Genomic DNA, 72,089 nt, shown 5'->3' with positions numbered 1-72,089 from the left:
TTGGATATCACGTGATTCACTTGATATATGTTTTGGTGATCAACTTGCGGGTTTCTCCCATGAACCTATGCATAGGGGTTGGCACATGTTTTCATCGTGATTCTCCGGTAGAACTTTGGGGCACTCTTTGAGGTCCTTTGTGTTGGTTGAATAGATGAATCTGAGATTGTGTGATGCATATCATATAATCATACCCACGGATACTTGAGGTGACATTGGAGTATCTAGGTGACATTAGGGTTTTGGTTGATTTGTGTCTTAAGGTGTTATTCTAGTACGAACTCTAGGGCTGTTTGTGACACTTATAGGAATAGCCCAACGGATTGATTGGAAAGAATAACTTTGAGGTGGTTTCGTACCCTACCATAATTTCTTCATTTGTTCTCCGCTATTAGTGACTTTGGAGTGACTCTTTGTTGCATGTTGAGGGATAGTTATATGATCCAATTATGTTATTATTGTTGAGAGAACTTGCACTAGTGAAAGTATGAAACCTAGGCCTTGTTTCCTAGCATTGCAATACCGTTTACGCTCACTTTTATCATTAGTTACCTTGCTGTTTTTATATTTTCAGATTACAAAAACCTATATCTACCATCCATATACCACTTGTATCACCATCTCTTCGCCGAACTAGTGCACCTATACGATTTACCATTGTATTGGGTGTGTTGGGGACACAAGAGACTCTTTGTTATTTGGTTGCAGGGTTGCTTGAGAGAGACCATGTTCATCCTACGCCTCCTACGGATTGATAAACCTTAGGTCATCCACTTGAGGGAAATTTTCTTCTGTCCTACAAACCTCTGCACTTGGAGGCCCAACAACGTCTACAAGAAGAAGGTTGTGTAGTAGACATCAATAGTATCGAGACAACTAGCAAAGCAAAGATAGTAGTGGTATCCAGAGTAACGGTCATCTTGCCTGAAATCCCGCTAGGAAGAAGATCGAATCCATGAAGTAGACGAACCAACATAGTCAAACGGATCCTCACAATCACAACGTAACCAGAACTATCGAGAAGAAGTACAACCGGAAAGAAGCAAACAACATGATAAACACACATATCATAACCATGGCATGATGTCCAATCAAGTATGATGCATGTCCGGTTTAATGAGTCATGGCATGGCAAAGTGCAAGAAACAATACTACAAGTTAAGTGGAGCTCAATATGCAACGAGTTGCATATTGACGAAACACCACATTCAAACATTTAGTTCACTCCCACTTATGCTACCCATCAATATTAAATGTTGTTAAACATGGCAAGAGATAAAGCATAAGTAAACTACACATTTAGGTATTTTAAATGAGGCCGGAAACAACAACAATAATTCCGGAAAATCCCCATATGCATATTTAGAAATTTTCATGCAAACAACAATTTTTAAAGAATTTACATGTTGTTATCATGATGCGGATGACATATGCAAGTTTTACGCAATTTTTGTTAAAAGTTGACATGAACATGATATGAAGCATTTGGTCGCCATGACGGAATGAAAGGGGTGCCATGGCGGTGATAACGAAAATGATGCCAAGGCATTGTTCCGATTCCGACAACTCATTGAGACGTCGGTGCAAAAGAAACATGGGATGCATGGAAGGTGCAATGCAACGGGGAGTGATCTCGGATACCGGGTGTCCTATGTGTCGGTGGCATGACAAACGAGGGACGTGCACGAAACAAACGGGCACGGCGCAAACACGGGGTTCATCTCATACACCACACAACATTCGTCCACGGCGGTCATATCGACGTTATACCTTTGAAGTGTGCATCTTTGAGGCGGAACGAGTTCGTCGAGGGAAGTAGTTATTCTCACGACGGTAGTGGAAGTAGTCATTCACAGGGCGTCGTGGGGAGTAGTCGTTCACGGGTCTTCAAGGTTCAACGGTAGTCGTACATGTTCCATAGTTATTCGGGGACGTCGGTAGAGTTACTCGACACATCATAGGGTGTAGTCGTACACGTTCGGAGAGGAACTTGTCGTCGAGGGACTTGGTGCATCCAAGATCTTCGGACTAACGGTACTTGGCGCTTGAGGTTCCAATATGGTTTCAAATGCGTCCACGCAAGACATCACAGGTGCAAGAGGCAACATCTTGGTGTGGTTATGGCCACGCATGATGAACTCGAAGCCGAGGCGAACAGGAACTACCTGGGAAGGCAAATGACGGTGGTGTCAGGGCATGAACAGGGGCCAAGGAGCTCGAGGCAAACCCCCAACAGAGAAGACAGTATGAGGCCTCAGCATGGCACGATGAGGGAGCAGCGGCTTGGCGAGCTTGAGGCCATGGCTGCAGGCTGGCTTGGCCGGTGGAAGCGGCAACAAGCTCGGCGGGGCCTGGGCGCCTACGAGAAGACACAATTGGCGGCGGGGTCCAGCGGGTCGCTCCACCGACCGGCCCGCAGGGTCGTGTCATTGCGGCGAGCGCAGATGGCAGGGTCGAGGTCGAGTGACAGTGAGGGGCGAAGTGGACGGTGTCAGCCTGGCGCAATGGAGATGGAGCAGAGGCGGGGGCGGAGTAGAGGTGGTGGTGGCGGACGCGGGCGAGCTCAATCTGGCTGGATCTGGTAGCTAAGGTCGGGGACGAGGCCAGAGATGCGAGGACGAGATGGTGCGGGGTGGCAGTCGTCTCCGGCGGCGGGGAGGCAGCGGCGAGGCGGCGGCCTAGTTCTGCGGGAGGGTCCGGCGATGCTCTCTCGCAGGGGAGGCATGCCATGGGGTCGGGTGCGACGGTGCGAGAGCGAGGCAGGGGGGTTGAGAGCGGGGTCGAGCGGGACTTGGGGTCTGCGTGCGTGTGTGTGCGTGGCTGGTGGCGGCGCAAAGGAATGAGGAGGGAGAGGGACATCGATGAGAGTGAGGGATCCTGGCTAGGGTTAGAGTGCGGCTGGGCCTAGGTGGACATGGGTCGGCCTGGGCATAGGTTGCAGCTGGGCTGGGCTCTCTCTCTCTCTCTCACTCTAAAGAGAAATAAAAACAAAACAGAGATAAGAAAGAAAATAAAGAGAGGTTAGGGGAAGAAGTTGGATACGCGGATAATTTTCCCGGACTCAAAAAAATGAGCTTGATCCAAGAAAATAGAAGTTGGCACGAATGCAAGATTTAAATTCAAACTCATTTGAATTTAATTCAAATGGTTTGAACTAGGACAAGGTTTAGGAGTGGCCAAAATGTTGAGATTTTTGGTGGAGCTCCGAAAAGTGAAGAAAGAATTTAGGGCAAAGTTTGGAGACCAAACATGAAGCAGAAAAGGCACGGAATTATTTTGCAAGTGTGTTTATTGGTGATTCCGAAATAGTGGAATATTTAATATAGCTCCCTAATAATATTGGGGGACTTTTATATATTGTAAAGAGAAATCACCATGTGCATTTCCCTCAATTTAAATGGATCGAAGATCCATGCAATTTATTTAGGTGAGTTTTAAAAAGGGGGTGCAAGATGACATGATGCAATGTACATGATAAAAAGATGAATGCAATGAACAAAAAAAATCACACGACGAATCTCGAAATCCATGGAAGGCATCTGAAGCGCCGGTCTTGGGGTGTCACAAATTTACTTTTGAACAAATTTCCAGAAAGTATAGTTAAGACTCAACATAACTTTCCATCCGCATCTAGTGTATTAGAAGTTGCTTTGTATCAGTGTGTGCTACAATGCACAATTTTCCAAATATAGATCAAGAATTAGAATTATGGAAATGGGTTAGCAATTAAATGAGGCAACGGTAGGAACCTGAAAGGGCAAAAGAAATGGTAGTTTTCTCCCTAACGCGTACTCGACCATAAAGATTTACTCCAGCATCTGGTAGCCTGCTAATTTAAACACCTAAACAGCAGAAACATCGTAGAAAAATAAAGAAGAAAACTAAAAACACCAGATTTTCACTTCAATTGTTGCTTGAAGCTTTTCGTGGTCAGAGTACAAAGAAAAATAAAGGCAACCTAAGCTTGTATGCAGGTTGATTCATGTCTCACGAATGCATAAGTGAAGACTCCTCCATTGGTTGGTGTCGTCCACTCTTCTTGCTTCCTTCAAACCTAGTAGAGCAGTTTCTCTCAGCCAAGCAGCCATGGCATAGGCATCCATCGCCTCGGCGGGGCTGACCTCTCTATTTGCTCGGCTCTTCTCGCCCTAAATAGTGGGACCAGTCGAACGTCTCATTCTCTCTTTCGCAGCGACGGATCCTCACTGTCTCTCTCCCATCAACGGATCCAATTACGCGTGAAATAAAATGCCACAACTACCAATTAGTGGCATCAATGATACACAATATATCTAATACATACCTCTAACACACTACAAACATGTATAATGGAATCTTGTTATTTAATTTGTACACAGTATATGTAATTGATGTCTACTACACAACCTTCTTCTTGTAGACGTTGTTGGGCCTCCAAGTGCAGAGGTTTGTAGGACAGTAGCAAATTTCCCTCAAGTGGATGACCTAAGGTTTATCAATCCGTGGGAGGCGTAGGATGAAGATGGTCTCTCTCAAACAACCCTGTAACCAAATAGCAAAGGGTCTCTTGTGTCCCCAACACACCCAATGCAATGGTAAATTGTATAGGTGCAGTAGTTTGGCGAAGAGATGGTGATACAAGTGCAATATGGATAGTAGATATAGGTTTTTCTAATCTGAAAATATAAAAACAGCAAGGTAACTAATGATAAAAGTGAGTGAAAATGGTATTGCAATGCGTTGAAATAAGGCCTAGGGTTCATACTTTCACTAGGGCAAGTTCTCTCAACAATAATAACATAATTGGATCATATAACAATCCCTCAACATGCAACAAAGAGTCAGTCCAAATTCACTAACAACAGAGAACAAATGGAGAGATTATTGTAGGGTATGAAACCATCTCAAAGCTATCCTTTCTGATTGATCTATTCAAGAGTCCGTAGTAAAATAACACGAAGCTATTCTTTCCGTTCAATCTATCCTAGAGTTCATACTAGAATAACACCTGAAGACACAAATCAACCAAAACTTTAATGTCACTTAGATACTCCAATGTCACCTCAAGTATCTGTGGGTATGATTATACGATATGCACCACACAATCTCAGATTCATCCATTCAACCAACACAAAGAACTTCAAAGAGTGCCTCAAAGTTTCTACCGGAGAGTCAAGATGAAAACGTGTGCCAACCCCTATGCATAAGTTCACGAGGTCATGAAACTCGCAACTTGATCACCAAAACATACATCAAGTGGATCACGTGAATGTCCCATTGTCACCACAGATAAGCACATGCAAGACATACATCAAGTCACTACAAAAAAATACACTTCCGTGATGATACGTGTTTGTCATAGTAGGTTGCGTTTTTTGTCATGCATGTACATCCATGACGATTTTCTGACAGAATCAAGATAGTCATACCTGTGCTGTCGTAGAAGTGTTCCATGACATTACCAAAATTATCATCACGGAAGTGTCCACTTCCATGACAATAAATCGCGCGTCACAGAAGTTCTTTCGTCAAGGGTGACCGACACGTGGCATATGACAGGTTTTGCACATAAAAGTATCAGTGCTGACAATTCATCACATTTCTTACTAACGAATAAAGTGACACAGTTTAAAATTGCATTAACACAATATGGTATTGTTTAGGTCAAGACATGGCAGGAAATGACATTGTGAAGGAGTTGGCAGCTTCACGACACCACTGGATTACAGATCAAGAACTCATAAGTATCAATGGTTAGTGTGTTGTCAATTTATACCATTTCAGATTGGCAAATAAAGAGACGGTTTAAATAATAGTAGAATGATATGACATTGTTCATAGTAAGACATTGCAGAATATGACATTGTGCTGTAGTGGGTGTTGGAAATATGCCCTAGAGGCAATAATAAATTGATTATTATTATATTTCCTTGTTCATGATAATCGTTTATTATCCATGCTATAATTGTATTGATAGGAAACTCAGATACATGTGTGGATACATAGACAACACCATGTCCCTAGTGAGCCTCTAGTTGACTAGCTCGTTGATCAATAGATGGTTATGGTTTCCTAACCATGGACATTGGATGTCGTTGATAACGAGATCACATCATTAGGAGAATGATGTGATGGACAAGACCCAATCCTAAGCCTAGCACAAGATCATGTAGTTCGTATGCTAAAGCTTTTCTAATGTCAAGTATCATTTCCTTAGACCATGAGATTGTGCAACTCCCGGATACCGTAGGAATGCTTTGGGTGTACCAAACGTCACAACGTAACTGGGTGACTATAAAGGTGCACTACAGGTATCTCTGAAAGTGTCTGTTGGGTTGGCACGAATCGAGACTGGGATTTGTCACTCCGTGTAAACGGAGAGGTATCTCTGGGCCCACTCGGTAGGACATCATCATAATGTGCACAATGTGATCAAGGAGTTGATCACGGGATGATGTGTTACGGAACGAGTAAAGAGACTTGCCGGTAACGAGATTGAACAAGGTATAGGGATACCGACGATCGAATCTCGGGCAAGTACAATACCGCTAGACAAAGGGAATTGTATACGGGATTGATTAAGTCCTTGACATCGTGGTTCATCCGATGAGATCATCGTGGAACATGTGGGAGCCAACATGGGTATCCAGATCCCGCTGTTGGTTATTGACCGGAGAACGTCTCGGTCATGTCTGCATGTCTCCCGAACCCGTAGGGTCTACACACTTAAGGTTCGGTGACGCTAGGGTTATAGAGATATTAGTATGCGGTAACCCGAAAGTTGTTCGGAGTCCCGGATGAGATCCCGGACATCACGAGGAGTTCCGGAATGGTCCGGAGGTAAAGAATTATATATAGGAAGTGCTATTTCGGCCATCGGGACAAGTTTCGGGGTCACCGGTATTGTACCGGGACCACCGGAAGGGTCCCGGGGGTCCACCGGGTGGGGCCACCTGCCCCGGGGGGCCACATGGGCTGTAGGGGGTGTGCCTTGGCCTATATGGGCCAAGGGCACCAGCCCCAAGAGGCCCATGCGCCAAGAGAGAGAAAAAAAGGGGAGAGTCCTAAAGGGGGAAGGCACCTCCGAGGTGCCTTGGGGAGGATGGACTCCTTCCACCCTTGGCCGCACCCTTCCTTGGAGAAAGGGGCAAGGGCTGCGCCTCCCCCCTCTCCCTTGGCCCTATATATAGTGGGGAAAAGGAGGAGCAACCATACCTAAGGCCTGGCGCCTCCCTCTCCCTCCCGTGACACATCTCCCTCCTCCCGCAGCGCTTAGCGAAGCCCTGTTGGAATCCCGCTACTTCCACCATGCCGTCGTGCTGCTGGATCTCCATCAACCTCTCCCTCATCCTTGCTGGATCAAGGCGTGGGAGACGTCTCCGTTCCGTACGTGTGTTGAACGCGGAGGTGCTGTCCGTTCGGCGCTAGGATCATCGGTGATTTGGATCACGACGAGTACGACTCCATCAACCCCGTTCTCTTGAACGCTTCCGCGCGCGACCTACAAGGGTATGTAGATCCACTCCTCCCTTTTTGCTAGATGACTCCATAGATAGATCTTGGTGACACGTAGGAAAATTTTGAATTTCTGCTACGTTCCCCAACAATGGGTAGGTTCACCACACCACTGGATTACGGATGAAGAACAGAAGCATACATGCAGTGCAAAAGAAGATCACTTGCTCTGTATAGTTTAATTTACATGGTATGAAGAAGGAACTTGGTTGTACAACTGAAAACTTAAATTTAGAAAGGACAAACTTTTGTTTATGAACTACATAATAAACTTTAAACAAGCAATTTGATGCAAACACCAAAAATAAATAACTGTTGCAGTCATGCCTAACCAAATATATACAACAAAGTTTGAAGGCTTGAGATGGACAAACTTACATTATTGGTGAAGGCAGGCTCTATAAAGGCCTTGTCCATGCTGATGGGGGGGCAATTCAAGAAGTTTACCACATAATCTTCTTCAAAAGCATTGCCTTTATTCTACATTTTGTTAAGAGTAAATATAGATGTGATAATATACGAAAAAATGGAGAATATTTAAGATAAGATGAAGAGTGATTACATAACCAAGTAGCTATAAATGTAAGTGCAGCGATACAAGCAAAAGGTACAGCCAAGAGCAATGCACAGCTAAACTTCTTCAATACCAACCTTATGGTAAGAGTAAATATAGATCTGATGTGTAGAAAATGGAGGGCAAAGGAAAATAAGCTGTAGAGTGATGGTACATGAACAACTACCTGTCATTATAAGTACACTGATACAGGACAGCATGTACTTACAAGAACAATGCAGAGCTAAAAAAACATCAGCATTGGATATATTCTACACTAATGTAACCATTCATACAGATCAGATAATTTGGAGCGAACAATTGATAAGCAAGCTATCATGCATACTGCTGTCACATAATGAACCAGGTATGTATGCAAGTGCAGTGATACAGGACAACAGGTACTAACAAGAGCAAAGCAGCGGGCAGCATATTTGTGATATCCTGTCGTTCTTGTCAAACCGGAATTCTTCTTCGAGCATATTTCCTGCAAAAAAGATCCGTAAGGCACATGCGGAAAAGTAGAAGTTCAAATTGTCATGTGATTTCATAGAAAGTACCTCATCCTGGGAACGAGACCAGTGCATAACAAGGGTTTTCCATTCAATGTCTTCTAAATTTAGCACAGGAGACTTCACCGGAAATTCGTTTATAGACTTGCCATCAAAGTGTGATTTCCTCAGGTAACACCGATACTGCTGCAATGCTTCCTTGAAAAGCACAAGCAAGCTTTGCTCGTCATGACTATCCAGATTGACCCTCGCCTAGTTACAACAATGTAATGTAAATTATTGATGTGTTCAATTAGCAGAAAACAGGAAAATAATAACCATGAATAATAGCACTTACACGTAAGTTGGACAGGAAGATGTGAAAATGGTGTTTGTCTTCACAATAATCTTCCCATGATGGGAATATATGCACGTAGTCCCTAACAACATTGAAAGCATTGTCTTTTAAACTGGGAATAAATGGAATGGGGTTCCAATCTGCAGGAATTGGCCGTCTTTGCAGTTGGGATAGGTCTTCGGCCGGTGGACTTGCTGTACTTTTTGCTGGAGTGGGATTTTTCTGTGGTACAGCTGGTGCTATGGCAAATGAAATCGGTATACCTTTTGCTGGAGTTCAGATTCTGTGTGGTGGGGCTAGTGGTGTGGCTAGTGAAGTATGGGTACAGTCTGCTGGAGTCGGTCCTACGTTTTGTGTCACTGGTTGTACAACCAATATAAGTGGGGTGCTGTCTGATTTCTCTGGCACCACCGCGTTTTTCAAGGACTTTGCTGGTGCTCCTTCAGGTTCGGCAAACACCCTCTTCCTTTTTGATGTCTGATGCACAAGAACAACATTTGAGTGGAAAAATATGGTATGATGACAGATGGAATATGTATTGATAATGGATGGGCATGGCATCTCGACATATATGATGAGTAAACTAAGCATATGGCGCTGCAACAAAGTAGAAGAAATGCGAGACAACATATAAAAGATACCCGCAATCAATAAAATATTGCCAAATTAGAACAGGCACCTTGATGGGTGAACAGGACATGCCATCTGCCTTTGACTCCTCGAGGTTAGAATAGTCATTAGGATCATATTCTGAACAAGAATCAACAGGTGGGGAGGGTATGAGTTTCATTGCATCCAGAATGGCACTCAATGCCTTGGTGCCAATTTTGTAAGTCATTGCAGTGTTTAGCTTCAAGAGTGGACTGCTGCTAGTGCGACACAAAGCAGCTACATAGATCATAGTGTAGATATAACGGGAAAACCTTAAGCATCAGAGTAAAATCAGCAAAGTGGAACTTGTTGGAATATATGTGCTAGTATTGTCGGTACGACTAGAAAGGCTTCGGATACCATCTCTCTTCAAGTGAAGGTGCGGTACGGTTAATATCAGTGTAACTCTCAAAGGCGACACAGCTCCCCGCATTTCCTTGCTATTCTTATAGGATTCAAGTGGACAGGCCACTACAAATCCTATTCCTATGTTTACAAGATCCTACGAATCAAAGAGGCTCAAAGTGTCCATCAGAACTGACCGTATAGACCTCTACATTGCAAATGTCCCTGCTCATCTTCAGTACAAGGAACATACTGTACTACTATCATACTCCCTCCGTTCCAAAATATAAGTCTTGGTAGAGATTTCCACTATGGATCACATACAGATGTATCCAGATACATTTTAGAGTGTAGATTCACTCATTTTGCTCCATATGTAGTCCATGGTGGAATCTATACAAAGACTTGTATTTAGGAATGGAGAGAGTACATATTAAAGAAGAACGGAAGAGGAACATGGTAAAGAAGAGCAAGAAGATTCTGGATAATAAAATGTTGGTTGCGCAGTGCCCACACATGATGAACCAGAGCGCATTAAGAATGCAACTCCCAGCTGTCTCTCGACCATTTCAGGCGGTTGGATGAAGATCCTATGTCTCCTAACCCTTCTTCTTCCTCGTCTCTGATTCTTCCCATACAGAACACCGCACGGGCCGCCGGCCGGACCACCGGCCCCCACCGCCCGTGTTCCTCCGCCACCCCCACCCCCACCCCCGCCCCAACCCCCACCCGCGTCGAGTTTTCTTCGTTCGGCGAGGCCCCACAACCACCTGAGCCCCTTCGGTCGCACCGGTGAACTCTGGCGAGCTCTGAAAAATTGATTGACCCAATTTTGAAATTTAGTCTACTGTGATTTAACTAGTGTGGAATATAAAAGGGGATAACCATAAGCATTGGGAGTATAGTATTGAGCGTGCCATGGCGGATCTGAAGGTGCAAACCGGACAAAGGAAACTTCGCAACCAAGACAAGAAATCAGAGTAAAGCAGTGGCGATCTATTTTCTTGCTGCGATAAATAAGTTGAGCAGATACGAAAGAGTACCGCCTCTGGTGCGGCGCCGTGTACGCATCTGCTGAGATTTGACGGTGCTGCGGTAGCGATGGCTGTCGGCAGTGTGGAAGCAGATCTAGGAGGGTAGACGGTGGCGGTGGGGCGCGGTGGACGAGACGGTCGTAGGAGCGGCGCCGGCAAGGTGGACGACGGCGGGGATGAAGCGAGAGGACGGGATGCAAGGATCCCGGTCTGAAGCCGTGGATGAGAGAGGTCGATCTCTTGTAATGGACGGCGGCGTCGGGGTATCAGCTCCGGCATGGTGGAGGAGGACGGCGATGGATGGGGTGGCGGACGGCGGCAGACGGAGGAGGGTGGGGTGGAGAGGGTGTTTTGGCGCCCACGGAGTACGAATGGGGAAAGGGAGGTAGAGAGGAAGGGTGGAACCATGTATTCAGGGCGCGCTTGTCTCAAATGCAAGGAAATTTACAAACTTAGCCCCCGTTTCAAATTTCTACTACATCACAGCAACATTAGTCGGTTGGGGATAGGACGGTAATCTCGCATACACCGAATATTTGCCGACGAGAGTTTGTTTTTGGCGCCCACCATGTATGAATATGAATCGGGGAGGGAGTCGATTTCGGCCGAGGACACACTGTGTTTTGGCGCCCACCATGTATGAATCCGGGTGAGAGGCGGTTACGTCATTTTTGGGTGAAATTACAAACCTACCCCTATCGAAACCTATAGAAATCCAGCAGATAGGCTTTGCGTGGCAGGGATAGGCAGTAGTGATTTCCATCTCGCAGATTTTTGTTTCAGGCGGTTACTGCGACTTTCCCCGCTTCGTTCAAATTTTGCAGAGTGCACGTTTACCGTTCCAACTCAATTCGAATCCCGTTTGTATTCTTTTTTTTTTGGGCGGAATCCATTTTCAATTGGAATTACATTCTATATACATCATTTTTATATATACTTTCAAAAGCACAACAAAGAATTCTGCTCCTTTATATGTATAATATGATTTACAAATACAACGATCTCGAAATCTTAAGGTTGAATTCGAAATTTTTTAACCAAATTATGTTCTACTAAAATGTATGGATCAGTAATATCTACATATTAAATAACATAGATGTGCGTGAATTCATATGAGTATGCATGTTTGATAGATCAATTTTGGTTCGAGTATGGATTACATGTATCATCATCTCGAATTCAAATATTTGAATCCCTTTTTTGTTCACTCCTTTCACGCCCATCTCTCTCGCATGCATGCTCCCACAGGTAGCTATCACTCTCTTTTCTCCAGCTCACCCGCACGCTCACTTCATGTTTCTCCTATCCTCGCAAACATGGTCTCTTGACGTCTCCCTTGAGAAGTGTCACACTCTCCCTATCATTATACATTACACGGTTTTCATTATCTCTCACGTCTCTACTGTTCTCTGGTATCACTCGGTACCTAAGCTTTCTTTTTCACCGCCACACACACAGTCTCCACTCGTCTTTCACTTTGTCTTTCTCTCTACGGGATTCTCTCACACACCCTATATGTCTCTACATATGACTCATACCACTAAAATTACTCTCTCTCTCTCTCCTGTAGACACAACATTTGTTGCATTCTCCTTTTCGTCTCCATCCCAGACTGACATTATTCATTTGTTTACCGATCAGACAACCCCGACTACCGTCTCCTCTCTCTCTCTCATAGACACACACACAACTCCTGCTTCCACTCCCCTTCCCAACTACCATCTCTCTCTCACACACACAAAACTCTCGCTTTCGCACCCCGACTCGTATTTCTCTCACAAACATTTATCGACCAGCTAGCCTCTAGATAAGTTTATACACCCGCACATTCGTGCTTCCACCATCGCATACATGTCTCTCTCCCGCTCCTTGTATCTATGTAGATTTTTCTTCCCTTCTTGAGACACACCCTCTCGATCGTGCACACACACACTATCGCCTCATTTTAAGCTGATACCTATCGCACACACACTCCTTGTGTCTTTGTCACACATGCACTCCGTCCTCCTCCACTCTCCCTCTCTCTCACACACACATGGGCTTTTTGCAACAACTAGCAAGATGCCCATGCGTTGCACGGAACATCAAGATGCATTTGTATGAGTAGTTTATCTTGTGGGGGAAAAGGATGAACGAGGGAAGGCCTTATTTGCAAATGTGGAGAGGGGTGTGGGTATCTTTTTGCAAAATTGCCATAGTTTCCTTCCTATCCGTCAGATATAGATTGGACGGCCTATATTGCAGGATGGCAGGCACACGATCATCACCGACAATGCTTTTTATAATAGTAGGGATAAAAAAATAGAGTTGGTGATGATGGTGGGCCTGCCATCCTGCAATGTAGGTCGTCCGATTTATATCTGGTGGATAGGAAGGAAAATATGGCAATTTACCCGCACTCTTCACCACATTTGCAGATAAGGCCTTCCCTCGTTCATCCTTTTCTCCCACAAGATCTTGATGTTCCGTGCAACGCATGGGCATCTTGCTAGTAAGAGTAGAAATTAGACATGTACCACTTCTCGAATCTTGAAACCAACAACATTCCTCCCTTATCTCATCAAAACCGCCAAAGGAATATATTTTGAGTGAAACATAACATATTTTTAGTGATATACGTATATCAAAACTAGACTTTTTTTCTATCAAATCGGTGAATATGTATTAATCTACTTTGATCGTGTGGCAACGCATTGGCACATTGCTAGTAGTTATTATAATTTTTTGGACACCAGACAAATGGTGGAGTACATATACGAAGAGAAGAGGTGCACGCACGCAGTCGGCCTCTCGCTGTCTCGCACACATGAGTGTTACGTAAAGGCGACGTTAACAAATAAACCCTAAAACCCTAGGTGCACGATTGCTGCATTCGCGGGTACCGGGTACGTGGTGGAGCACCTTTGTAGGAATAGTCAGCTCGCGTGATAATTTGATCCATAGGAGTTGATGGTCGGAACCACAGGTGAACGACTTGGAGAGCGGTGGCTTGCCAGTTGCCACAGATCGAGTAGCCACGTTTAAAATATCATTTTTTAGCGGGGTTAAGAGTTCCAATTTTCAATGGCGCTTTATAAGTAGTAAGTAGTTTTTAGAACGATTGGTATGGAGCGAAAATGGAATTCATAGTACTACGTACCTCCTTGGCGTATGGTTGTATGGTTTTTTTTGCGATGGAGGTTGTATGGGTTTATGTTGCGAGATGTTGAACCTGGTAGTTCTAGGGCAAATACTATGGTTTAGATTTAGATGCTGGTTTTTAGTAATGAAAATCGAAAGGGGAAACCCTTCTTTGATTAAAAAAAACTACTACCTCCATTCTGGTTTACTAGTCCCCATCATACTTTGGGTCAAAGTTTGTCCATGAATTTTACTTGTAAAATGTGAATGGAAAACGAGATGCATGCATGAACACTAGTTACTCTAACCCCCTCTCTTCTTTAATTCTTTGCCACATCAGCATGTTTGCTATTCCCGTGTGCATGATACTGATACGTCTCCAACGTATCTATAATTTTTGATTGCTCCATGCTATATTATCTACTGTTTTGGATGTTTATGGGCTTTATTATACACTTTTATATCATTTTTGGGACTAACCTATTAACCCAGAGCCCAATGTCAGTGCCAGTTTCTGTTTTTACCTTGTTTTAGGGTTTCGAAGAAAAGGAAAATCAAACGGAGTCCAATTGACCTGAAACTTCACGGAACCCATTTTTGGAAGGAAAGAAGCCCAGAAGACTTGAAGTGCACGTAAGGGAAGCTTCGAAGAGGCCATGAGGTAGGGGGCGCGCCCTCCACCCTCGTGGGCCCCTCGTGGCCCCCCTGACGTACTTCTTCCGCCTATATATCTCCATATACCCTAAAAACATCAGAGAGCAGAATAGATCGGGAGTTCCGCCGCCAGAAGCCTCCGTAGCCACCGAAAGCCAATCTAGACCCGTTCCGGCACCCTGTCGGAGGGGGAATCCCTCTCCGGTGGCCATCTTCATCATCCCGGTGCTCTCCATGACGAGGAGGGAGTAGTTCTCCCTCGGGGCTGAGGGTATGTACCAGTAGCTATGTGTTTGATCTCTCTCTCTCTCTCGTGTTCTTGAGGTGATACGATCTTGATGTATCGCGAGCTTTGCTATTATATTTGGATCCTATGATGTTTATCCTCCCCCTCTACTCTCTTGTAATGGATTGAGGTTTCCCCTTGAAGTAATCTTACTGAATTGACACTACAAGAAATATGTCAACTAGTGACCTTCTGTCAGTGACCTTGGAAGAATTGGTCATAGATCTATGACCATTTGAGACCAATTGGTCAAAAGCTGTTCAGGGGGCTCCAAACCCTAAACTATAACGACCATTTTGGTCAGAAAGGTTGTAATTTCCTTACATGAAATTGTCATAAAGCATATAGCACTGGTCTGCTGCCTTATTTCTAGCTGATCATGACCAATATAGATGGTCATAACCTTGTAAATTGTGGTGGGTTGCTATGACTAGGCGCCACCTCATCAATTTTGCCTATGTGTCATGTCCATGTGTCAGTTTTTGCCCTAGGTTGTGAAGCAAGCTATATTTCTGTCATTCCAAAAATTCCCAAAAAAATCTCATAAATTCTTTGGGTCATATCTTTGTCAAATATGTACAAAACCTTCCTTGCCTAGTTCAAAAATAATTCTATAATATTCATTTTCCTATTCTGTTCAGAAAAACACTTTGTGAAGGAAGTGCTATTTATATATTCTTGATTGCCCTCAAAATTTTTGGGCACTCTTTCCTATCGAAATAATTGCAGCATGATAAAATTCAGGTCCATTTGCCCAGTAAATCTTCCTCAGCAAATTTCCAAAGTTTTTGTCCACCTAGAAGCATTGTGAAGGAAGTACAAGATAGGAATATCATTATGAGTTTAATTTTTGCCACATATTCTATATGCCAAAGTCATAACTCTACACAAAAGTTTAGCTCTATCTAACAATACATGTGAGCTCATCATCGAATCTTTGTTCCTGGTAATATTTTTAGTTTGTGAAGCAACTACATTTTATATTGCTTTATAATTGCTGAAAATTTTCCAGGACATTACCCTGACTATAGAAACCCCCTACACCGAATTTCAGCATAATCCAATCATCTATGTAAGCCCAACTTCAATTTCTATTTTCTGTCCAAATTGGCACATTGCAAAGGAAGTGCTATCTAGACACCTCCTATTGTCCTCAAACTTTTTGTGCCATCTTACATATAAAAATCATTGCCACATTCCAATATTCAGCTCCATTTTCCTATTAAATCTTCCTCAGCAAATTTATAAAGTTTCTATCGAGAGAGAAGCTTTGTGAAGGAAGTACAAGCTAGGATTATCCAAATGGTATAAAACTTTTACAGTGCTTTAATATGCCCAAATTACCATACTCCACAAAATTTCAGCTCAATCCACTTATCCATTTGAGCCCAGATTCAACATCCATATTTCTGCCCGATGTGGTACTTTGCAAAGCAAGTACCATCCAAACTCCTCCATTTGAGATGAAAATTTGCCAAGACAGTATCCCTAGTAGATGATCATCCTCAGCCAAAACTCAGTCCCATTAGCCCTGTGAATTTCCCGTACCGCTTATCAAATGCTTGGCTGCTAATTCATGTTTGAGCATAGTTCGGTCTCCTCGTGAGATTCTTCTATTGTTATTTTCTTCCTAGCATCTACCTGAGGAGTGCCCAACCTACTAGACATGCCTAGGCTACCCAGAACGCATGGTGCCACGGTCAGGCGGTGACCACGCGGCGGGCATGCGAGTCTGCGCGCTTTGGAGTTGGGGCCCTGGGCAACCGTCCAAACCACGACGTATCACCACCAAACCATGTATTTATGATTAAATAGATACTTATGTACCTAGAAATCATTTTTGGAAAAAAATAAAGAGCAAATTATGAGGCAGCTGCAGTTCAAATTTGACCGGGTTCCTATTAAATCGACGGGAATTTGCCTTTTTCACCAGAGGTGGATCAAATCTTTTGACACCCAACCATTTTGTCAATTGTGCATTAAATATGGCCTAGTATTTTAGAAAATTGATTTGGTCCAATTTGGCAACAAATATATGGTAGGTCCTTCACAGAAAAACTCATTTCAGGCACTCGGAAAATGGAAAATGAATTTTCCGTGAAAGAAAATGAAAACTCCCTTAGGCAACATTGTTTGGATTCCAAGATGCACCCTTGTGCACAATATGAGATCATTTGAACAAACTATGCCATGAATGTGGCCATAAGATTGATCATTTGGCTTGAAAGCCATGAATCTTCAAGCAAGATAGCTCATTTCTGAGAACACTTTTTTAAATTTATTGTCGTATTACAACTTTATTATTTTCCCTGGAAACTTGGTCACATATAATGACACAATGCGAAGGTTTTCCAGTTTTTATTTTTTTGAATTTTTTATTCCCGTTTCAAAATGAGATCAAAACGGCGGGCTCAACCGTTCCTAACTAGTGGTTGAATCTTGGAAAACTTTTGATGTTTCTCTGATTAAATAGATACTTATGTACCTAGAAATGATTTTTGGAAAAAATAAAGAGCAAATTATGAGGCAGCTGCAGTTGAAATTTGACCCGGTTCCTATTAAATCGGCGGGAATTTGTCTTTTTCACCAGAGGTGGATCAAAACTTTTGACACCCAACCATTTGACAATTGTGCATTAAATATGGCCTAGTATTTTAGAAAATTGATTTGGTCCAATTTTGCAACAAATATATGGTAGGTCATTCTCACAAAAAACTCATTTCGGGCACTCGGAAATGGAAAATGAATTTTCCGTGCAAAGAAAATGAAAACTCCCTTAGGCAACATTGTTTGGAATTCCAAGATGCACCCTTGTGCACAATATGAGATCATTTGAACAAACTATGCCATGAAAGTGGCCATAAGATTGATCATTTGGCTTGAAAGACACGAATCTTCAAGCATGATAGCTCATTTCTGAGAACACCTTTTGAAATTAATTGTCGTATTACAACTTTATTATGTTTCCTGGAAACTTGGTCACATATAATGACACAATGCGAAGGTTTTCCAATTTTTTGAATTTTTCATTCATGTTTCAAAATGCGATCAAAACGGCGGGCTTGACTGTTCCTAGCTAGTGGTTGAATCTTGGAAAACTTTTGATGTTTCTCTGATTAAATAGATACTTATGTACCTAGAAATCATTTTTGGAAAAAAAATAAAGAGCAAATTATGAGGCAGCTGCAGTTCAAATTTGACCGGGTTCCTATTAAATCGACGGGAATTTGCCTTTTTCACCAGAGGTGGATCAAAACTTTTGACACCCAACCATTTTGTCAATTGTGCATTAAATATGGCCTAGTATTTTAGAAAATTGATTTGGTCCAATTTGGCAACAAATATATGGTAGGTCCTTCACAGAAAAACTCATTTCAGGCACTCGGAAAATGGAAAATGAATTTTCCGTGCAAAGAAAATGAAAACTCCCTTAGGCAACATTGTTTGGATTCCAAGATGCACCCTTGTGCACAATATGAGATCATTTGAACAAACTATGCCATGAATGTGGCCATAAGATTGATCATTTGGCTTGAAAGCCATGAATCTTCAAGCAAGATAGCTCATTTCTGAGAACACTTTTTTAAATTTATTGTCGTATTACAACTTTATTATTTTCCCTGGAAACTTGGTCACATATAATGACACAATGCGAAGGTTTTCCAGTTTTTATTTTTTTTGAATTTTTTATTCCCGTTTCAAAATGAGATCAAAACGGCGGGCTCAACCGTTCCTAACTAGTGGTTGAATCTTGGAAAACTTTTGATGTTTCTCTGATTAAATAGATACTTATGTACCTAGAAATGATTTTTGGAAAAAATAAAGAGCAAATTATGAGGCAGATGCAGTTGAAATTTGACCCGGTTCCTATTAAATCGGCGGGAATTTGTCTTTTTCACCAGAGGTGGATCAAAACTTTTGACACCCAACCATTTGACAATTGTGCATTAAATATGGCCTAGTATTTTAGAAAATTGATTTGGTCCAATTTTGCAACAAATATATGGTAGGTCATTCTCACAAAAAACTCATTTCGGGCACTCGGAAATGGAAAATGAATTTTCCGTGCAAAGAAAATGAAAACTCCCTTAGGCAACATTGTTTGGAATTCCAAGATGCACCCTTGTGCACAATATGAGATCATTTGAACAAACTATGCCATGAAAGTGGCCATAAGATTGATCATTTGGCTTGAAAGACACGAATCTTCAAGCATGATAGCTCATTTCTGAGAACACCTTTTGAAATTAATTGTCGTATTACAACTTTATTATGTTTCCTGGAAACTTGGTCACATATAATGACACAATGCGAAGGTTTTCCAATTTTTTGAATTTTTCATTCATGTTTCAAAATGCGATCAAAACGGCGGGCTTGACTGTTCCTAGCTAGTGGTTGAATCTTGGAAAACTTTTGATGTTTCTCTGATTAAATAGATACTTATGTACCTAGAAATCATTTTTGGAAAAAAATAAAGAGCAAATTATGAGGCAGCTGCAGTTCAAATTTGACCGGGTTCCTATTAAATCGACGGGAATTTGCCTTTTTCACCAGAGGTGGATCAAAACTTTTGACACCCAACCATTTTGTCAATTGTGCATTAAATATGGCCTAGTATTTTAGAAAATTGATTTGGTCCAATTTGGCAACAAATATATGGTAGGTCCTTCACAGAAAAACTCATTTCAGGCACTCGGAAAATGGAAAATGAATTTTCCGTGCAAAGAAAATGAAAACTCCCTTAGGCAACATTGTTTGGATTCCAAGATGCACCCTTGTGCACAATATGAGATCATTTGAACAAACTATGCCATGAATGTGGCCATAAGATTGATCATTTGGCTTGAAAGCCATGAATCTTCAAGCAAGATAGCTCATTTCTGAGAACACTTTTTAAAATTTATTGTCGTATTACAACTTTATTATTTTCCCTGGAAACTTGGTCACATATAATGACACAATGCGAAGGTTTTCCAGTTTTTATTTTTTTGAATTTTTTATTCCCGTTTCAAAATGAGATCAAAACGGCGGGCTCAACCGTTCCTAACTAGTGGTTGAATCTTGGAAAACTTTTGATGTTTCTCTGATTAAATAGATACTTATGTACCTAGAAATGATTTTTGGAAAAAATAAAGAGCAAATTATGAGGCAGATGCAGTTGAAATTTGACCCGGTTCCTATTAAATCGGCGGGAATTTGTCTTTTTCACCAGAGGTGGATCAAAACTTTTGACACCCAACCATTTTTTCAATTGTGCATTAAATTTGGCCTAGTATTTTAGAAAATTGATTTGGTCCAATTTTGCAACAAATATATGGTAGGTCATGCACAAAAAAAAACTCATTTCGGGCACTCGGAAAATGGAAAATGAATTTTTCGTGCAAAGAAAATGAAAACTTCCTTAGGAAACATTGTTTGGAATTCCAATATGCACCCTTGTGCACAATATGAGATCATTTGAACAAACTATACCATGAATGTGGCCATAAGATTGATCATTTGGCTTGAAAGCCATGAATCTTCACGCATGGTAGCTCATTTTTTAGAACACTTTTTTAAATAATTAATGTATACAACTTTATGATTTTTCCTCGTAACTTGGTCACATATAATGACACAATGCGAAGGTTTTCCAATTTTTTGATTTTTTTGAATTTTTTATGCCCGTTTCAAAATGCGACCAAAACGGCGGGCTTGACCGTTCCTAGCTAGTGGTTGAATCTTGGAAAACTTTTGATGTTTCTATGGTTAAATAGATACTTATGTACCTAGAAATGATTTTTGGAAAAAATAATGAGCAAACTATGAGCCAGCTGCAGTTCAAATTTGACTCGGTTCCTACTTAATCGGCAGAAACTTGTCTTTTTCACCAGAGGTGGATCGAAACTTTTGACACCCAACCATTTTGTCAATTGTGCATTCAATATGTCCTAGTATTTTAGAAAATTGATTTGGTCCAAATTTGCAACAAATATATGGTAGGTCCTTCAAATAAAAACTCATTTCGGGCACTCGGAAAATGGAAAATAAATTTTCCGTGCACAGAAAATGAAAACTTCCTTAGGAACATTGTTTGGAATTCCAAGATGCACCCTTGTGCACAATATGAGATCATTTGAACAAACTATGCCATGAATGTGGCCACAAGATTGATCATTTGGCTTGAAAGCCATGATCTTCACGCATGATAGCTCATTTCTGAGAACATTTTTTAAATTAATTGCCGTATTACAACTTTATTATTTTTCCTGGAAACTGGTCACATATAATGACACAATGCGAATGTTTTCCAATTTTTTGATTTTTTTCAATTTTTTATCCCCGTTTCAAAATGCGATCAAAACGGCGGGCTTGACCGTTCCTAGCTAGTGGTTGAATCTTGGAAAACTTTTGATGTTTCTATGATTAAATAGATACTTTTGTACCTAGAAATAATTTTTTGGAAAAAACAAAGAGCAAATTATGAGGCAGCTGTAGTTCAAATTTGACCCGGTTCCTATTAAATCGGCGGGAATTTGTCTTTTTCACCAAAGGTGGATCAAAACTTTTGACACCCAACCATTTTGTCAATTGTGCATTAAATATGGCCTAGTATTTTAGAAAAATGATTTGGTCCAATTTTGCAACAAATATATGGTAGGTCCTTCACAAAAAACACTCATTTCGGGCACTCGGAAAATGGAAAATGAATTTTCCGTGCAAAGAAAATGAAAACTCCCCTAGGCTACATTGTTTGGAATTCCAAGATGCACCCTTGTGCACAATACGAGATCATTTGAACAAACTATGCCATGAATGTGGCCATAAGATTGATCATTTGGCTTGAAAGCCATGAATCTTCAAGCATGATAGCTCATTCTGAGAACACTGTTTTAAATTAATTGTCATATTACAACTTTGTTATTTTTCATTAAAACTTGGTCACATATAATGACACAATGCAAAGGTTTTCCGATTATTTATTTATTTTTGAATTTTTTATTCCCGTTTCAAAATGCGATCAAAACGACGGGCGTGACCGTTCCTAGCTAGTGGTTGAATCTTGGAAAACTTTTGATGTTTCTCTAATTAAATAGATACTTATGTACCTAGAAATGATTTTTGGAAAAAATAAAGAGCAAATTATGAGGCAGCTGCAGTTCAAATTTGACCGGGTTCCTATTTAATCGGCGGGAATTTGTCTTTTTCACCAGAAGTGGATCAAAACTTTTGACACCCAACCATTTTTTCAATTGTGCATTAAATATGGCCTAGTATTTTAGAAAATTGATTTGGTCCAATTTTGCAACAAATATATGGTAGGTCATTCACAAAAAAAACTCATTTCGGGCACTCGGAAAATGGAAAATGAATTTTTCGTGCAAAGAAAATGAAAACTTCCTTAGGAAACATTGTTTGGAATTCCAATATGCACCCTTGTGCACAATATGAGATCATTTGAAAAAACTATACCATGAATGTGGCCATAAGATTGATCATTTGGCTTGAAAGCCATGAATCTTCATGCATGGTAGCTCATTTTTTAGAACACTTTTTTTTAAATAATTGCCGTATTACAACTTTATTATTTTCCTCGTATCTTGGTCACATATAATGGCACAATGCGAAGGTTTTCCTATTTTTTGATTTTTTTGAATTTTTTATGCCCGTTTCAAAATGCGGTCAAAACGGCGGGCTTGACCGTTCCTAGCTAGCGGTTGAATCTTGGAAAACTTTTGATATTTCTATGATTAAACAGATACTTATGTACCTAGAAATGATTTTTGGAAAAAATAATGAGCAAACTATGAGGCAGCTGTAGTTCAAATTTGACCCGGTTCCTACTTAATCGGCAGAAACTTGTCTTTTTCACCAGAGGTGGATCGAAACTTTTGACACCCAACCATTTTGTCAATTGTGCATTCAATATGTCCTAGTATTTTAGAAAATTAATTTGGTCCAAATTTGCAACAAATATATGGTAGGTCCTTCAAATAAAAACTCATTTCGGGCACTCGGGAAATGGAAAATGAATCTTCTGTGCAAAGAAAATGAAAACTTCCTTAGGAACATTGCTTGGAATTCCAAGATGCACCCTTGTGCACAATATGAGATCATTTAAACAAACTATGCCATGAATGTGGCCACAAGATTGATCATTTGGCTTGAAAGCCATGATCTTCACGCATGAATCATGATAGCTCATTTCTGATAACACTTTTTAAAATTAATTGCCTTATTACAACTTTATTATTTTTCCTGGAAACTTGGTCACATATAATGACACAACGCGAAGGTTTTCCAAATTTTTTTTCACTTTTTATGCCCGTTTCAAAATGCGATCAAAACGGCGGGCTTGACCGTTCCTAGCTAGTGATTGAATCTTGGAAAACTTTTGATGTTTCTCTGACTGAATAGATACTTATGTACCTAAAATGATTTTTGGAAAAAATAAAGAGCAAATTATGAGGCAGCTGCAGTTCAAATTTGACCGGGTTCCCATTAAATCAGCGGGAATTTGTCTTTTTCACCAGAGGTGGATCAAAACTTTTGACACCCAACTATTTTGTCAATTGTGCATTAAATATGGCCTAGTATTTTAGAAAATTGATTTGGTCCAATTTTGCAACAAATATATGGTAGGTCCTTCACAAAAAAACTCATTTCGGGCACTCGGAAAATGGAAAATGAATTTTCCGTGCAAAGAAAATGAAAACCCCCTTAGGCAACACTGTTTGGAACTCCAAGATGCACCCTTGTGCACAATACGAGATCATTTGAACAAACTATGCCATGAACGTGGTCATAAGATTGATCATTTGACTTGAAATCCATGAATCTTCAAGCATGATAGCTCATTTCTGAGAACACTTTTTTAAATTAATTGTTGTATTACAACTTTATTATTTTTCCTGGAAACTTGGTCACATATAATGACACAATGCGAAGGTTTTCCATTTTTTTTATTCTTTTAAATTTTTTATTCCCGTTTCAAAATGAGATCAAAACGGCGGGCTTGACCGTTCCTAGCTAGTGGTTGAATCTTGGAAAACTTTTGGTGTTTCTCTGATTAAATAGATACTTATGTACCTAGAAATGATTTTTGGAAAAAATAAAAAGCAAATTATGAGGCAACTGCAGTTCAAATTTGACCCGGTTCCTATTAAATCGGCGGGAATTTGTCTTTTCACCGGAGGTGGATCAAAACTTTTGACACCGAACCATTTTGTCAATTGTGCATTAAATATGGCCTAGTATTTTAGAAAATTGATTTGGTCCAATTTTGCAACAAATATATGGTAGGTCCTTCACAAAAAAAACTCATTTCGGGCACTCGGAAAATGGAAAATGAATTTTCCGTGCAAAGAAAATGAAAACTCCCTTAGGCAACATTGTTTGGAATTTCAGGATGCACCCTTGTGCACAATACGAGATCATTTGAACAAATATTTGGTAGGTCTTTTACAAAAAAACTCATTTTGAGAACTAAAAAGTGAAAAGTGGGTTTTCCTGAAAAACTTATCTTTGATTTCAACCAATTTAGATGGTCATAAAGTCTTCAAATTGTTTGCTGCGTTCTGATTGGTTCACAGACATATCACGCGGATCATGGATTATACACCGTCGGATGCTCGAGGATCCAACGGCAGTCATCAACCCTTCCACACCAACCCTAGCTCTGTTCTCATGGTCATTTTGCATCCACCCCCGCCTCCTTTTTTCCCAATCCATCCCAGATCGAGAGAGAGCTCGTTTCCTTCCTTCCTCCAGCTCCCTCCAGATCGAGGAAGAGATCGCCGCCGCCACCTCCCTCCAGCGGAGCTCGCCGCCGTCCATGGCCTCCCCCACGCCCTCCTGCTCCGCCTGCTCCTCCTCCCTCGACGCCCCCCGCGCGCCATTGCTGATTTCCCAAACCAGACCGCCTCCCGGGTTCATTCCTTCCTCCCCTCCTACCCACCCACCTCGGCGCCGCCACCCAACTCGTATGATGATGGAGATTCCCTTCCGTTTCGCCCGCCGGTGTCACGGGACAAGTAAAACTGGTGGTCACACACAGCACAACGACCACACGATCGATCGAGCTCGAGCCGGCGGAGAGAAAAGTGCTCACTCCCATGAGGCCGGCCAGCGATGCATGCACACAGGTGCCGACCACGACCGCACCAGCATGGCCAAGTGGGATCCCATCTACCCGCGCTCCAAGCAGCGGTCAACCCCGCCCCGCCGCAGCCTCGCGCTGCGCCGCAAGCGCTCGTCCCACCGTGTCGTGTCGGGGCTCTCCGCCAGAGACTCCAGCGCGTCTGGGGCGGATCTGGAGCTTGCGGTGCCCAAGCGGCGGCGCAGCATCGGCGGGTCCACGGACTGGAGGGCCGGGCTGCTGCCGCCGACCACCACCACAGCCTCCTCCTCCTCCGCGCAGAAGGGCAACGACGGCCACGCGCGTGTGAAGCGGGGCGCGCGGCTGGACGTCTCTCTGTCACTCCATTTCTGTACCTCAATTTCGATCGCCTCGGCTAATGATGTGTTGGTTGGTTGCGCGTGCGTGCGCGCTCAGACGTGGAAGAAGATGGTGGCGGGCGCGTCGAGGATGTTTGTGGAGATGCACCGGAGCAGCCACGTGCAGCTCATCAGCGACATGGTCTAGCAGATGAGATCACCCAAGCTGCCGCCCGTCCACCCGCCTCGGCGCCGCCGTTGCCGTTGGATGTTCAGTTTCTATCTATGAACAAGTATGCGTTACTTTTTCTTTTTGTTTGACCAAACTCAAGTCCCCTTTCTAAAACTGCAGCCAAGCAGTACTTGCTACTGGAATAATCCCATGAATGAATTCTTTGTTGTGGTCAACTCTTTCTTGTCTCTCTACTAGGATTCATGCACCAAGCCCAGAGTTAGAATTTTGTGTCAGGCTGCTAGTAAATCAGGCTCTACTCTGTCCAATAGCATGTTGGATGGCACCTGCAGTTAATTGCACGGACATATGGATTTTGGTTCATTTTGTACGTATGTTTGTTTGTTCATGCTTACGACTTTGGCTAAAACACGTTGGATGCCCAATTCCTATGGCGAACCTTTTGGTTCAAGCAAGCAAACTCATGTTCCCTTTCTATGACTGAAGCCAAGCTGTACCTACTACTGGCATAATATGATGGATTCATTCTTTGTTTGTGGTCAACTCTTGTCTGTCTACTAGCATTTGTGCGAGAACCTGAATGTTGTGTAGGCTGCTGTGCTTTACTACCAGTAAACTAGTTTGTACTCTCTCCAACTGCAAGTTGGATAGCCTTGCAATTAATTGTACAGACATGCATATGATTTTTGGTTCAATTTGTATGTATGTATATGCTTAAGACTTTGACTAAAACTAGTTGGATGTTCAGTTCCCCATGAAGGTGACCAATCCCTAGCAGTGCCCATTGGTCCTTCCTGTTAATTTCACCTCCTGTGATTTTAATCTTTGTTTCTTGCTTTCCACAGCGACCAAGTTCTCTTAACAGCGGGACATCTGAGTTCGTCATGGTGATGGCAGCTGACACGGAGCCGCTCGAAATCTCCTCGACCTCCCGTCATGTTTCTTGCGGACGGCAAGGTAGACATTCTGTCCATATACATCATACTAATGCTAATTAATTTATATGTTGTAGCTTGCGCGATATGGTCATAGCAGTAACTGTTAAGCTCGTATTCTGTATGTTGTCTTCAAGTTTTCTGTAATATAGATTTCTCAAATCTCTCTCTGAACTTCTCTAATAAAAAATGGTGCTAACTGTTAAAGCTCTTCGTGGTGACATGTTTCTTTTACCAATACAATAATATATTAGCACTCAAGGACTGTTTGAGTGATAGGCTGTTCATACTATTAGAGAAGTGAACTGATTAAGCTATTGTTTTCCCCAACAACAAAAAATAAACACGGCAGTTGAACAACTAGTATCCCTTCACTTGGAAGTCTATGAAACTTTCTGTAGCAGCAGTGCAGCACACTTTATATATATGTATGAGGCTGGGTAGTTCAAATCTACTTTACTTCCTAACTCATTCATATATATGATGGAAATTGTGCAGGTTCCATGGTGCCAAGTGGCCTTTGGCCATCTTGAACTGGGACTCCAGTAACAAGTAGATGTTGCTGCCACACTCAATATTTTAATTTGTTTTATTTTTCTTTTTGGAGAGATGTTAATCACCCAGTTTCCCTGTTAATAACCTGAGAACACTTGCCTCCTCCCCAACCCTCGCCCCAGCCTGCCGCTGCTGGCTTGCTGCGTGGCTGTCGCCGCAGCAGATAATTAGATTTTTGGGACTCTGTTTCTATGCTCTGCTCAATAGCATTTTGGATATTGATTGGACACGCTTTATATAAAACGATTTATCTTGTACATTGCTCTGCCTAACTTGTAGGAGTATACATGAAACCATACTTGTCAAATATCGATACTTGTCAAATATCGAGTATCACAGCTGAATAATAACGTCTTGTTTTCTGTTCACTGAATCAAAATTCTTCTCTCTTTTTACGATCAGTCCATCTTACAACCATCAATAAGAAAAACACTTATCTTCATATTAGGATTATTATTTTCTTGTCTGCAATATTATAATGTACATATGCTTTTCTGTTCACTGAATCACAATTCTTCACTCTTTACCATCAATCCATCTTCTTACAGTTGCATGTTTTTTTAGCTGTCCAGATGACCAAGCCCAAGGAGGAAGCAGCTGCTCATCACTGAGGACAAGTAACTCCAGCAGGTTGACGCTGTAGGTTCATAGTGTACCTTCTATATGCCCATCCAGTTCTGTGATTTGTGTCTTGAAACCCAAAAACCCCATGCCCATGTGGGAGCAGAACCATAGTTTTTTGCTTGTGGAAAATAATATCCTTGGCTGAATCGACTTGAGGCGGTTTCTTCGGAATTCTTGGAAATAATTTGGTAGTTTCTTTCGGCGAGGAATTGTTTCATACTGAAGTTTGCTGGTACATGTGTGGTTTGCTACTGTTGCTTCGTTTGGGTTGGGTTGGTTCCAGCGGGGAGATGTGCACGCACACTGGCAGCATGAGCTAGCAGCCATGATTGCCAGCCAACCACCACCATGTAAATGTAATAAATGTGTGGCCTATCTAGTGTGCTGCTGATAGAAATATAGATGTGTGGCCTATCTAGTGTGCTGCTGATAATCTGTTTTTACCTCACTTGGCAGGCACCATAATCTGTTTTTTCCTCACTGTACTGTAGGAATAAATGTGTGGCCTATCTAGTGTGCTGCTGATAGAAATATAGATGGAAGATTTGTTGACCAGTTAAATTGAGCTTATTATCAATTCTGCTTATAAGCTATGTTTGATGCTGCCTACAGGTTCTTATTCTTCTTTTTTTGCATAGGTGAAGTATGAAGTGTGAAGCCATGAAGCCTATCAGCAAGAGTAGCATATTATGTATTGTAATATCAAGCAAAGTGTAATATTAGTCAGAGTAGCATATTATGTATTGTAATATTTAGTGTTGTTTTGGATGAATTTCATTTGCTCTATAATCTGTTTGAAATATTGACTGTGTATAATTTCCATACCTATGAAATGGAAACCGGACCAGGGGGACCCACTTATGAAAATTGGTTGACAAATTTTGAAATTTCTGATGTGTGGGTCCAATTGTGATATCAGCATGACAAGTGGGACCAGCGCAAAAATAATGTGGCTAAAAATAGAAAATTAATAGTAATGGCCTAGAAATTAAAAAGGCCGAATAGTTGGGCCTGGCCCATATAGCTGACCAAAATTAATAAGAAAAAAAATATATAAAAAGGCTGAATTGTTGGGCTCGGCCCATGTAAACCATCGAACTGGACCGGGTTGAATCTTATCAACGATCTTTTCAATTGGTTGCAATTTTGCCATGTCAGATTGACATGTCGGATCCTACGTGGCCTGGTCAGAGAGCTAGCGACCAAAACAAAAGGTCATAGAATCAACGACCTTTTGTTTTGGTCATGGAATTCCATGACCTTCTCACAGAGAAGGTCGTTAATTTTAGTTTATGACCGCCAGCTTTTGACCTTCTATTTTTGGTCACAAAAAGGTCACAAATAAAAAACAATGATCTTTCAGTGACCAATAGTGATGGTCGCAAGTTGACATATTTCTTGTAGTGTGAGTCTTTAAAGATTTAAGAACACTTGATGTATGTCTTGCCGTGCATATCCGTGGTGACAATGGGATATCACGTGATTCACTTGATGTATGTTTTGGTGATCAACTTGCGGGTTCCGCCCATGAACCTATGCATAGGGGTTGGCACACGTTTTAATCATGATTCTCCGGTAGAAACTTTGGGGCACTCTTTGAGGTCCTATGTGTTGGTTGAATAGATGAATCTGAGATTGTGTGATGCATATCGTATAATCATACCCACGAATACTTGAGGTGACATTGGAGTATCTATGTGACATTAGGGTTTTTGGTTGATTTGTGTCTTAAGGTGTTATTCTAGTACGAACTCTAAGGCTGTTTGTGACACTTATAGGAATAACCCAACGGATTGATTGAAAAGAATAACTTTGAGGTGGTTTCGTACCCTACTATAATCTCTTTGTTTCTTCTCCGCTATTAGTGACTTTGGAGTGACTCTTTGTTGCATGTTGAGGGATAGTTATGTGATCCAATTATGTTATTATTGTTGAGAGGACTTGCACTAGTGAAAGTATGAACCCTATGCCTTGTTTCCTATAATTGTAATACCGTTTACGCTCACTTTTACCATTAGTTACCTTGCTGTTTTTATATTTTCAGATTACAAAAACCTATATCTACCATCCATATACCACTTGTATCACCATCTCTTCGCCGAACTAGTGCACCTATACAATTTACCATTGTATTTGGTGTGTTGGGGACACAAGAAACTCTTTGTTATTTGGTTGCAGGGTTGCCTGAGAGAGACCATCTTCATCCTACGCCTCCTACGGATTGATAAACCTTAGGTCATCCACTTAAGGGAAATTTGCTACTGTCCTACAAACCTCTGTACTTGAAGGCCCAACAACGTCTACAAGAAGAAGATTGTGTAGTAGACATCAAGCTCTTTTCTGGCGCCGTTGCCGGGAAGGTGAGTGCTGGAAGGTATATCTTTAGATCTTGCAATCAAGTCTTTTAGTGTCTTGTTTTATCACTAGTTTAGTTTATAAAAAAAAACTATAAAAAAATGGAATTGAGTTTGTCTTATACGCTTCACCTTTTTAATATCTTTCGTAAGTATGATGGAAAGGAAAATTGTGCTCAAGTGCTAGAAGAAGAAATCTATAAAATGTTTGACACTAAATCTTTGAATGATGAGTATGATTGCAATGTTGTTAGTATGAATTCTTTGAATATCCATGATACTAATGATGATTGCACTAGTTATGATGTCTCATATAAACATGTCAAAAAAATTTGTGGAGTACATTGGGTTTGTACGAACACACCAAATAGGGAAGATAGATATTGTAAGAGGCATAAGCATTTAGAAACTAAATGGTTGCAAGAAAGGCTAGATGATTGTGCTGAAAATTTATATTTTCTTAGCCGTACGTGTGAGCTTTGCAGTGAGCATGATCATTTCAATACCCAATGCAAATTGTTTCATGATCGTATCGTGTCCAAAAATTGTGATGACTTAATTTTACCAAAGGGCATTTTCGTTTTTTTGAGGTGCTTTCTCATAGTTTGAATGTGTTATAGTTATTTTTGTCCTTTGGTAAAATGACGATTGTGGTTTTCTTTTTGTTTCCATGTTTTCTTTTTGTGTTTTTCACTGCTACACAATACACATAGTGCAATTGCATGACCATAAGTTTTCAAAAGGGGGCCGCAGCAGCATGTTTTTAACGGGGACGCAACTATAAGTATTCAAATAGAGTCGCAACTACTTGTTTATAAATGAGGTTGCAATTGCATGTTTTTCAAATGGGGTGGGAACTGCATGCTTTTAAGAAGGGTCATAACCAGTGGCTCTATGTTTTGTAGTTTCGAAAATTGTTCATGTCTTTCGAGGCTCACAATCTCGCTAAACATGCACTTACTTTAAGGGTTTGCCACCATACTTGGTTAGGCCATCACGATAATCTTTTGTTCGTCCCAGTAACGGTGGTGACACCTTAATAAAGCTTGCGTACAAATAAAAAGGAGTCACTGCAAGCATTATATAGACGCACCCGCTGTATACCGCTTTGTGCGGGAATTAACGCCCCATTACCGGCAGCCCCGTTTCATGGGCCACTATTTGTGTGGCCCGTTAGAAAATAGGTATTTTTACTTCAGAATTTTGATAAAAAAAATATAAAATAAAATATGCTTCAATCATGGAAATAATTAAATATAATCTTGTGTTATAAAATATGTTCTTCCATACTGAATAACAAATATCTGTGCTTTTGGGAAAGATTAGTGTATTTTCAAAAATGTTCATGAAATTCGAGAAAGTGTGGGTATTCTTTTAGAATGCATATAATTTTTAAACGTTGACATTTTTTAAATCATGTACTCTTTTTGAGTTGGAAAAAATGTCCATGTACTTGAAAAAATTATGTTTTTGCAGTTTTGAAAAATGTTCATGTCTTTCAAACAAATTGTTCATGTAATTTTCAAATATTGTTCATGCATTAATTGTAGGTGAAATGAAACTTTGATCTCCCCAAAAGGAGATCTTCATATAACTGGGATATTGGATATATTTTGTCACACTGTTGAAACAGATGGTTCCAAAATTGTTTCCGTTTTACATATTCTGTAAGAACATCTATGATTTTGTAAAGAAACCAGGGATAAAACCCTCCCCCCCAAAAAGAAAAACAAATACATAACCATAGCGATGATCGCCGGCCGCTGGCTCCATCTTCCTCACCGGCCGTCGCCACCATCAAGGACATGCCACCAGCAGTGAAAGGCGCGCTAGCGGTGAATGGAGCACTCTGCTGGCCTCTGGGAGATGCTCAATTTTGAGAGCATGACCATGCTTTTCCAGAGAGAATTAGAGTAGGCAAGGGAATTTGCTTTCGGCGCCAAGCATTTGTGATGTACTACTAATTAAGGGCAGGCCCTCAAACACTGTATCGCCTTACACTTGGTTCAAATCTCTTAAGAATCAATGAAAAAGAACACCCCAGATCGCCGCGGCGAATCAACCAAATATTTTTGGCATTGCCGTACCGCAAGTCCAGCCTGCACAGCATAGCATCGTACCGTGCTACATTTAGTAAGATGAGGAGCTGACATGAGGAGCAAATGATGGCGCCAGGATTGGCTAACAAAATCGCATAAACGGCAGCCGGCCAGCACATGAGGATCACAGTGACGCACAAATGATTGGCTTCCATGATCACAAAGCAGCAGTAAACAAATCGGCAAACGATGGAGACGGACGCAATCAGACATGTTGGCGAGAACCAAGTGCTTATGGAGGAATCAGTTCTCCAAAATAAGAAAAAATAAAGGGGGCTTACAGGAAGAGAATCGCTTTGTCCACTGGTCCAGGCAGGCCAAAATGCACAATATAGTAAGCTTCAGGCCCGCAAACCACGCAAATACTTTATTTGCCTCCAAGAGAAACCACCCAATATTTAACTTCAGCCAAAACAATGCCAGGATAACTCCAGCCAAAAGCGCGCCCCTCGTTGTCACCGTGGCATCTCAACCTTCGAGATTCCGAGCGAAGACTTTAAGCCGTGTTCACTTGTCATAACTCATACCCGACTTGCCTATATATACAGTTAATCAGTTTCAGTTGTAAACACCGTCACACACTGAACTCCATCAGCTTCTTGGTTGACAGACACTTCCCTCGTCACACACAGTCCATCAAGTCCATGGCGATGAGGAGGAACAAGGTTCACGAGTTCGAGGCCGATGTGCCCGCTGCCGAGCTATGGGGGCTCTACGGCACGCTCCGTGCGGCCGAGCTGCTGCCAGAGCTTCTCCCGCAGGTGCTCGCCAAGATACAGCTCGTGAGCGGCGACGGCGACGTCGGCACCATCTTGGAGCTCACATTTGCTCCAGGTCAGATATCCAGAAACCACCCTTCAATCCTCAACTCGTATGCTTTCAAAAAAAAATTCCTCAAGTCGTCCATGTGCATACTGACCGAGCAACGGTTTGCTGCTTTTGCTAGGGATCCCTGGCCTGGAGACATACAGGGAGAAATTCATCAAGGTTGACAATGAGAACTACATCAAGGAGGCGCAGACGATCCACGGAGACATCCTGAAGCTCGGGTTCCTCTATTACATGGTCAGGTTCGAGATCATCGCCAAAGGACCCAGTTCTTCAGTGATAAGATCGACCATTGTGTATGAGATAAATGAGGAAACTCACCCCGGGCTTGAAGCTATGGTCAGCACCGGACCTCTGGCTGCAACTGCTGAGAAATTTGCAGGGTACCTCAAGGAGCAGAAGATCCCTCAGAGCAGTTAATTCTTGCAACAGCTCAGAGCAAAAGTGTACCAATGCTTTGAGAGAAATAATGTCTGATTCCACGTTGTGTGTTTTCCCTGAAAAATAAATGACCAATGATCAAACATATTAGGATAGTATGTTTGATCATATGAATATCACATAGTTGATATATAGATATTTCGCGGTCCATGTACCTTAACTTTATTAGTTTCATGAAAATGAAGTTGGGAGCCTTGATGCTCCTTTTCTCGAAGAAATGTACCTTAACTTGTTTTGGTTAATGAAGGTTTGATTAAAAAAGTACCACGGATTTCATTATGTATCATCACATACTTGGAATTTTGGAAAATATTCTCACGCATATGCATTTTGCAGTTATGACCAGTTAAGCCGAATAAACACAAGATATATATGACTCAGATTGATGGCAAGATGGACTAAATTGTATTGTGCAAATGAAGAAGCTGAATCGAGAGGGGATTATATCATCCAAACAATCACGAAGTTCTAGGTTGATGAGTAGTTCAACACCACATTCGAGAAGATCTGACCAAATGAAAATAACAGTTGACTGTAACGAATCAAATCAGCCATGAACAGAAACCAAACCTCGCCAGCCTTTGATTCATCTCTGCAGAACTACTACCCTCCTGCTTCTGCTGCAAGTAAAGGAGAACATACACACATACCAAAAGCAAGATCAACTGCTACAATAAGAATAAATCAGGACACTGAATCCACCTCCTATTAAATGATGAATGCTGGAACTCATGAACAGAAGACCACAGGGAGATGGCCCTTCAAATCAGACCTTCCTCAAACCCCCATCGACATGATCTCCACATACCAGATTCAGTCCTGCAACCAACGCATGGAGGCCAACACAAATGAATCGAACAAACCACCGAAAAGGCACTGACCTGACTCAGTTACAGAGCAAAGGTTTGCCCACGAGACCAACAACAACAAAGTCTTTAGTCCCAAACAAGTTGGGGTGGGCTAGAGGTGAAACCCACAATATCTCGCAACCAACTCATGGCTCTGGCACATGGATAGCAAGCTTCCACGCACCCCTGTCCATAGCTAGTTCTTTGGTCATACTCCAATTCTTCAGGTCTCTCTTAACGGACTCATCCCATGTCAAATTCGGTCTACCCCGACCTCTCTTGACATTCTCCGCACGCTTTAACCGACCGCTATGCACTGGAGCTTCTAGAGGCCTGCGCTGAATACGGCCAAACCATCTCAAACGATGTTGGACAAGCTTCTCTTCAATAGGTGCTACCCCAACTGTATCTCGTATATCATCATTCCAGACTCGATCCTTCCTCATGTGGCCACACATCCATCTCAACATACGCATCTCCGCCACACCTAACTGTCGAACATGTCGCCTTTTAGTCGGCCAACACTCAACGCCATACAACATTGCGGGTCGAACCGCCGTCCTGTAGAACTTGCCTTTTAGCTTTTATGGCACTCTTGTCACAGAGAATGCCAGAAGCTTGGCGCCACTTCATCCATCCGGCTTTGATTCGATGGTTCACATCTTCATCAATACCCCGATCCTCCTGCAGCATTGACCCCAAATATCGAAAGGTGTTTTTTGAGGCACCACCTGCCCATCAAGGCTAACCTCCTCCTCCTCACACCTAGTAGTACTGAAACCGCACATTATGTACTCGGTTTTAGTTCTACTAAGCATTCCAAGGTTTGTATCCACAACTCTAACTTCCTAAATATATCGTGCAACCGACAGGCGCAGAAGACCAACATGGGGATCAAGGGTACATATAATGGACCAAACCTTGAGAGATAGGTCGCAAACCAAACGATTTAAACAGATTCCAACTCACTACCAGAGTACCAATGATGGTGCAGAAAACCGTCAGTGCCCCCGTTAGGGTGGAGACAGTAGTCGGAAGTAAAGGGGGTTCACACGGGGGTTTTACCCAGGTTTGAGACCTCATGATCGAGGTAATACCCTACTCCTGCTTTGTTTTGGATTGATGTGGCAGCACCTCGTGCGAGGGGGTTACAAGTGGAGGATAATGAATGCTACCGAGGTCTGGGCAATGGAACAGATGCCTCGGACTACCCCTAGCCTCGCCTTATAAAGGGGATGAGAGCTAGGGTTGATAGGGATCCTAACCGACCTCATTGTGAGAGCTTCTTGGCTTGCACGCCAAGGATAAATTTTATCTCCAAGCCTGGACCCTTGGACCGATCGCTGGGTAAGGCTGCCGCTAGGCCTCTTGGGCCCTGAAGCCAGCCAAGTCTCGAGCTTCCCGGCGGACGGGCCACCCTCGGTATATTGTACCGTCGGTAGCGCCCGAGCTTGTCTGGAGTTGTGCAGTCTTGCTGCCTTGAGAACGAAATCCAGGCAGGCTCTTTCTTAGTGATGGAGACAGTCTAGCTCCCGGTAGCCCGACCTCAAAATCTACGTATCACGCGGCCTCCAGCGACGCATCTCTATGGCTTCGTAGCTCTTGATTTTGTGGTGCCGCGGTCTAGCGGTTTTGCATCTTTCACCTTCATGGCTTCGCGGTATGCGTCTTTGTAATGTTGCGGCTTCACGGCTACACGGCCTCCGGCGTCGCGTCTTCACAGCTTCATGGCTGTGCGGCCTCCAGTGTCAAGTCTTCTTCAAATCATTTATTGCTAGCCGTAGGAACCTAGGCGTCGTTGCCGCTCGCTTTGTCACATCCCGTCATCACTGTCGTAAAGATAGGGAGATAGCCAATCGGTTCCGCTTTGACCGCTGCATCATGATGATAATGCCTGGATCTCCGCGCCCACATCGTGCGTAGTGGGAAACCGCAAAGGAAATGGGGCAGTTGTCGACCTGCCAAAGCCGTTGCCTGGGTTTCCCGATGGGATATAAAGAGGGGGGAGAGAGGCATTTCCCCACTTCCTCTTTTTCTCTCATAGATTCCGCTACTGCTTCTCCCTCCCCCGTCGGAACCGCCATCGTCGCAAGCTCTTGCTCCTCAAGCCCTCCCTTTCTTTCCTTCTCCACCCAAGCGAGCCGCTGATGGTGTGAGTCGAGGGAGACCGCGGTCGAGGTCGTGGCTGGAGCGTTCCCAAGGCCACCACCGCTGACAAGTGGAAGGACAACGCTTCCGCCAACGAGAAGGCGGGCGAGACCACGGACAAGTGGTTCTTCTCCACTGCGTTGGTTCAAGACGACTTTCTGCTGCCTTGGGAGGTACTTCAATGGATGACGGCGGGGACCGAGGCCATCCTGGCGCCGGTCGGCACAAGCAAGTGTTGCACTAGCAGTTCTTTTGTCGAGGTTTGGCTTTCCCTCTGCACAGCTTTGTGTGCGGGCTTCTGTTCTCCTACGGGTGTCAGTTGCATCATTTGACACCCAACGCCATTCTCCAATCGCCAACTTCATCACCCTTTGCGAATGCTTCCTCGGGACAAACCCAAACTTCGAGTTATTTTGATACTACTTCCTGGTGAAGGTCTAGAAGAATGGTGATGATATCCGCGACCTTGAAGGCGCCAAACCTCCAGCTCCAGCTTGAATCGAACTACTTCAAGATTGCTTTGGCGAAGTCAGACTGCAACTGGCATAAGGGTTCTATGCTTCGGGGCTCGCGGGAGATCTGCCGCCTTTCATCAATGAACCACCCAAGCATCTGAGAGATCTTGGAAGCTGATGAAGAAGACATCTAGCAATGCTCGGGGGCTGATCAAGGCGGTGGAGAGCCTGATCGACCACGGGCTGACTGGGGAGCAAGTCTTGGAGATGTATCTCGAGCGGCGAGTCCAGCCACTCGGGCTCACCCCATGTATCTTTACATGGGGCCTCAAAATCCAACTCAGGCAACGGCACGAGAGCTCAGCAACGACAAGCTGCGAGCCCGCATCGTCACCCTAAAAGATCTAGGGTCAAACAAAATTCCGCTCACTGTCGCAATGGAGCCTTTTAGCGCTGCCAACCCTCAAGTGACGTAAGTGTTCTCGAGCCCGGGGCCGTGTGGCCTTAAGATTCATAGTGGCTTTTCTTTTCTTCATCCTGCCTTGACTTGTTGATGTTTGCAGTAGTTTGCGGCTTTCGCTGCCTTCCTATCCATACCTTTGCTGCTTGGGAAAGCTCTGAGCCCAGCGATGGTAGCACTACTTGAGCTGGAGCCAGTGAAGGTGATTGCGGCTCGCCGCACTCCTACCAAGGGGAAGACCGCCACACCGCCTGAAGAGGAGGAAAATGACGATGGCGACAACAAGGAGGACGATGAATTTTTAGAAGGTGAAGAATATGATGATGCCCTTGAAGAACCTGATCTCTATGCATATCGGAGAGTACCCAACCCTACATATGCAAGGGATACATACAAGGTGAAAGCTGAGAACAAATTAAATAAAGATTAGTTCATTCAAAATAGATTAACAAATAAGTTGCTCCCGCCAAGCCGTATTTAGAACCACCAATAATCCAAGTAAGAATCATAAGGGACTAAATTATACTATGCAAACAAGAAGTAATCAAAAGGGATTATTATCCAAATAATCAAACTCCAGTTCAACACCAAAACATCATCCAAGAAGATCTGACCAAATAAAAAAACTGTTGAACCATAACAAATCAAATTAGCCATTAACAAAAATAAAACCACTCCAGCCAATGATTCATCTCTACGGAACTACTACCCTCAGTTTCCGTGGCATCCAAAGATGACATACATACCAAAATGAGACCATCAAAGTCAAACTAGGCATTAACAAAAACAAAACCTCTCCAACCATTGATTCATCTCTACGTGACTACTACCCTCCGTTTCTGTGGCATCCAAAGAAAACATAACCCTTATAATTCCAATTTTCAAAGAACACCAACAAATCCAAATCAAAATTCATGACAAAGTTAAACCCCGAAGACAAAGAAATGAAATAGGATAACTATAATCCTAACTCATCATGAAGACGCTCCCGTTAAGATGTATAATCCAAATTTCTAGGCAAAAGGACACAAATGCAAACCAGAATTGTTGAAAACGTAGATGAAGAAGAAATTAAATAGAAGGAGAGATCATACAAATGAAGATTGATAAACAGATAAGTTGCTAATGCTTAAACATATGTGATAATCCTAGTTTCTAGAGAACCTCAAATAATCCAAGTGAGAATCATCAAGGACTAAAATTTGATAAAAAACGAAGAAGTATTCAAGAAGGGATTAACATCCAAACAGTTCAACTAAATAAGACGCAAACAAGAAATCTTTTTGCAAATTTTGGGTTTTGCAACATAAACACAAAGACGAAAGAAACGATAAAAAGAAAACAACAAAGAAAAGACAAAAAGAACAACCAAAAGAAAACAAAAGAACAACGAAAGAGAAATATTTTTGGATTTTCGAAAACATAAAAGGCAAAGATGAACTCAAAGAAACACAACAGAAATATTTTCGTAACTTTCGTTTTTTTCTCAAAGAAGGCAAACAAGAACGCAGAGAGAAGCAAATATAAAAGATATTCAAAGTTTCAACAAAGAGGCAATCAAATAAACTTTCAAAGAAAAAGAGCGAGAATTTTGTTTTATTTTCTCAAATAAATTCAAAAGAACATAAGGACAAAGAAATCTTTGGGGGTTTCCTTTAAAAGCAAACAAAAAACAAAAAAATAGGAAAGAAAAATAATCAAAAAGAACACTTCAAACACTTAACGCTCAATAAGAAACAAACGAGAAATCTTTTTGGAATATTTGGGTTTTGCAATTTAAACACAAAGACCAAAAAAACGACAAAAAGAAAACAAAGAAAAGCCAAAAGGAACCAAAAGAAAACAAAAGAACAACGGAAGAGAAATATTTTTGGATTTTCAGAAACATAAAAAGCAAAGAAAACTTGAAAGAAACAAAATAGAAATATTTTTTGGAATTTTGGTTTTTCCTCAAAGAAGGCAAACAAACTTAAAGAGAAGCGAAGATAAAATATTTTCAAAGTTTCAACAAAGAGGCAATCAAATAAACTTCCAAAGAAAAGCAAAATGAATGAGGAAATATTTTTGTTGTTTTCTCGAAGAACTTCAAAAGAACAAAAGGACAAAGAAATATTTGGGGGTTTATTTTTAAAGCAAACAACAAACAAACAAAAGAAAAAATAGGAATAAAAAAAATCAAAAAGAACACTTCAAACACTTGAGACTCAATAAGACGCAAACGAGAAATCTTTTGGAATTTTTGGGTTTTGCAACTTAAACACATAGACGAAAGAAACGACAAAAAGAAAAGAGCAAAGAAAAGCCAAAAAGAACAACCAAAAGAACACCAGAACATAAATATTTTTTGGATTTTTGGAAACATAAAAGGCAAAAAAGAACTTAAAGAAACATAACAGAAATATTTTTGGAATTTTTGTTTTTTCTCGAATAAGACAAACAAGAGTGTACAAAGAAGCAAAGATAAAAGATTTTCAAAGTTTCAACAAAGAGGCAATCAAATAAACTTTCAAACAAAAAGCAAAACGAACGAGGAAATATTTTTTTTGTTTTCTCAAAGAACTTCGAAAGAACAAAAGGACAAAGAAATCTTTTGGGGTTACTTTTAAAAGCAAACAACAAACAAACATCCAAACGAAAAAATAGGAAGAGAAAAACAAAAAGAACACCTCAAACAGTTGACACTCAATAAGAGCAAATGAGAAATCTTTTGGATTTTTTGGGTTTTGCAACTTAAAAACAAAGACAAAAGAAACGATGAAAAGAAAACAACAAAGAAAAGCCAAAAAGAACGACCAAAAGAAAACAAGAAAAACAAACAAACAATGAAAGAGAAATGTTTTTGGATTCTGGAAACATAAAAGGCAAAGAAGAACTTAAAGAAACACAACAAAAATATTTTTGGAACTTTTGTTTTTTCTTAAAGAAGGCAAACAAGAACGTAAAGACAAGCAAAGGTAAAACATATTCAAAGTTTCAACAAAGTGGCAATCAAATACACTTCCAGAGAAAAAGCAAAACGAACAAGGAAATATTTTTGTTGTTTTCTCAACATCAAAAGAACAAAAGCACAAAGAAATATTTTGGGGTTTCTTGAAAACAACAAACAAACATACAAAAGAAGAAATAGGAAGAAAAAAGAACAAAAAGAACACTTTAAACACTCAAGACTCAATAAGACGCAAACAAGAAATCTTTTTGCAATTTTTGGGTTTTGGAACTCAAACACAAAGACAAAAGAAAGAACAAAAAGAAACAGGACGAAAAGCCAAAAAGAACAATCAAAAGAAAACGAAGGAAAACAAAAGAAAAATGGAAGAGAAATATTTTTAGATTTCTTTAAATATAAAAGGTAAAGAACTACACAAAAATATTTTTGAAATTTTTTGTTTTCTCAAAGAAGGCAAACAATAAAACGAAGACAAGCAAAGATAAAAGATTTCCAAAGTTTCAACAAAGAGGCAATCAGATAAACTTCCAAAGAAAAAGCAAAACGAACGAAGAAATATTTTTGTTGTTTTCTCAAAGAACTTCAAAAGAAAAAAAAGGAGAAAGAAATGTTTTGTGGTTTATTGTAAAAGCAAACAAATAAATAAAAGAAACAATAAGAAGGAAAAACACCATAAAGAACACAAAAGAAAGAGATCAAAAACCAAATGAAACCAAACAAGAAGAACGAGAAATACTTTTGGGTTTCCGATCTTTAACAGAACACCTACTTCCTACTTCTAGTTTCATTGCCCGGTATGTCTTTGTCAACTTCTTCAGTTGAGACCCTAACTACACCGGAGGTTAGGCGACTTCAGCATCTACTTGCGGCTTCTTTTGGTTCAACATCAACAGGTTTTGCTACTAATTTTTCTTGTACCGAGTGACCACTTTTTACAGAACCAGGTACATCTCCATGGATCCTTGGTACTGGACGTATTTTCATATAACTTATGATTCTTCCAGTTTGTCAACCATTCGACCTCCAGATTCTCATGTTCATGTTCTGATTAGAATCCTCACACGAATGCTCTACTTGGTGTTGGCCTTCAACCTTGTAATTCCCAGGTCCTTTGGGAGCTTATCTGGCTTAACCTTCCCTTTGTTGCCACCACCGCCAGTCTCTCCGCCTCGGTTACTTCGTTTACCGACTCTTTTGGCATCATCGTCTTGGTCACCTGTGTGGCTCTAGTCTCCCATCCTTAGTTCGACGTGGTCTTCTTGGATCTGTCTCTAGCGGTGTGTCTTTAGGCTGTCGGTTCGTCGGCTTAGCAAACAGGTTAAGTTACATTATCCTCATAGCGAGATTGTGTCTCATCGTCCTTTCGATCTTGTTCACTTTGATGTTTGGGGTCCAGATCCCTTTGCCTCAAAAGGAGGACATCGCTACTATATTATCTTTATAGATGATTTCTCTAGACACACATGGATATATTTTATGCTTTTCTTCTAGTGAGGTCTTATCTATCAGTAAGAAGTTTGCCGCCATGCTTCATACCCAATTTTCCACTCCTATCTATGCCTTCCATGCAGATTTTGCTTGCGAGTTTATCAATCATTTGTTGTGCGGATTCCTTGTTGAGCAGGGCACACTTTCTTAGTTCTCTTGTCGTGGTCCTGATGCTTAGAATTATTTGCTAAGCATCGTCACCTTCTTGAGGCAGCTTGTGCATTGAAGATCAACGCATGTCTTCCATCTCACTTTTGGGTTGAGGTTGTTTCTAAATCCACCTACCTCATCAACAGTCAGCCTTCCTTGCTTTGTAGGGCGATATTTCTCTTGAGTGTCTTTTTGGTCATTCTCGTGGCTACTCAGTTGCTTCGTTTGTTTTGTTGCGTCTAATACGTTCTTCTTGCCCCTCAAAATGACTGCTTAGTATATTGAATGTGTCTTCTTAGGTTACTGATGAGCACAAGGGCTATCAGTGTTGGGATCGTATCGATCGGCGGATAAGCATTCCTCCGGGTGCAACTTTTGATGAGCCTCGTCCTTCCTATCCACGTCGATTCTCTCCTTCAGCCTCTCTCATTGAGGATATTTCTTTCCCAGCTTTTGCCGATACACCTCACTCATATATTGCCCTTGTCCATCCATTCCAATGTGTCTTCCTATACGACTATTGTAGACCCCACATCATCGTCACCTGCAGCTTCCCCACCTCGTTCGTCCCCTAAGCCTTCCCCGGTGATTCATCCTCATCCTCTTCTTTACTACACTAGTCGTCCACATCTTGTGGATTCTTCTGATGTGTCATCTTTCAATGAGCTATCTCCCCTAAGCCTTCCCCGGTGATTCATCCTCATCCTCTTCTTTACTACACTAGTCGTCCACATCTTGTGGATTCTTCTGATGTGTCATCTTTCAATGAGCTATCTCCCCTAAGCCTTCCCCGGTGATTCATCCTCATCCTCTTCTTTACTACACTAGTCGTCCACATCTTATGGATTCTTCTGATGTGTCATCTTTCAATGAGCTATCTCCCTCGACTACTATGTCTCCTTCTATTGACAACGCACCTCCTCCAGCTCAACCTACTTATGGCTTCTGCGCTCGCCCGCTTCCGCTAATTGATCGCTATGGGTATTCTAGCGTTGCTCTTCTCAATACGACTTACCATGATGCCATGTTCATCCCAAACATCGACATGTGATGGCTGAGGAGATTGCTGCTCTTGAACGCACCGACACGTGGGATCTCATTTCACTTGTATCTTGTAGGTAGGTCTACAAGATTTAGACTAATGGTTCTCTTGCGTTAGAAAGCTCGTCTTGTGACCTGTGGCTTTCAACATGAACATGGCTATGACTATGATGAGACATTTGCTCATATGGCACACATGACCACTCTTCGCACACTTCTCCTGTGATATTTGTTCGCCACTGGTCCGTCTCTCAGCTTGATGTCAAGAATGTCTTTCTTAATGGTGACTTGCATGAGAAGGTATACATGTAGCCACCACCTAGATTTTTTTCCTGATGGCACGATTTGGCGTCTTTGTTGCTCTCTCTATGCCTTTAGCCCCTCATGCCCGGTTTGAGTGTTTTGTCTCAGCGATAACTGCGACCAGTTTTTGCCAAATGCTTATGATCTGCACTTTATACCATCTTTCAACTCAGGGTCAAACTTTGCTTCTATATGTCGATGACATGATCATCACTGCCAACAACTCTGAGTGCATTGCCTTTTTGAAGGTTCGTCTTAGTGAATAGTTTTTATGTCTAATATTGGTCCTCTTTGTTACTTCCTTGGAATTGAGGTTTATTCTACCTCTGATGGCTTCTTTATTTCCTAAGAGAAGTACATTCAGTATCTTCTTGCTCATGCTGCTTAGTGATAAAGTCACTATTAACACTGCCATGGAGCTCAACGTCCACCTTTGTTTGATCTGACACGCTATCGTCATCTTGTTGGGAGTCTTGTATTTAGATGTCACTCGTCCAAACATTTCATATCACGTTCTCATTCTAAGTCAGCTTGTCTTTGCTCCCACTTTAATCCACTTTGAGTCACCCCCTCCCCCGGTTCTACAATATCTTTGTGGAACTACCTCACCATCTCCTTATTCCTATGCACAAGTTTGCTCGTCCCGTTGTACTTACTGTGTTTTCTTGATGGTTTTCTCATTGCCCGAAAGACAAAGAAACAGACTGCGCTATTCCCTTTGACTGCAAAGGCTAAGTTGCAAGCTATACCTCTGTTGACATCAGAGGTGACTTGGTTACGATGGTTGCTTGAGGATTTTGATGTTTTTGTCACTAGACCTACTCCTCCTTTGTCAAACAGTACAAATGCTATCAATATTGCGTGCTATCCTGAAAAGCATGAACTCACCAACCATAATCGTGTTGATGTGTCCTATCACTCACGTATTGCCCTCTTCCATTCCCATGTGTCTTCTTGTACTACTGTTGTAGACCCCACATCATCGTCACCTGCGGCTTCCCCACCTCGTTCATTCCCTAAGACTTCCCCGCCCAATCCTCTTCTTTACTGCACTAGTCATCCGCATCTTGTGGATTCTTCTAATGTGTCATCTTTCGATGAGCCATCTCCCTCGACTATTATATCTTCTTTTGTTAGCAATGCACCACCTCTAGCTCAACCTACTTATGGCTTCTGCGCTCGCCCGCTTCCGCATATTGATCGCTATGGGTATTCTAGTGCTGCTCTTCACAATACAACATACCGTGACGCCATGTTCATCCCGAACGGCGACATGCGATGGCAGAGGAGATTGCTGCTCTTGAACACACCGGCACGTGGGGTCTCATTTCCCTTCCTCCCTATGCTCATCCCATCACTTGTATATTCATCACGTTAACTTGCCAGACCGATTAAATGGTCGGTTAGACCGACTAATCTGTTGTCAGGCTGATTAATCATTGTTGGCATGTTAATTTGTGGGCAAACAAAGCCCAATTGTTTGCCCATAAACCCTCCCACTCCTAAATAGCTAGGGTTTAGCCCTCCTGTCACCCCTCTTACTCCTTTCATCCCCTCCCGACCTAGATGGCGGCCGACCATCGGCGTGCTGCCACTTCCCCTCCTCCCATGTGTGTCGCCGCTTCCTCTTCTCCCTCTACGCACCGCTACTTCCCCTCCTTCGTGACATAACACCTACTGCAACCGACCCGTTCAAATGCCCTTCACGAAGGCCGTCACCTTCCCTCTGTCTGTCGTCATCGTGTGACCACCATCTCTTAGAGTTGCGACACGGGCAGAATTTAGCAAAAAATGTTGTATAAATGTTTGTTGATGACTTTTGATGCCCACATGGATGATTGTTGTTGTATACATGTTTGTGGTCTATTGAGAAAAGAAAACGGTGCCATTTGCCTCCTATTTGCAATGTAGATTTTCCCTCCATACAAAATTTGCTTCTATTGAGTTGAAAAATCCACTAATTAGTGGTTGACCGGTTAATCCGGTTAATACGCCGATTCAATGATTAATCACTACTCCCAAGTTGAGTGAGCAGTTACCAGATAGCGATTTCCTCAACATTCTTAACCCGCAAGATGTGTGCACGACGCTACCTGTCATCGAGGCCAAGGGCCACCAAAGGGAGCATGGGATGCAACTTCAAGTCCGTGGCACAGAACCTGCAACCAGGGGAAGGACGCCAAACCGGATCGACGAGGAACAGAGATTGCACAACTTCGACACCTACTTCTTTTAGTTTTTACTCATAGCCTTGTGCTTCTTCGTCAACCTCTTCAGTTGACCTCCTCACTACACTCGAGATTACGCGACTTCAGTGTCTGCTAGCTGCTTCTTTTGGTTCTGTATCGATAGGTTTTGCAGGTTTACTACTGGACAATTTGTACAAAAGAGAAGACAAGGGAAATATTTTTGGTCTTTTCATTAGTTCAACAATAAAGCAGATAAGAGCCAATCAGAAATATTTTTGGTTCACAATACTTAAGACTCAATAAGACGCAAACAAGAAATATTTTTGGAATTTGTAAGTTTTGCAACATAAATAAACGCAGAGACGAAACAAACAACAAAAAGAAAACAACAGAGAAAAGCCAAAAACAACAGCCAAAAAAACAAAGGAAAACAAAAGAACAATGAAAGAGAAATATTTTTGGATTTTCTAAATCACAAAAGGCAAAGAACTCAGAGAAACATAACAAAAATAATTTGAAATTTTTGTTTCTTCTCAAATAAGGGAAACAAGAATGCAAAGAGAAGCAAAGATAAAAGATTTCCAAAGTTTCAACAAAGAGGAAATCAAATAAACATCCAAAAGAAAAGCAAAAAGAACCAACAAATATTTTATTATTTTCTCAAAGAACTTCAAAAGAACAAAAGGACAAAAGGACAAAGAAATCTTTTTGGGTTTCTTTTAAAAGCAAAGAACAAAAAACAAAAAAAGCAATAGGAAGCAAAAAAAACACTACGGACACTTAAGACTCAAAAGAGAAATCTTTGTGGAATTTTTGGGTTTTGCAACTTTTTTTTGAACGTGTGGAACTTCAACACAAAGACGAAATAGCAAAAAGAAACATAAAAAAAATATGCCAAGAAGAACAATCAAAAGAAAACGAAAGATCAACGAAAGAAAATATTTTAATTTTGGATTTTCTGACAAATAAAAGGGAAAGAACAACTAAGAGAAACACATAGAAATGATTTTGGAATTTTGGCTTTTCACAAAGAAGGCAAAGAGAAGCAGAGATAAAAGATTTTCAAAGTTTTAAGAAAGAGGTAATCAAATAAACATCCAAAGAAAAAAAACGAGGAAATATTTTTGTGGTTTTCTCAAATAACATCAGAAGAATAAAAAGATAAAGAAATCTTTTGGGGTTTCTTTTAATAGCAAACAACAAAGAAACAAAAGAAAAAAATAGGAAGCAAAAAAACATTTCAAACAATTAAGACTCCATATGACGCAAACAAGAATCTTTCTGGGATGTTTGGGTTTTACAACTTAAACACAAAGACGAAAGAAACGACAAAAAGAAAAAAGGAAAGAAAAGAGAAAAAGAATAACCAAAAGAAAACAATGGAAACAATTAGGACTCAATAAGACGCAAACGAGAAATCTTTTGGAATGTTTGGTTTTGCAACTTAAACACAAAGACGAAAGAAACGACAAAAAGAAAACAACAGAGAAAATCCAAAAAGAACAACCAAAAGAAAACAATGGAAAACAGAAGAACAAAGAAAAAGAAATATATTTGGATTTTCTAAAACATAAAAGGCAAAAAAGAACTCAAAAAACACTTCAAAAATATTTTTGGATTTTTTTTCTTTTCTCAAAGAAGGCAAACAAGAAAGCAAAAAGAAGATTTTCGAAGTTTTAAAGACAAAATCAAATAAACTTCCAAAGAAAAAGCAAAAAGAATGCAAGGAAAAAATAAATCTTTTTGGGTTTCTTTCAAAAGCAAACAACACACAAACAATAGGAAGTAAAAAAACACAACAAACACTTGGGACTCAATAAGAGGCAAACGAAAGATCTTTTTGGAAATTTTGGGTTTTGCAACTTAAACACAAAGATGAAAGAAACAATAAAGAAAAGTCAAAAAGAACAACCAATAGAAAACAAAAGAACGACGAAAGAGAAATATTTTTGAATTTTCTGAAACATAAAATGCAAAGAACCCAGAGAAACACAACAAAAATAATTTAGAATATTTGGTTTTTATCAAAGGCAAAAAAGAACGCAAAGGTAGAAGATTTCCAAAGTTTGAACAAAGAGGCAATCAAATAAACTTCCAAAGAAAAAGCAAAGAGAATGAAGAAATATATTTTATTGTTTTCTGAAAGAACTTAAAAATACCAAAAGAACTAAAGGAGGGTTTCTTTTAAAAGCAAACAACAAACAAACAGAAAAAATAGGGAGCAAAAAAAACAAAGGAACACAAAAGAAAACAATCAAAAACCAAATTAAACTAAACAAAGAAGAGAAATACTTCTGGGTGCTTGATCTTTTAACATAACACCTACTTGCTACTTCTAGTTTCATCGCACAATACTTCTTCGGCAACCTCTTTAGTTGAGACAGTGACTACACTGGAGATTAGGCGACTTCCATGTCTACTAGCTGATTCTTTGGGTTCTCCATCAACAAGTTTTGCCATTGATTTTTCTAGTACTGAGTGACCACTTTTACACAATCAAGTACATCTCTATGAATCCTTGATACTGGACGTATTTTCAAAAAGTTTATGATTCTTTGAGTTTGTCAGCTATTCGACCTTCAAATTCTCATGTTCATGTTCTTACTACTAATGGAACTTCCCTCCAAGTCGACAGTCGAGGCACTCTTACTACTTGTCTTTTCATGTTAATTCTTTTGCTCATGTTCCTTGGCCCATGCAACTCATTTTAGGTGGTCAGATTGTCGACTTTGGTTGTACAGTCATTCTTTAGTTTAACTCTTGTTCTGATTAGTAACCTCAGATGGATGCTTTACTTGGTGTTGGCCATCGTCGTTGTAACTCCCAGGTCCTCTGGGAGCTTGATTGGTCCCTTTGCAACCAATGTCGACAGTCTCTCTGCCTTGGTTACTTCGTTTATTGTCTCTTTGTGGCACCATCGCCTGTGTCACTTGTGTGGTTCTTGTTTCTCATCCTTAGTTCGAAGTGGTCTTTTCATGTTAATTCTTTTGCTCATATTCCTTGGCCCGTTCAGCTCATTTTAGGTGGTCAGATTGTCGACTTTGGTTGTACAACCATTCTTTAGTTTAACTCTTGTTCTGATTAGGATCCTCAGATGGATGCTTTACTTGTGTTGGCCATCATCGTTGTAACTCCCACATCCTCTGGGAGCTTGACCGGTCGCTTTGCTGCCACCATCGACAGTCTCTTCGCGTTGGTTACTTCGTTTACTGTCTCTTTGTGGCATCATCGTCTTTTTCACTTGTGTGGTTCTTGTTTCTCATCCTTAGTTCAAAGTGGTCTTCTTGGACCTATCTCTAGCGGTGTCTTTAGACTATTAGGTTTGTCGGCTTGGCAAACAGGTTCAATTACTTTATCTTCATAGTGAAATTGTGTCTCGTCCTTTCTGTCTTATTCATTTTGATGTTTGGGGTCCAGCTCCCTTTGCCTCAAAAAGAGGCCATCACCACTATATTATCTTTATAGATGTTTTCTCTCAACACACATGGATATATTGTATGATTTTCTTGTAGTGAGGTCTTATCTATCAGTAAGAAGTTCGCCCCCATGCTTCATACCGGGTTTTCCACTCCCGATTGTGTCTTCCATGAAGATTTTGCTTGTGAGTTCATCTATCATTTGTTGTGCGGATTCCTTGCTGAGCAGGGCACACTTTCTCAGTTCTCATGTTGTGGCCCTGATGCTCAGAATGGTTTGCTGAGTGTAAGCATCGTCAACTTCTTGAGGCGGCTTATGCATCGAAGATCAACACCTCTCTTTCACCTCACTTTTGGGTTGAAGTTGTTTCTACTTCCACCTACCCCGTCAAAGTCAGCCTTCCTTGCTTTGCAAGGTGACATTCCTATCGAGTGTTTGTTTGTCGTTCTCATGGCTACTGAGCGCTTCATTTGTTTTGTTGTGTTTACTACGTTCTTCTCCCCCCCTGAACGCGCCAAACTGACTGCTTAGTCTATGAAATGTGTCTTCTTAGGTTACGCTGATGAGCACAAGGGCTATCAATGTTGGGATCCTATCAATCGGTGAATGCGCATTCCTCAGGGTGTGACTTTTGACAAGTCTCGTCCTTTCTATCCACGTACATCCTCTCCTTCGGCCTCTCCCATTGAGGATATTTCTTTCGTAACGCTTTCCGATACACCTATCACTCATGTTTTGCCCTCCTACATCCATTCCAATGTGTCTCCTTATACTACTATTGTAGACCCCACATCATCGTCACCTGTGGCTTCCCCACCTCATTCGTCCCCTAAGACTTCCCCGATGATTCCCCCGCATCCTCTTCTTTACTACACTAGTCGTCCGCATCTTGTGGATTCTTCTGATGCATCATCTTTCGATGAGCAATCTCCCCCCATTACTATGTCTCCTTCTATTGGAAACGCACTGCCTCAAGCTCAACCTAGCTTCTGCGCTTGCCCGCTTCCACCTATTGATCACTATGGGTGTTCTGGCGCTGCTCTTCTCAATGTGACACGATGTTCACCCAAACGGCGACATGCGATGGCAGAGGAGATTGCTGCTCTTGAACGCACTGACACATGGGATCTCATTTCCCTTCCTCCTCATGCTCAACCCATCACTTGTATATTGTACATTGGTCTACAAGATTTAGACTATGATGGTTCCCTTGCCTTACAAAGCTCGTCTTGTGACTTGTGGCTTTCAATAGGAACATGGCTATGACTACGACAAGACATTTTCTCATATGGCCCACATGACCACTCCCCGCACACTTCTCGTTGTGATATTTGCTCGCCACTGGTTTGTCTCTTAGCTTGATGTCAAGAATGTCTTTTTTAATGATGAGTTGCATGAGAAGGTCTACATGTAGCCACCACATAGATATTTTTCCCTGATGGCATGATCTGCCATATTTGTCACTCTCTCTATACCTTTAGCCCTCATGCACGGTTTGAGGTTTTTTGTCTCAACGATGACTGCGACTAGTTTCTGCAAACGCTCATGATCCTGCACTTTATATCCATCTTTAAGCTCATGGTCGAGCTTTGCTCCTATATGTCGATGACATGATCATCACTACCAACAACTTTGAGTGCATTGCCTTTTTGAAGGCTCGTCTTATGAATAGATTTAATGTCTGATCTTGTCCCTTTCACTACTTGGAACTGAGGTTTCTTCTACCTCTAATGGCTTCTTTATTTCCCAAGAGAAGTACATTCAGGATCTTCTTGCTCATGCTGCTCTTAGTGATAAGGTCATTGCTGAATCTTGGTCCTCTTCGCTACTTCCTTGAGATTGTTCCTTATTTCCTAAGAGAAGTATATCCAGAATCTTCTTGCTCGTGCCGCTCTTACTGATGAGCGCACTGTTGAGACTCACTCCTACGGAGTCAACGTCCACCTTTCTGCCCACCTTTGCTCCCTGCCAGTCTGGATGGGCATTCTTTGCCTTGCTGCGGGTTGCTATGAGTACTGTCTCAATCCCACATCCCATGTTCCCTTTGTGTGCGACACCATAACCGCACGCTCAAGCACCACCAATGGTGAGCAGGAGCTCGGACAGTCGACGCGTACCTGGATTATACACGAGACAAGCCGAGGACAGGCGCTACCTAAAGTCGAGGCCAAGGGCGCAGTAGGAGAACTTGGGGTGCTTAATCAAGTGCGTGACCCACAACCCGCAAACAGGAAAAAGAGCGCCAAGCCAGATCGGTGGGGTACGAAGAGTGCACAAGCACGTGGATGCTGGATCAAGTCCCTCTGCTGCCACCGCCACCAGTATCTGCCTTTGTTGCCTTGTCTACCAGTTATTTTCAGGATTGGCATCATCCCCTTGGGTCACTTGTGATCTCTCATCCTTAGTTCGACGTGGTCTTCTTGGATCTGTCTCCGATGATATCCCTAGTCCCACGGTCTAGTTACCTTATACTCGTAGCGAGACAGTGCCTCAGCGTCTTCCGACCTTGTTCAATATGATCTCAAGGGTCCATCTGCATTTGCCTCTGGTAGTAGCTTCTCTTGACACACCTGGATATACTTTATTTCTTCTTGTAGTGAGGTCTTATAAGCTTTTTGCTGCCATGGTTCACACTCAGTTCTCTACGCCTATTCATGTGTTCTATGATGGCTCTGGTGGAATCCTTTCTGAGCAGACTTTGGTTCTCTTATCCTGGTGCTCATGCTTAGAATGGCGTGGTTGAGCGCAAGCATCGTCACCTTCTTGAGACGACTCGTCCGTTGATGGTCACCGCCTCTCTTCCGCCGCACTTTTGGGTCAAGTCTGTCTCCACTTCCATCTATCTCATCAACCTTTAGCAATCCACTGCTCTGCAGGGTGACGCTCCTTTCGAGCATCTATTTGATCGTTTATTCGACGCTTCAATTGTTTGGTTGTGTTTTCTATGTCCTTGCCCCTCGTGAACGCACCAAACTAACTTGTCAGTCTGTTGAGTGTGTCTTCTTAGGATACAACGATGAGCATAAGGGATATTGTTGTTGGGATCATGTTGGTCATCGAATGCCTATTTCTCGGGATATGACTTTTGTTGAGTCCATCTTCTTCGGCCTTTTAAGTGGAGTATATCTCTTTCCACAGTTTTCCCGACACTCTTCTCTGATTATTGTAGAACCAACGCCATCATCTCCTATGATTTCCTCACCTCACTTATCACATGATTCTACACCTTCATCACTGCTGGCTTCCTTGTCTCCATCACCTAAGTTTATCCCGATGATTCCAGCTCGTATTCTTCCATCTTTTCCTAACTTCTACATAGGACATCTACGTGTTGTGGATGCGTCTACCGATGTGCCATCTTCCCCGTTTCAGCCTACTTATGGCTTGCGTCCTCGTCCGCTTTGGCATGTTGACCGCCAATGTCTTCCAAGCGTTGGCGATGCTGTTCTTGAGCCAACTTCTTGCTGTGATGTTGTTCATACCAAATGGCACCTTGTGATGGCAGAGGAGACTGCTGCTCTTGAGCGCATCGGCACGTGGGATATTGTTTATGTTCCTCCTCGTGTTCATCCCATCACTTTGTGGGTCTACAAGGTTAGGACTCACTCTGATGGTTCTCTTGGGCGTTACAAAGCTCGTGTTGTGGGTCATGGCTTTCAGCACGAGCATGGTCCTGATTACGATGAGACTTTCTTTGACCACTGTTCGCACACTTCTTATTATGGCCTCTGTTCGCCACTAATATGTGTCTAGGCTTGATGTTAAGAATGCATTTCTTAATGGTGAGTTGCGTGAGGAGGTTTACATACAACCACCACTGGGTATTCTACTCCTTACGACATGATTTGTTGTCTTCATCGCTCACTATGGCTCTAAGCAAGCCCCTCACACCTGGTTTGAGCGTTTTGCCTCTATGGTGGTTGTTGCTAGTTTTCATCGAGTGCTCATGATCCAACGTTGTTTGTCCTCCTTTCTGCTCCTGGTAGGACTCTTCTTCTATATATTGATGACATGATCATCACTGACGCAGACCATGAGTATATTTGCCTTTGTTAAGGCATGTCTTAGTATGCAATTTCTTATGTCTTATCTTGGCCCTCTCTGCTACTTTCTTGGGATTGAGGTCCCTTCCTGCTCAAAAGTAATAATTTAGGATCTTCTGACTCGCGCTACTCTTACTAATGAGCGCATGTTGACACTCCCATGGAGCTCAATGTTCACCTCCCTGGTAGTGATGTTGACCTACTGTCTGATCTGGCGCTTCATCGACATTTTGTTACAAGCCTTGTTTATCTGCGTGGCACTTGCCCGAAAGAAACAGACTACAGTGCAGTGCCCCCCGTTCGAGTGCACCTCCTCCCGCGGCGTCATCGCTCCACTTTCCTACTATATGCTCCGCGGCATTGTCGTCATGGCTAGGATGGTGGCAAAATCGCTAGCGTCGATGCCTCTCGCACGATGTTGCTAGAGCCTTCATCCTCTCAAGTGGCATGAAACTCCCATGGAGCTCAACATCCACCTTTGTTTGATCTGACGCGCTATCATCATCTTGTTGGGAGTCTTGTCTATTTAGATGTCACTCGTCTAGACATTTCATACCACGTTCTCATTCTAAGTCACTTCGTTTTTGCTCCCACTTTCTTATGTCTTATCTTGGCCCTCTCTGCTACTTTCTTGGGATTGAGGTCCCTTCTTGCTCAAAAGTAATAATTTAGGATCTTCTTACTCGCGCTGCTCTTACTAATGAGCGCATGTTGAGACTCCCATGGAGCTTAATGTTCACCTCCCTGCTAGTGATGTTGACCTACTGTCTGATATGGCGCTTTATCGACATTTTGTTGCAAGCCTTGTTTATCTGCCTGGCACTTGCCCGAAAGATGAAACAGACTGCAGTGCAGTGCCCCCTGTTCGAGTGCACCTCCTCCCGCGGCATTGTCGCTCCACTTTCCTACTATATGCTGTGCGGCATTGTCGTCGTGGCTAGGATGGTGGCAAACTCGCTAGCGCCGATGCCTCTCGCACGATGTTGCTAGAGCCTTCATCCTCTCAAGTGGCATGAAACTCCCATGGAGCTCAACATCCACCTTTGTTTGATCTGACGCGCTATCATCATCTTGTTGGGAGTCTTGTCTATTTAGATGTGATATCAGTACTGTGCATGACTCCGTGCAACATAGCTCACCAAGCATATTGGTGTCGATGCTTCCTTCGTATGCTCCAATGTGCAGGATCAAATAATTCCTCTATCTCTTCAAACTCAGTGTTGTTGATCCACCATTAGCTAGGGAAGGATTTTATTCTCTAAGTACTCCCTCCATTAACCATTATAAGATGTTCTAACTTTTTCTGAATCAAGTGTATATAGACACGTTTTAGAGTGTTTTGTTCACTCATTCCTGTACGTAGTTCATATTAAAATATCCAAAACATTTCGTATTAGTGAACAAAGGGAGTATATGTTTATACTTAAAAGAAGGAATTCGCCCTCGCCCTTTATGGTCATCCAGCCGGGCATAGCTCCCCCCTGTGGCCTCCGCCCCGAACATACCTCCCCCTAAACATGCTCGAGTGCACTCTTGCTCCTTTTCTAGACCATACACCATACTCTAGATTCTCTCGGCCAAGATCCTTATTTAGTAGCAACTAGTCGTCAACCCGTGCCTTCGCACGGGCTAGCCTATTTTAGGTAGATGTATATAGGATGAACACCTGGTAACATTTTTTTGGATGCAATGTTTTTTCGAAATTTGAATTCGAAACTAATAATAATACAATTATGAACGACCGCAACTAATAACATGCATAAAACCAATGCATGTTGGTTATTTATGATATGAATGATCTATTTTCAATAGATTCCTAATCGGATAATTTACATATATGTAGGTTTACCAATTGTCTCACACTAATAATTTTTTGTCTTTTATTATTTGGACGGCTTGATACAGGTGTACTCACATATTAATGAAAGGAAACATATTACACGCCAAAATGATAATGGTCTCTTTCTTTGTAAGTTTACTTATTGAGTTTCCCCCAGCCATGTCTTAATCACTGAAAACAAATATGTAACATACCTTGCTTTTAAATGATAAATGTATTTCTATTCTGATAAATGTATCTTTCCTTTTGTTAGTACTGCGAGTCAAATCTTGGGTGTTTCCTAACCTAAGTGCCTCCTTTCAGCTCGAATACTGATCTGAAATATAACTGCTGGGAGCTTATAATGCAAGACATGTTCTACTCAAAATCAATTAATCGTCTGAACTGATTTATTCAAGAAACCAACTAACAAACAGAAGGATCAGATGGATAATGATAACGTCTTTAAATAGGAGTTCAGCACACCAAATGTACAAAAAAACTATACATAACTATGAGGCATGCTTGTAGAACCTGATTCCCAGTTTCATCCATAAACTGTAACAAACTTAATATTATGTATTTAATCTGAGGAGCTAGCATACCTGCTGTAAGTGTCCACCAGTTCGACAGACGTGGATGATGCCATCGCCACTATTCGCCAGACAAAACAGGATTGCTGTTGCTGTTGGGGAACAAACTGTTGCTTGTCTCCGGCTGCTAGATGTGCTTGCTGCCTCTTCTACGTCCCAATAAATTTGACTTGCTCGTGCAGTACTCACCTGCCGGAAGGAAGCAGGATGGAAGTCAGAAAGGGAGGGATAAATAAAGGAGGAAGTGGTTTTATTGGCCTAGGGCGCTGGCTTGAAGTTGATGTGCGCGACAGAAACTTGCAGAGAAAATGCTCTGCATAAATGATCCTCTAGAAAAATACTGCACACAACAGTGCTATTGTTACTTCATAAATATAGAATAATCATATAGACTCATTTTGCAGCCATGAAAATTTGCATATAGGCTATAGCATCTTGTAAGGGGAAAAAGCTGCACGGACAACAATAGCTACTATTAATGAGAGTGTATATCACGTCATGTACTCTATCCTAAATTCAATACTGTTAGAGTTGCTCCGAACCATTATATACTATTAACTTCTATATAGAAATTGATCCTTTTTCAACTATAAATCTCCACAGTGATATCATGAAAAGAAATAACCATTGCATAGGTATTCTTAAAAATATTATCTCAAACATGGCAATCAGGTCCAAGTTCTAGCAGTTAGATGGAGGAGGGATGATTCCCCCGCAAAAAAAAAAGATGGAGGAGGGGTGATTGGAACTGGGTAGATGGTTACTCTATTGTGCTATATGGTGTAACGAATGCACCTGTATGTCTATTCGGTTTTCATCAAGTCGTTATAAAAAAAGTCAGGTTGTTGCCGGCACATGCATGGTGAATGATGCAACATATCTTCCATTGGCATTAATACATCATAGTTAAGCTTCCTTCAATCTTGGTCTTGCAGGCCCTGCTGGCGTATCCCCTTGCAGCACAGTCCTACGCATTGATCAACCGGTATGATACATCTCCAAGACAGCGACCTTCCTCTTCCTGCCATCCTCCTTTGTGATTCAATTCAAATCAGATTTTGTCTACGGACAGGAACGGTTTGATGTGAGGCGACTGGTGGCTGATGATGCCATGTTATGCGGAAAGGACTCATCAAAGGTGAGTTCAATTAGGAGAAGAAGATGAGGAGAGACGGATGCAGCAGGCATCGGTTTTAGGAAGAACAGAAAATATGGCGGTTTCAGTGAAATTGGGATTTACAAATGGCAGCCGCGCAGGAGTAATACATTGGTTTAGGGAAGGACATCGTAGCTGCAACTTTTTTGGCAAGCAATGAAGAGCATGAATACTTGCTTAATTTTCTTTTCAGATACTTAGCTTAGCGGCGATTTGAGTTGGAGAAAATGTCGAGAAAGAAATCTGGCAAGTGGGCGGGAGAGAAGAGAGGAGGCTGATCTAACATGCGACGGTAGTGGAGCCTGCGGGAACCCATGAGATATGCAAGGTTCAGCAATCTATGGAGAGGAAGAAGGCCTGCGTCAGGGAAGATGACAGCAGATGAGATTGTAACCATCGATGGAGCCATGTTTTTAGCATTGGATTGAAACTATGTTGGACTGTAGATTGTATACCCGTGGGACTCTGTTGGATTGAAACTATGTTGGACTGCAGATTGTATACCTGTGGAACTCTGACCACAGTCTATTATTTAATCTGAATCAATGATTTAAAATCCAAAGGAAAGAGATAGAGTTTGCTTGAATTAGAGTAGCAAGAGAAACATGGAAGAGAAGTGGAATCACGTCTCATGTGATTCTATTTTTATAACCAACGCTAACGATTGTGGGCCTCAAAGTGTTTTTTTCTTCACAATTAAGCAAAATATTCACAGGGGATTATATCGGTCGATCTACACCGTAATAACTCGGTCCCACCAGATTAACGGCTCCTAATTACTGATTAACGTGGTAATTTTTTGGGAGTCTGTAATTAGTATAGGTATAGATAGATAGATAGATAGATAGATAGATAGATAGATACGGGACTAAAACATTGCACATTATTGTTGCTTCCCTGGGTCAGATGAGTGGTCGGCACCTCCTTCCGCAATGCCGTCACCCACCATCCCGTTCTACCCTCCGTTGTGGCATTATCGTTGCAACAAGGATGGTGGCAACCTCGCTTGCGCCGATGTCTCTCGCGTGACGTCGTCGAAGCCTTCATCCTCTCAAGTGGCATGAATGGCCCAAGGGGACACTGCCGCCATGGCTGCTGGCATTCCCTTCCTTGGGAGCGAGACTAAGGGAAATATGGGAAATAAAACGATTACTAGCGTATTAGGGGAATGAGGCCCAAACAAAACCGCTGAGATGAGTTAGGCCCACTAACAAAATGGTAGCTGTATTCTTCAACGAAGTGGGGACACACTTTTGATGGAAACAAGACCGAGTGGGATATAGTCATACTCTATCAATCTCAAGACCGAGTGGTAGCTGTATTCTTCAACGAAGTGGGGACACACTTTTGATGGAAACAAGACCGAGTGGGATATAGTCATACTCTATCAATCTCAAATAATAATCTGCTTTTTTCTTGGCAAACTTTAACCCCTACTTTCAAATAATAATTTGACCCAAACACTAAACTAGCATTGACCATAAACTTTTATACATCACACCATATTTTCATAATCTACCAAGTAAGGCATATGAAAAAAAAGGGATAAATCTACACACGTAATTTACATGTAACCATTATAATTATATCGTTTTAGAAATGCTATAGGTAGGTTTGGCTAGATGTCTAGGCCCGTGTCTACACTCTATAACATCGTATGTTTGTAAAAGAAACATTAGAAATATTCAAGTCTATATAGCAGATAGTCTCCTACAAAGAAACATGCTTTTCTCTTTTGGAATAAATAACCATAACCCTTTTTTTGCGGGGGAAATAACCGTAAACTTAACAGCCAACTGAACAGCAACACAACTAAGGAAAAGAAAATATAATCACAATATATACATAGAATAAGAATGTGTGAAATAGATAACCATGTCGTAAACATCACTTGTGGACAAATTTAGGGTGGTTGATAGAACAGAATCATTACCTTTGAAGCAGAATTGGGATTTGGTCATTCCAGAGTTCCAATAATTCTGTAGAATGAATCAAAACTGTCACATAACTGAGTGTAACTGGTTGGGTGGTGAGCTGATAGAGGCGGGGTCGCGACTGCATCGATTGGAGCCTCGGACTGTCGATTTGGACAAACCGATTTAAATGCAACAGCAGCAGCTCGCACAATGCTAGGGAAATTTTCACTATCTGCAATATCAATAGAAGCATTAATGCTAAGGAATTAGAAGCAGGTTGCACTGAACAAACCTCATCCAAATTTGTGTTTTTTACTGGAAGCAAGTTGCTGAGCTTACATAGTGCTTAAGTTTCACCTCCTAATGGACTGTTCGCACCTTTCTTTGCAACCAGCAATACAAGTGGAGCGACAACGTGCAAACTGATGCCGCCATGGTGCCGAAGGCCCAAGCCATCACTTTTATGTGCAAAATAAATCCTTCTGGAATATGCTCCATTTTGTTGCCTGCCGCAATAGCAAGAAAACTTCTGTTGTCACTTTCCACCAGCGCTTGCCAATTACATAAAGAAATACTCCCTCTGTTCACAAATATAAGATGTTTTGGATATTTCAACATGGACAACATACGGACTGAAATGAATGAACAAACACACTAAAATGCATCTATATACATCTGAATCAGAAAAAAAGGTAGAACATCTTATATATGTGAACCGAGGGAGTAACATTCTACTAGCACATGCAAATTGCATACAGAAATAACATTCACCAAATTCAATTAGTTACAAGATCACAAAAGAGTGGATAGCTAGTTAATAAATCAAGCTATTCCGATTATTCAGTGCCAGTATTTTAGGTACTAATTAGCTAGCTGTGTTTTTGTTTTTTTCTCCATGATAGAATACACTATCATTTTCCAATCAAGTCGAGGACCTATGGCATAACAGAAGAAACCTCCAAAGATTAGTCAGACCAAGAAGAGCTGATCAACTTCTCAGGAGGGCAACATTCATCATAAGTGCTGGAACAACTGGTGTGTTTTCCCACTATCTTGCCACAAACCGTTCAGGAACAGATAGTTGGCCACCATATGAGAATCTACTGATAACACATGTCACTAACTATACCCACCGTATGAGAATCTACTTGAAACCTAACAATTTACCTTCTTCTGACATCACCACCTAAATAGACGAATCAAGTGACATGGTGCAAGCTGAGCCTGTCCATAATGATCTTCAGCCATTCTTTGAACTTCACATTCTACACATTGTTGTATTTCTCAACGTGCTAAGTTCATAATCTAAAGAAATAATCCATTTCTGGCATTCATCTAATGAGAAGTAGAACTCTTGCTGATTTGCTTTTTCCATTGGCTACCAACTATAAAAAAATTCTAACTCGTCATTAGCAATGCTTGATGGTGGTAATCTGTCATCATCATCTTTAAAATAGCACTACAGCAAATTAGCAGCAGCAGGTTGTATCTTGAATCTCGTCAATGAACCCGCTCCGAAAAACGTAGGAAACTTTGCCATGATTTATGTAGATTGATAGTCCTTTCAAATCACAACTTCCGTATATGTTTCCCTGAAGAAAAAGAGTGTGTGCTGTGTGAACTGAGTGCACATTATGATTCTTTGCCTGATGCTAGAAAAAATCTATGTTTTGTAACAGGACAGCTGATCAAATATGCTTTAGTCACAAAATTTATATCTTCCTTGTGAGTTCCAGCGGGGCAAATTAGCAGCAGTAGCAGAGTAGTGGCAGCAGCAGAGCATCACGCGGCAAACAAAGGGAAGCAGGAGCATCACACGGCAAACAGCTGGGAAGCAACAACATAAGGCTGTAGGAGGGTGTCTACCTTGTCCGTGGCGGCGGGCGAGGCAAGCGTTCCGCGGGAGCGAGAGAGCATCCTCCGCCGCGAGCACATGCTCTGTTCGTTTACGTCGTCGCGACCGGCAGGCGGAACCAGCGGCAGGAGTCGCCATGCGCACCGGCGTGAGGAGATCTGGGTGAAGACGCCCTCGGTAGCACGATGACGGGGAATTCAGGAGGAGCATGACTGGATCCGCCGCCACCCACCGCCTCGGGCTCGCCTCCTCGTGCATCGCTGTGGCCGTCGTCCAGCTACCTCAGGCTCAGCGTGCTCGCGGCGCAACAGCCTCCGTCGGCAGCTTGGACCTGAGGTCGGATGCCGAGACTCCAGGCGCCCGCCGCGCCGCCGCCTCCCCCTCATCCTCTCCAACTCCCGAACCCGACGATGCTCAGCCGCCGTCGAGCTCGTACTCGCGAGTCGCCGCCGCCTGACTGCTCTCTCAATCTACAGACCCATGTGGGTACTCGTACTCGCGAGTCTCCAACTCCCGAAGCCGACGATGCTCAGCCGCCGTCGAGCTCGTACTCGCGAGCCGCCGCCACCTGACGAATCCCTTGCTCTGCTCGAGCGGACAAATAGGGTTTTCCTACTAGGCGAACAGACCGCATATGGGCCAGCCCAAATAGCTAGGAAACGTATTTTTTTTTTCACGGCTCTTTCTGGTTTCTTCCTTTTTTGTTAATCCTCCATGACTGGTTTTCCTTTCGTTTCCTTTTTCTTTTTTATTTTACTACTACCTCCGTCTAGATGAATAAGTCTTTCACGTAGTTCTACGTCATTGATTTGAGGAACTAAATATGTATTATATGTCATGAAAAGTATATCACTAGATTTCTACACGGATGTAGTTTGTAAGTATATATTTTTTTCACATATAATACATATTTAGATAGTTAAATCGTTGACCTAAAACTACACGAAAGACTTATTCACCGAGCCGGCGGTAGTAGGAAAACTGCTGTGCGTTGCAACAGGGAAAACCACATACCCATGCCTTGTGTTTTGATATTGACTACCGGGATCAATATCGTCTGAAGACAAATTATTTTATATTTACTTTACTAGATGTGATATATGTTTTTGATGTGTGTGTGTCATAATCTATGTATACTAGATCACTGATAGCGCGCGTTGCCGCGCCCGTCTATTTTTGCTCTTAGTTGTTAGGGATTAATGCGTGTTGCAACTTCAAAAAGTATCGTGCTTTCTCGTAGATTGTGCTTGACTCCATTTTTTGGAATTAATGGTCTGTAATCAAAGAGAGGAATTCGGTTAATCTGCAACAGTGGCATACAACCAAAGAAAGAAATTTGGTGGATCTGCAAGAAAGTGACATGTTGAGCCCCTTTTAGGCCTAATAGACTTGTTGGTTCAAGTTGTGAAATCAAACATATGGGATTTGAATTAAGATGGTTGATCGATACAAGTTTCATGATTGATCATGACTCTTTTGGCTCTAAAAAAACTCTCTCACAAATACTCGCTTCATGACATCTAAAAATATAAATATTTAGGAAAGACATTAGGAATATTTCATAAACTAAGAATAAAATAAGCCATACAAATATTTTAGAAATTTTGAACAACTTTTATTATTTAAACAATGACAATGCATTTCAGACATTGTTGCCAGCCTGCAATAAAATTCTACTGTACATTGCAGTATAATAGACAAAGATTCTCCAAGGGATTACACCCGGGCACTAAACATCTGGTCAATACAGGAAAATTGTTACAGAATAAGGAGTAAAAATAGAGGTGGAGTTCTCTGAATATTAGCACAACGAACGAGAATTTATATAGGATCAATAGGGGGTACATAAATATAAGTGAATCCGTCATTAGTGAGTGTAAAACAAAAGGATGATTTGCAGGGTATCTCCAACAATCTTAAACAATTTCTGCCAAGGGAACTAAGGTCATGGAACACAGATACACTGTGACAACAAAGAGTGGAAAGCAAAGACTTTGTGGTTGATTGCAGGGGCACCAACCTGGATAAATCAAAGCCAACAAATCCAGTGTTCAAATGATCAATTTTAGAATCAAAATATTCTTGGGCTCAACTGTCGATAATATATTCACCTCTTCCATTACTAACAAAAATAGATACCTTGTTTCGTGAAAATTTAACTGTCACCTTGCATACCTCCATGTATTTTACTGGACAGCTAGCAAATAGGTATTGATTAGCATATGCGAATTATCAAAGGTCGAAACTAAGAAAGGCATACAATACCCTTTTTTTAAAGATGGCGACCCTTCCCATTTCATTGCTAATTTGGATCGCTTGTCGGTTTCATAACTTTTCACAATATATATTCAAGAATCAACAAACTTTTTTGTCTCAAACAATAACTCGTCTTGCCATTCAATCAGGAAGTTATGTCAATCTAGGACGACAAAAGGGAATTCATGCAAAGTCTACTTGTTAGATTTCAAAAAGAAAGAGTGGACATGCATGAGATAAGTCAATCATATTGCCATGGTAGATAAGCCCCAAACAATACGTAGGAGTGATACCATGAAATCAGAGTGAGCTATGGCCAATGGACTGCACATCCCATAAGAGTAAATTCGCCTAAATGCATGTACCTGGACGTATCGGATAACCTTAACTCAGTAGTCATAAAAAAGAAAGAAAGAAAAGAGTAAAGTGCACTTCAAGAATTATGCATATATGATATTCCAATGAGAACACGATTCACATGCATGCAGTCAAAATGATTCAGTAATAGGGAGAACCTTGGGAAACTTAATTTAAATAAAATCACACTTCTAACAGAATGATTATTGGACAATTTTGTAGCGCCCAAGATGCGATTCTATCCCAATCACGTGATGAACTCATGATTGAGGCACAACCGTATTTCGAGTGCATAACAAGGTGGATATCATTACAACATACCATGTACTGAATATATGAGAATACAAGATAAAGGCTTACACTCGCCACAAGCTACAATATGAATACAACAGTTCATCAATACATAGCAATCATCATACAGAAGAGCAGGATCCGACTACGGATGAAACCAAACGAAAAAGAAGAACGACATCCACCCTGCTAATCCCAGGCTCCCCGACCCGGAACCTATTCCCTTGATCGAAGAAGAAGAAGAACTCCAAAAGCAATCAAGCATTGCTCTCACGCCAGATCATCGCATTACATGTACCTACAACTGTTGTTGTAGTAATCTGTGAGCCACGAGGACTCAGCAATCCCATTACCACGGGTATCAAGACTAGCAAAGCTTAAAGGGTATGGAATGGATAAGTGGTGAGGTTGCAGCAAGCAACTAAGCATTGTATGGTGGCTAACTTACGAGTACAAGATTAAGATGAGAAACTATGCAACGGTCGCAAACTAGTAATGATCAAGAAGTCATCCTAAACTACTTACGTTCAAACATAACCCCACCGTGTTCTCTTCTCGACTCACCCAAAAAGAGACAGTTACGGCTACGCACGCGGTTGGTGTATTCTAATTGAGTTTAGTTCAAGTCCACTACAACCGGATATTAACAAATTCTCATCTGCCACATAACCGCGGGCACGACTCTCGAAAGTTTAAACCCTGCAGGGGTGTCCCAACTTAGCCCATGACAAGCTCATGATCCGCGGAGACAATCCTCCATCGTGGGACCCTCCGATCAGACTCGGAATCTCGATGCACAAGACATTTCGGCAATGGTAAAACTAATCCAGCAAGACCTCCCCGCGTGCCGACACCCTGATAGTAGCCGCGCGTATCTCGTCTCAAGCCACGTCCGAATGAGCAGTCCGTACAACTAAAACTAGTCCTCGAGTTTTCCCGTGGCGGCGCTGTAAGGGACTCTAGTTTGGGACCAACACCATTAGCACTGGCCCCCCTGTATGTAGAAAAGAATCCTCAGGTTCATGACGCCCTATGCCAATTAATTATTTAGTTCAATATTATTATGGCAAATGTTAAAACCAATGTTGGGCCTTGCTGGAAGAGTTTTATTCAAAGCAAACTGTCAAGAGTGGCCCATAAACCCTCATCGTGTTAGGGACGCAAAATCAAGGAACATAATACCGGTATGACGGAAACTAGGGCGGCAAGAGTGGAACAAAACACCAGGCAAAAGGTCGAGCCTTCCACCCTTTACCAAGTATATAGATGCATTAATTAAATAAGAGATATTGTGATATCCCATGATATCCATGTCCCAACATGGAACAAACTGCAACTGCACCTACAACTAGCAACGCTATAAGAGGGGCTGAGCAAAGCGGTACATAGCCAAACAACGGTTTGCTAGGATGGTGGAAAAGGTTAGAGGCTATCATGACAATTTGGGAGGCTTGATAAACAAGTGGTAGGTAGCGCGACATAGCGATAGCATCGAGACAACTAGCAAAGCAAATATAGTAGTGGTATCCAGAGTAACGATCATCTTGCCTGAAATCCCGCTAGGAAGAAGATCGAATCCATGAAGTATACGAACCAATGTAGTTGAACGGATACTCACAATCGCAACGTAACCGGAACTATCAAGAAGAAGTACAACCGGAAAAGAAGCAAACAACACGGTAAACACACATATCATAACCATGGCATGATGTCCAATCAAGTATGATGCATGTCCAGTTTAATGAGTCATGGCATGGCAAAGTGCAAGAAACAATACTACAAGTTAAGTGGATCTCAATATGCAACGAGTTGCATATTGACGAAACACCACATTCAAAGATTTAGTTCACTCCCGCTTTGTCTACCCATCAATATTAAATGTTGTTAAACATGGCAAGAGGTAAAGCATAAGTAAAACACACATTTAGGCATTTTAAATGAGGTCGGAAACAACAACAATAATTTCGGAAAATCCCCATATGCATATTTAGCAATTTTCATGCAAACAACATTTCTTAATGCATTTACATGTTGTTATCATGATGCGGATGACATATGCAAGTTTTACGCAATTTTTGTTAAAAGTTGACATGAACATGGTATGATGCATTTGGTCGCCATGACGGAATGAAAGGGGTGCCATGGCGGCGATAACGAAAATGATGCCAAGGCATTGTTCCGATTCCGACAACTCATTGAGACGTCGGTGCAAAAGAAACATGGGATGCATGGAATGTGCAATGCAACAGGGAGTGATCCCGGATACTAGGTGTCCCATGTGTCGGTGGCATGGCAAACAAGGGACGTGCACGAAACAAACATGCACGGTGCAAACACGGGGTTCATATCATACATCACACAACATTCGTCCACGGCGGCCGTCTCGACGTTATACCTTTGAAGCGTGCATTTTCGAGGCGGAACGAGTTCGTCAAGGGAAGTAGTCATTCTCGCGACAGTATTGGAAGTAGTCGTTCACAGGGCGTCGTGGGAACTAGTCGTTCATGGGTCTTCAAGGTTCGACGGTAGTCGTACACGTTTCGTAGATGTTCGGGGACGTCGATAGAGGTACTCGACACATCACAGGGTGTAGTTGTACATGTTCGGAGAGGAACTTGTCGTCGAGGTACTTGGTGCATCCAAGATCTTCGGACTCACGGTACTTGGCGCTTGAGGTTCCAATACGGTTTCAAATGCGTCCACGCAAGACATCACAGGTGCAAGAGGCAACATCTTGGTGTGGTTATGGCCACGCATGATGAAGTCGAAGCCGAGGCGAACAGGAACTTCCTGGGAAGGCAAATGACAGTGGTGTCGGGGCATGAACAGGGGCCAAGGAGCTCGAGGCAAACCCCCAATAGAGAAGACAGTATGAGGCCTCGGCATGGCACGATGAGGGAACAACGGCTTGGCGAGCTTGAGGCCATGGCTGCGGGCTGGCAAGGCCGGAAGAAGCAGCAGTGAGCTCGGCGGGGCCTGGGCACCAACGAGGAGACACAGGAGGCGGTGGGGTCCAGCGGGTCGCTTCGGCGACCGGCCCGCAGGGTCGTGTCGCTGCAGCGAGCGCAGAGGGCGGGGTCGAGGTCGAGCGATGGTGAGGGGCGAAGTGGACGGTGTCGGCCTGGCATGATGGAGATGGAGCAGAGGAGGGGGCGGAGTAGAAGTAGTGGTGGCGGACGCGGGCGGGCTTGATCCGGCCGGATCTGGCAGCTGAGGTCGGGGACGAGGCCGGAGATGCGAGGACGAGATGGTGCGGGGTGGCGGTCGTCTCCGACGGCGGGGTGGCAGCGACGAGGCCATGACCTGGTTCTGCGGGAGGGTCTGGCGACGCTCTTTCGCAGGGGAGGCACGCCATGGGGTCGGGTGCGGCGGTGCGAGAGCGAGGCAGGGGGATCGAGAGCGGGGTCGAGAGGGACTTGGGGTCTGCGTGCGTGTGTTTGCATGGCTGGTGGCGGCGCAAATGAATGAGGAGGGAGAGGGAGATCGATGGGAGTGAGGGATCGCTGGCTAGGGTTAGTGTCGGGGGGATGGACCCCAGGCAGGCAATGGAACCCGGATCCTTTTCAAAAACAATGGGTCCAGGATCGCCCCTCAACCCGGCTCGCGCTTGGCCGGGTCGCTCAACCCGGCCGGGCCCTGCGACCCGGCCGAGCTCTGCAACCCGGCCAGACTCCTCAACTTGTCCCCAACAACCAAGCTCAAGACTTCTCCAGCAAGCCAGCACCGCCCTTGGCGTGTTCTCCAAACCCGGCCGAGGGTCAGCGGCCGTCCCATCCCAGCCGTATGACGGGACGAGTCTCCACCAACTGACGACCGAAGCCACAGTACCCCACCCATGCCTCTGGTCAGCCGGACGAAGCAACAGTGCCTCTCACCTACCCGCAGACCAAGGCTGGCGTAGCAACAGTGCACCCGACGTGACCCATGACGCCAACAAGCGGCGATCTGACAGAGCGCCGCTGTAGCCGACTCAACTCGGCCACACCCTGACAATCGACAAGACGGTGCACAGTGCCCCCTAGGCGCATGGGGCCCGTGCCCGGAGAACCCGGTGAGCCCTGGTACCCGGCGGGTCCCAACACCGGGTTCCTGGACACTGACAACCCGACCCTACGACCTTGTAACATTACCCTTGTACCCCTGGGGGGTTGACCTATAAAACCCCCCGGGAGCCCCCATGCATACGGGCAGCCACTTCATTCGCACGGGCGATCACACACACATCTAGCAAGCAACACCCGAGGAGAGGGAGCAGCCTAAGCCTTGGCCAGACCTCCTTCTTCCTCCATACAGCTCTAGGAGCAGCTCTGTACTGTTACATATAAACCACACTCGATAGGACTAGAGGTGTTATCTCTCCGGAGAGCCCCGAACCTGGGTATGTCTTGCGTCCCGCGCTTGCTCATGCCGACCTCGCCTCTGGAGCCCACCTGTGCCCTCAAGCCTCCTCCTATCTTTAGCCATCCCTTGGCATCTGCCGTGCGCCCACCATGACAGTTGGCACCCACCGTGGGGCCGCTCGAGGTCCTGGCCGAGAGCATGCTTCAGACGGGGATCTTCTCCGACTCCGACGAGCCCGTCATGCTGGCGGACGACGTCATCGATGCGCTCGCCGCCTCCTTCGCCACGTTGCACATCTCCGACGCGCCTACGGACGACGAGTACCCCCGCGAGGTACTTAGCTTTTCCGACTCCCCGCTCCCCATCAACGCCGGCGCTCCCGCCGGCGCGATGGACCTTTGCGTGGAGGTTTTCGTCATCGACATCGACGCCTCCTCCTCATCGAGCGCGACAAGGAAGGTCGTCGAAGCTAAGGCCGTGGCGGATAGGGTCAGCTCGCCCAACCCGCTACGCTCCATGATACAGAGCCTCCGCGTTCCCATCGGCACCGACATCGACGCCTCCAACATCGATGAGGCCCAGACTCGCCTCAACGACGATCACCAGCGCCTGCTGGATCTCACCGAGACACTCGCCGCCACGCAGCGTCGCCTTGACTCCGCCCAGCTGGAGTGCGACGCCGCCTACGGCTTCACGCCTACCGGCCCCGAGCCAAGCCGGATCGCCAACGTGCGAGCCCAGGGTGGCGCGATCGGGCGCGCTTTCGGCGCTCTCCCTCCCCTCTACGAGACTCCCATGAAGAACATGTGTGCCGCCCAGGCGGCCGCGGCCGGCATGGATCAGCTCGCGGGCGAGGAGCTGCGGGATCGCCTCAAGAGGGTGAACGACCTCCTCGCCGCGGCCAACGTGCAGCAAGACCGCCTCAACCAGCTCGCCAAGCCGGCCGGCTCCGGCTCCGTCCGAGTTGCCGGACCCGGCGACAACCAGCACACGGCGTCTTCACCACCCGGCGAGGCGCACTCCGACCGCACCCCACTACTAGGGAAAACCTTATACACAGAGGTATAGTAGTAGCGCTGGTCAAAACACGGCGCTATTGCTACTTATTAGTAGCGCTTGTTACAAAAGCACGCTACTACTATAATTCCCTCGCTGGTGCCGGTAGGCTAGGAATAGTAGTAGCGATTCTTCCAGAAGCACGCTACTGCTAAAAACTTTGTAGCAGCGCGTTTATGCTGTAGAGCGCTACTGCAATGAAAAAGAAAATAAATAGAAAAATAAGTAGAAAAGTAAATGAAAATGAAAGAAATATAAAGAGGAGAAATGAAAAAAAGAAAAATGTAAAGAAAACAAAATAAAAATAAAAATAAAATAGAAAGGAATAGCTGTAGCGCATTTCGCTGGAAAATGCTATAGCTAACTTAGCTATAGCGCGTTTGGCAAAACGCGCTACTGCTAGTTTGACTTAACCCCCGGCCGCTCGGGCTCAAAATTTCGCTAAGTCCTCCCCCCTCCACTCCCCCTCTCCCCCAACTGCTCCATCGTCGTCGTCACCCTGCCGCCTTCGACCACACCGCCGCCGCCCGAGGTCGCCTTCGACCACACCGCCGCCGCCCGAGGCCGTCGTCGACCTCACCGTCGCCTCCCTCAAGCTCACGCCGCCGCCCTCGACCTCACCGCCACCGCCCGAGCCCGCCTAGGACCTCCGCCGCCCGAGCCAGAGCCTGCCCTCACCGTCGACCGTAAGGTTCTGCCTCTCCTCTCCCCTACCCTCCTCTCTCTCTCTCTCTCTTTGCTAGGGCAATTCATATATATGCTGATGCTGTGTTGATGTTCATATGAACCCTAGGTGTTCATATGAACCCTAGATTTGTTTAGGGCAGTAGGCATTTTTTAGCATTTAGGAAAAATGATTAGCAATTTTTTAGGAAATTAGCTAGGGCAATTTTTTTATGAAAATGCCTAAATATCAATTCCATTTAGCTTTAAATTAATAGAGGGTATGTAAATAATAGTAGCATTTAGATTTAAATTAACAGAGGCTATAAACAAAAAACACTTAGCTATAAAAAAATATTTGGACTATGGTCCTGAATCTGTTCCAAATTTCATTCAAATGAAATTTGAATTATTTGGACTATGGACCTGGATATTTTTTAAGAAATTGGGTGTAGGTACTAAGGTCTTGCTGTGGAATTTTCGGTGAGGTCGGAAGGGTTAGAGAAAATGGAGTTCCTAGACTTTTAGCTTTAGAAAAAACAAAAGTATTTAGCTATAAATAAAAAACACTAGCTATGGCATTTAGCTATAAACAAAAAACAGAATTGTTTTTCTTTTCAAAAACTTGGTTAAACTAATTGTTGCTATGTAAACAAAAAACAAGATTATTGTTATATGATATATGTCATTCATGTTTATTTGCATATTCCATTATTGTTGATTATATATTTTCATTAAAGTGACCATGTTATATGCAAATTCCTCAATAGTGTTTGCTCATGTTATATCTTTTCATTGAAGTGGTTCGATTGTGCCCAAGTGGCTTTGTTGTTTCCACGAAATGAAGCTGAGTGGCCTATGTTTTGCCGGAATGTTAATTCATTTCCGTTCCGGCAAATTTCAGGCTCTCGATTTGTCCACTTTTTAGCAAAAGTCATGCCGAAATTTTCCGTGAATTTCGGCATGACTTGTGCTACAAACTAGGACATATCGAGTGCCCGGGATTTGCCGCACCGGGAAGGAGTCAACGTTCCTGCAAAACATAGGCCTTTTGTATGTCATTATTCATTTTATTAGGTGTAGAATTAAATTTACTAGATTTAATCGTAGGAAACATGGCTAGCAACGATGAAGGACATGGGTCTGGTGATTGCGACGATGTCTACCTGGCGGCAGACGAATTTTTGAGCCTTGCCGACGATCAACCGATGTTAATTAATTTGAGGTGTATTTATTTTGCGCAGCGGCGGGCGCGTCATCCTCATCATTCTCTACCCCTGATACTCCCACGCTCTTTACTTGGACTCGTCGAAGAACATTAACAAAAAGGATTACACCCACATCAAGTATGTTCTCGACAGTGCTATGTTTTACTACGACGCACGGGGTGGAGAGGTCAAGGACAAGTAGAAAAAGGACGGCAGGCCCGCCTTCGGCCATAAGACCGACTTCTGCTGCATCCAGCAACCGAGTGATTCTCTTAATGATGGATTCTATGTCCTACACCAGATGCTGGAGTACAGACGGGATCACCAGAACCTCCGCATGTCACCTACATCCGGCGATGCCCATATTCTGCAATGGGCAAAGAACTTAGGAGATATCGAGGATCATCGACTTCAAGCTGAGTTCTATCACATCCAGCGTGAACTTGCCCAAATCATCATGAAGGAGGTCATCGAAAAAATAGGGATGTTCTACGAAGAAGGACAAATGTCGCAGGAAGACGTCCGAACACGCGTAGCCGCTCAGCGTCTCGACTTGAAGCCTTTCACTAAGCTCGGGGACTATCTCCCTGACTTGGATGGATGGCACGCCATGGAGTGATTGTCGATATATGACAATGTGTCCGTTTAGTCCATACTATCTGTATGACGAAACTTTGAATTATGCACGACGAAACTTTATTTGTGATGTAATTAAACCGTCCTCCTCGACTAGCGAAGATCACTCTAGTTAGGGCATTTTGGGTACGATGAACTTTGTTATTTATGCTTATGATATGCTGCTTCTATTTTTGCCAAGTCTGTCTCTTTCTGTTGCTCAACTATATATGTTGCATATCATTGACTCATATGATGATGCAGGTGTATAGATCATCGATGGCGAAGAAGTGCTATGCCAGGAGTATACAACGAGTGGCCGGAATGTGAGGCCCAGGTGTACCGGTTTCCGGTTTCCAAGCGACAACTAGTAGTTAGTTTAGGTTCACGCAAAGTGATAGCTCTTCTCGCGTATATCATTGTTTATATGGATGACGATGTAGTTACAAGTAATCGAGATTTGTATCGCTATTTTCGAGATGATGACGAGAGACCACTTTGTGTTGGATGATGATTATGATGATGACATGATTTGATGAGACTATTTGTATGTATATGCTATGATTACATTTGCATGTGTATCATATGCTAAAGATTATTGTATAAAGCCTATTCAAATACAAAACAAATATGCAGAAAAAAACTACTAAAATTAGCAGTAGCGAGTGGAGAAAAGTTAGCAGCAGCGCCACAGTAGCAGTAGCGCATCCAGACAAAGCGCGCTGCTGCTACACTTGTATAGCAGTAGCGCGGGTGTGCATGCGCCACTGCTATGGGTTAGCTGTAGCGCCTTATTAGTAGAGCCGGTCTCTGCGCTACTGATATACCTAGAACCCGCTGCTGCTAGCCTTTTCCCTAGTAGTGCCCGGACCTGGCGCAACCCCGCCCCAATGGCAGCTGGCGGCTTGGCGGATGAACCGGCCTCCGAAGCCCGGCGCCGCCTCGACCCCCTGCTCCAACCCGACCGACGTCCGGCTGCAGCGACCCGGCCTCCCGCAGCACGGTCATTGACTGGCTGGGCCCGCGCGCCATCGACAACACCG

General features: G+C 42.8%; 3 protein-coding genes across 16 annotated transcripts; 2 read left to right on the top strand and 1 right to left on the bottom strand.

Annotated features, from left to right (window-relative positions):
- Positions 1–24,578: 24,578 nt before the first annotated feature.
- LOC125531596 (uncharacterized) lies at positions 24,579–28,596 on the top strand. 6 transcript variants are annotated; one of them, XM_087544849.1, is made up of 4 exons: positions 24,579–25,695; positions 26,449–26,552; positions 27,658–27,715; positions 28,348–28,596. In XM_087544849.1, the coding sequence occupies exon 1, from the start codon at positions 24,594–24,596 to the stop codon at positions 25,608–25,610; it is 1,017 nt and encodes a 338-aa protein (XP_087400975.1). In that variant the 5' UTR covers positions 24,579–24,593; the 3' UTR covers positions 25,611–25,695; positions 26,449–26,552; positions 27,658–27,715; positions 28,348–28,596. The 6 variants fall into 6 exon arrangements, with proteins under 6 accessions (XP_087400975.1, XP_087400972.1, XP_087400971.1 ...); XM_087544846.1 differs by having other exon boundaries at positions 27,650–27,715; XM_087544845.1 differs by having other exon boundaries at positions 26,441–26,552.
- Positions 28,597–32,354: 3,758 nt separating this feature from the next.
- LOC125539637 (uncharacterized) lies at positions 32,355–60,890 on the bottom strand. Of its 9 annotated transcripts, none has more exons than XR_015617340.1 (6): positions 60,271–60,408; positions 58,744–58,984; positions 58,422–58,636; positions 55,345–55,521; positions 33,312–37,713; positions 32,355–33,119 (listed from the first exon to the last, which is right to left on the bottom strand). XR_015617340.1 is itself a non-coding variant. In XM_087544841.1 (6 exons), the coding sequence occupies exons 1-4, from the start codon at positions 60,515–60,517 to the stop codon at positions 55,518–55,520; spliced, it is 594 nt and encodes a 197-aa protein (XP_087400967.1). In that variant the 5' UTR covers positions 60,518–60,890; the 3' UTR covers positions 32,355–33,487; positions 34,002–34,250; positions 55,345–55,517. The 9 variants fall into 9 exon arrangements, 4 of the variants coding, with proteins under 4 accessions (XP_087400967.1, XP_087400965.1, XP_087400966.1 ...); XR_015617341.1 differs by having other exon boundaries at positions 32,355–33,487; positions 33,587–37,713; XR_015617339.1 differs by having other exon boundaries at positions 32,355–37,593; positions 37,681–37,713.
- LOC125531594 (norbelladine synthase) lies at positions 32,728–33,696 on the top strand. Its single transcript, XM_048695938.2, has 2 exons — positions 32,728–32,996; positions 33,109–33,696. The coding sequence occupies exons 1-2, from the start codon at positions 32,807–32,809 to the stop codon at positions 33,408–33,410; spliced, it is 492 nt and encodes a 163-aa protein (XP_048551895.2). The 5' UTR covers positions 32,728–32,806; the 3' UTR covers positions 33,411–33,696.
- Positions 60,891–72,089: the final 11,199 nt, after the last annotated feature.

This window comes from Triticum urartu, chromosome 2A (assembly GCF_056163025.1).
Source record: "Triticum urartu cultivar PI428250 chromosome 2A, HENAU_Tu73, whole genome shotgun sequence".
NCBI lineage: Eukaryota > Viridiplantae > Streptophyta > Magnoliopsida > Poales > Poaceae > Triticum > Triticum urartu.
Note: the sequence above shows the minus strand (reverse complement) of the source record. Positions and strands in the feature narration are given on the sequence as shown.

Coding starts and splice junctions, on each gene's coding strand:
- LOC125539637 (XM_087544839.1), bottom strand. CDS start 60,517: ATGCACGAGGAGGCGAGCCCGAGGCGGTGGGTGGCGGCGGATCCAGTC. Junction 58,911..60,270: donor CGCCCGCCGCCACGGACAAG/GTAGACACCCTC, acceptor CTATTGCGGCAG/GCAACAAAATGGAGCATATT. Junction 58,637..58,782: donor ATTGCTGGTTGCAAAGAAAG/GTGCGAACAGTC, acceptor TTGATATTGCAG/ATAGTGAAAATTTCCCTAGC.
- LOC125531596 (XM_087544849.1), top strand. CDS start 24,594: ATGCTCGAGGATCCAACGGCAGTCATCAACCCTTCCACACCAACCCTA.
- LOC125531594 (XM_048695938.2), top strand. CDS start 32,807: ATGGCGATGAGGAGGAACAAGGTTCACGAGTTCGAGGCCGATGTGCCC. Junction 32,997..33,108: donor GGAGCTCACATTTGCTCCAG/GTCAGATATCCA, acceptor TGCTTTTGCTAG/GGATCCCTGGCCTGGAGACA.